The following is a 57537-nucleotide window of genomic DNA, read 5'->3' as shown; positions in this document are numbered from 1 at the left end:
AGTCGACTAAAGTGCGATTTTCCAAAAGATGAAATCGTGACTGGTGTGTAAATGTAACATGAAGGCCTGTCAAATATTTTATTCAACTCACTAATTACCACACAAGAACGTGGATGAATCTCACAGACTTGCTAAGCAAAAGAAGCCGGACACGGAGGTACAAACTGTGGGCTTCCGTAGGCAGAACCAACGGCTATAGAATTCAGAATAGCTCCTAGCTCTGGCTGGGGGAGGGTGGGTACGGACAGGGGAGGAACACAGGAGAACATTCTCAAGTGCTGGAAATAGTCGAGATCTTGTTCTGAGTGGCGATTATGTCTCTGTACGTACGCACAAATTCATTGAAATGTATATACTGAAAGTATGTTATATCCCAATAAGAAAGTTATAAATAAAAAAATGACTTAGGGGCACCTGGGTTTCAGTCTAGGTTGCTAGGTTGCTTACGTTGCCAGGTTTCGGTCGGTGAAGCGTCCGACTTCGGCTCAGGTCATGATCTCGCGGTTCGTGAGTTCGAGCCCCGTGTCGGGCTCCGAGCTGTCAGCACAGAGCCTGGAGCCCACTTTGGATTCTGTGTCTCCCTCTCTCTCTGCCCCTCCCCCTCTTGTGCTCTCTCTCTCTCTCTCTCTCTCTGTCTCAAAAATAAACATTAAAAAAAAATTTTTTTAATGATAAACACATTTCCAATTCTTACCACGCTAAGGTATTCTTATTCATTTCTTTATTAGCATATCATATTTACCCTACAGATTTGTCTGCAACTTGGGTTAAAGTTTGGTTACATTTTGCCTTATCTTTTACTCTAGACAAGTCTGCAGTCTCCTCCCTACCCTGCTTGGGTAGAGAGTCCATGACTAACAAATCAAAACCAAAACCAAAACGACCTTTCTACATGAAGGACCCAGACAGTGGAAGTCAATAGAAATGGTCACATCTTGGCACATCTTGGTCATCAACTAACAAATGGAGGCTTTAGCCAAGTCCCTTCATCCTCATGTGCCAAAAAGGAGAGAATATAATAACCACGACGTCGGCCCATCTCAGGGGTCATGCGATGAAGTAAGAAATGATTAAGAACCCGCTTTAGAAACCAGTGATGCACTTGCCTCATGTAAGTCTATTAGAGTCTATCAGAGTCTAGGGCACAAAATAAAAGCTCACTACATAGTTGAATTCACCAGCCAGCCAGGAAGCTTCAGAAATCCCCATAAAGACACATAGCGACCGCAAATTATTTTAAAACATTTCATTGTCAACACCAGTACCATACTGTCCGTCTGGCTATGTTTCCAAATCAACCTTAGAAAGAGTTTTCACATGAGAGTCAAACACACGACTGATCTATTCAAGTGGGTGATGGGCCAGGGTGGCCAGGGTGAAGTCAGAGAAATAACTGAGCAGTTAGGTGGGTGTGGCTGGAAGGCAATTCTCCCCGCCTCACAGCAGGTTGATAGCCTGGAGGAGAAAATGGAGGCCCCCGGGGGGACCGCAGAGGGTTCTGATGAGCCTCATAGAGTAGATGGGTCCTCTCCCTCAAAGTTGGCTCAACTCTGGCTGCTGCACAGAGATACTCTTTTCCCACGTGCATGCTTTTGTCTCTTTGAGGTCACAGTTCTTAATGTTGAAAATACCCCCACCATTGAAATTCTAGTTGTTCTCTATGGTAATATTAAAAAATCTAGAGGTTGAGGGGCACCTGGCTGGCTCAGTTGGGAGAGCATGCAACTCTTTCATTAATTTGTTTTAAATTTAGCATATAGTGCAGTAATGATCTCAGGAGTAGACGCCAATGATTCATCCCCTACGTGTAACACCCAGTGCTCATCCCAACAAGTGTCCTCCTTCATGCCCCTTGCCCAATTAGCCAATCTTCCCACGCCAAACCCCTCTGGTAACCCTCAAGTCATTCTCTGTATTTAAGAGTCTCTTATGGTTTGTCTCCCTCCTTGTTTTTATATTATTTTTGCTTCCCTTCCCTATGTTCATTTGTTTTGTATCTTAAATTCCACATATGAGCGAAGTCATATGATATTTGTCTCTCTCCGACTAATTTCTCTTAGCATAATACCCTCTAGTTCCACCCATGTTGTTGCAAATGGCAAGATTTCATTCTTTTTGATTGCCAAGTAATATTCCAGTGTGTGTGTGCGCGCGCACGTGTGTGTGTGTGTGTGTGTGTGTTACACATCTTCTTTATCCATTCATCCATCGATGGCCATTTGGGCTCTTTCCATCCTTTGGCTATTGTCGATAGCACTGCTATTAACATTGGGATGCGGGTGCCCCTTTGAAACAGCACACCTGTATCCCCTGGATAAATACCTAGTAGTGCAGTTGCTGGGTCGTAGGGTCGTTCTATTTTTAGTTTTTTGAGGAACCTCCACACTGTTTTCCAGAGTGGCTGCACCAGCTCGCATTCCCACCAGCAGTGCCAAAGAGATCGTCTTTCTCCGCATCCTCGCCAACATCTGTTGTTGCCTGAGTTGTTAATGTTAGCCATTCTGAAGGATGTGAGGCGGTATCTCATTGTGGTTTTAATTTGTATTTCCCTGATGATGAGTGATGTTGAGCATTTTCTCATGTGTCTGTTCACCATCTGGGTGTCTTCTTTGGAAAAGTGTCTTTTGCCCATTTCTTCACTGGATTATTTGGGGTTTTGCGGGGGGAGGTGTTGAGTCTGATAAGTTCTCTATAGATTTTGGATCCTAACCCTTTATCTGATATGTCATTTGCAAATATCTTCTCCCATTCTGTCTGTTGCCTTTTAGTTTTGCTGATGTTTCCTTCACCGTGCAGAAGATTTTTATCTTAATGAGGCCCCAGTAGTTCATTTTTGCTTTTGTGTCCCTTGCCTCCGGAGACGTGTTGAGTAAGAAGTTGCTGCGGCAGAGGTCAAAGAGGTTTTTGCCTGCTTTCTCCTCTAGGATTTTGATGGCTTCCTGTCTTATGTTTAGGTCTTTCAGCCATTTTGAGTTTATTTTTGTGCATGGTGTAAGAAAGTGGTCCAGGTTCATTCTTCTGCATGTTGCTGTCCAGTTTTCCCAACACCATTTGCTGAAGAGACTGTCTTTATTCCACTGGACATTCTTTTCTGCTTTGTCAAAGATTAGTTGGCCATACATTTGTGTGTCCACTTCTGGATTCTCTATTCTGTTCCATTGATCTGTCTGTTTTTGTGCCATACCATATTGTTGATGATTACAGCTTTGTAATACAGCTTGAAATCTGGAATTGTGATGCCTCCAGCTTTGGTTTTCTTTTTCAGGATTGCTTTGGCTATTTGGGGTCTTTTCTGGTTCCATACACATTTTAGGATTGTTTGTTCTAGCTCTGTGAAGAAAGAGCATGCAACTCTTGATTTCAGGGTTGTGAGTTCAAGCCCCATGTTGGGTGCAGAGATTACTTAAAAATTAAAAAATCTTAGGGGCACCTGGGTGGCTCAGTCAGTTAAGCTTCCGACTCTTGATTTCAACTGAGGACATGATCCCAGGATCACGGGATCTAGCCCTGCATCAGAATCCACGCTGACCTCCACTGAGCATGGAGTCTGCTTAAGATTCTCTCTCTCTCTCTCTCTCTCTCTCTCTCTCTCTCTCTCAGGCACCTAGGTGGCTTAGTTGGTTAAACACTGGACTTCAGCTCAGGTCATGATCTCAAGGTTCATGAATTTGAGCCCCAGAGGGGTGAACTTGAGCCTTGCTTTGGGTGAGCCCTGCTTCTCTTCTCTCTCCCTCTCTACCTCTCAAGGGATTGTCCCTCTCTCCCTCTCTCTCCACCCATTGCTCACTTGTTCCCTCTCTCTCTCTCTCTCTCTCAAAAAAAAAAAAAAAAAAAGATTTTCTGTCTCTCTCTCTGCCCCTCTCTCCCACTCACACACTCTCGCTCTCAAAATAAATATATCTGAAAAAAATTTTTTAATAAAATTCAAAAAAATCTAGAAGCTGACTATCATAAGAGGAGGGTATAAATTTGAAACACGGATGCCCATTGCTTTTGTAAAACTAATATATTTCGCTTTGCACAGGTTTGCACAGCTGATATTTGATCCCTGTTAATAGAAATTGTTCTCTCCCTTTCCTTTCTCTCCTTCCCTCACCCATCCTCCTCTTACCTCTTCTGTTTCCACCAGTCCACTTACAAAAGGTTTTAACGTGTTAAAACATACTGATAATTAGCAAGACTTCTTAGCATCCACTTCTTTCTTAAGCAGACCCGAAGACTGGAATTTTTCTGCCACTCATTAGCTGATGGACCCTGATCAACTCACACATCCTCGCTGTCAACAGGGGCAGCTAGCTAGCAATGCCTCTCTTCTCCACCTGAAAGGATTATTGGAAGGGCAGGTGAGATAACAGACGTGAAAGTGCTCTGGTGAATTGAGCACAGCGATAGAAACAACAGGTGTTATTATTAATAATTCACGAACTGGAACGCTGACTTATAGACTCCCTAACCAGAGAGCAAATTGGTTCTTGCAATTTGTTTTTACTCCGTGTATTCGTATGAGGCCATACTTTTTACTAAAACTGGAAGTGGAGGGGTGGCTCATTCTCAACAAGTTGTTTGCACGTAAGACACTATAAATTGAAGACTTAATATGTCAACAGAGACAATCAACTCAAGGCTAAAGCCTATTGTACAACATCCAAAAAAAAAAAGTCGGAACGGCAGGCTCTTAAGAATCTTCTCCATGGAAGCTTTTGGGAAGGTGCTGATTGCCGTGGGGAATCAACAGTCATTTAGCGGGATTATATGACATCAGTCTGAGTCATGCTAGTATGTAAAACTAGTATGAGGTCATTGTAAGTAATCAAATGGGTGGCTGGAGAAAGGTGCCATTCACTATTTATGACCTCAACCAGAAACAAAGGGACTGGATTTAGTTAATGGAAACCAAAGGCTTAATGAATCAGACTAAACAAGGAGGGCGGTGGTAATTGTGTCATTAAGGCCTTAATACTGAGAATCTGTCTACTTCTTAGGTTGGCCCGAAGGCAACTTTTCCAAAGGTGATCCTATGGTCATTAAAAGGCTTTCTGCTCTCAACTTGTAGAGCTCTTCTTACAGCAGTCACTGAAAAGTGGTTTCTGGGTTACTGAGAGTGTGTTCTGGGTCATTGGGAATGTTCATTATTGGTCTGCAAACATGATGGTAATGCCCATCAAATTCTCTTCCAATGGCAGGTGTCTGCTCGGCCGGTTGATGTGACTATAAAAAAAAAAAACTAAACTAAAGCTGATTGTATTGAATGGCTTCTGGAAACCAGTCTCCTTCTCTTAACTGGGCCATCACGTCAGACAAGCACACGAATTATTACAATTCAAAGAAGGGACCATAAAAGGAGCATAAAGGGCTGTGGGGGAGGGGAAGACGAAAGGACATTTTGTATACCTGATTGGTGGGCTCAAGGAACCGCCCTTTGGAAAGATGACTCTTCCAGCCCCTTGGAGGGCAGCTCGAAGGAGACGAGAAGGGAAGGGGGAGGGCTGGAAGTGGTGAGAATCTGAGAAGGCTGGTGTTGGAGCCGGGAGAGCAGGGATGGATGAAAGAGAGCTTCTGCACAGCAAAGGGACTTAAAACTTTGGCTCCCAGTTTGTGCAGGAGAGAAGGGAAATAATTCGCCCAAATGAAGGAGTGAGGAGAAGGGCATGTCTGAGGTGGGAAAAGATGACTGGGGTTTGGGATGTGCCCCCCTGAGGTGGCACAGTTCCCAGGTAGAGAGAAGACGAAAAGGCAGGGACCTTGACCTGGACCACTGGGCACATCCCGACGGGGGAGGAGTAAAGAGCCCATGATTCAACAAGGGACCGTGGGAGGGTCGCAAGTCTGGGTTGCCAATTTCAGGATATAGAGAGCGGGGAAGGCGGCCCGGGATGGGGTGACGGCGGTATGGAACAGCAGGTCTCACCCAAGCAGGAGCTTGTCCCGGGAAGGGCTGATCCACAGAGAGGACTGGGCTCCACCTCAGAATCTCTGATTCCGTGGGTCTGGACCCGGGCCTAAAAGTTGCACTTCTAATCGGTTCTAAGGTGCCGGCCTAGGGCCCACACTTTGAAAACCACTGGTGTATAGAAGGCAGTGTAGGTTTTGGATCCAGAAAGACACGAGACCAGGGTTGCCTGGGTGGCTCAGTTGGTTGAGAGTCCAGTTTTGGCTCAGGTCGTGATCTCACAGCTCATGGGTTCCAACCCCACGTCGGGCTCACTGCTGTCAGCACAGAGCCGGCTTCGGATCCTCTGTCCCTCTCTCTCTCTCTCTGCCCCTCCACCACTCACACATGCACACACACTCTCTCTCTCTCAAAAATGAATAAACATTAAAAAAAAAAAAGGGGGGGGCGCCTGGGTGGCTTGGTCGGTTAAGCGTCCGACTTCCGCTCAGGTCATGATCTCACGGTCCGTGGGTTCAAGCCCCGCGTCGGGCTCTGTGCTGACAGCTCAGAGCCTGGAGCCTGTTTCAGATTCTGTGTCTCCCTCTCTCTCTGCCCCTCCCCTGTTCATGCTCTGTCTCTCTCTGTCTCAAAAATAAATAAACGTTAAAAAAAAAAAAAAAAAAAAAGACATGAGACCAGTTTCCAGCTCAGTCACATCCCCTAGCATCTCTGAAAGCTTCAGTTTTCTCGAGTGGAAGATGAAGGAAAAAACTGCTTATCTGGGAGAGTAAAGGGCGTGTGTGTAAAGAGTCTCCTAAGAGCATCTGGCACGTAGCTGGTGTTCAGTGTAGGATCCCGCAGTCGGGTCGGTAGGAAGACGACTGGACGGTGAGTCAGTAGGATGATAGGCAGGCGGATAGGGGGTCACGTGGGCGAGCAGAAACCTGCCAGACGTGGGCAGGGAGAGAAGAAATGACAAGGAGCACGAGGAACGTTGGGATCCAAAGAAGATGGGGCAGAGTAGTTCCCCCGTCCGAAGAGTGACCAGCAAACAGGTGCTTTTGTACCTGGTGCCTCGCTTTGCCAGCGGGGTAACTGTCTCAAGAGACAGCCGAGGAGCGAGAATAAACATAGTCGCTGGACGGGATCCAGCTCGTGGTGATCAAACGAACCCCGGTGATGCGTGAGCCTTGCCATCCGGGTCCTGGGCCGTCGTGACCACTACAGACCCTCCTCAGAAGACGCAGGCTCCTGGTCTCAGAGGCTGGGGCTGGGAGACAAAAGATGGGTCCAGAGACAACTCCCCCGTTTTTCGGGCAAGCTGTGGGGCACCGCCTGGCCCCAGGAGCACAGCATGGGCAGGAAATGGGGGGAAGAGAAAAAGAGGCAAAGGCAGTCAGTTCTCTCAGAGGCAGGACCAGCTACAGAATTTGCAGGTCCCCGTGCAAAATGGAAATGTATGAAGAACGTCAAGCGGGTGTCAGCAGTGACGCTCCGAGAGCGGGCCCACCGTCGTCACGGAGCCCCGTTTGCCCAGGTCACCCACCCGTGGAGCCAGCCGGGTTAGCACCCTCGCACCCTGGTACCCTCACCCTGGGAAAACAAGCGGCCCGTATTTGCAGACTTTGTAGCTCAGTTCACAGCTCTGGCAACGTCCCAGGGACGCCCCAGTCAGAATCCTGTAAATGCAAACTGGTGACTTGGAGCCTGAAGGGGTCCTGAGGAGTGTCCGGGGGCTCCCACGACGTGTTAAAAATCGAGGACAGAGAATTCCTTTATAAGGGACGTGCCTTGGCCACGGCTGCTGTGATCATGAGTCTTACCTGCCGGGCTCAGGACGGCGCGGGAGTTTGTGGACTTGGTTTGAATCCTGATCGTGAAAAGCCAAAAGTCCCCTGTTCGGGATCCGTTTTGTGACTAAGCTTGTACATCCACAGTGTATGTGTATGCTGAACAGTAAACACACACTCCTACTCGGAAAGCCCCCTCTCCAAACTGACCAGGACCGACCGCGTGTCCACACGCTAAGCAGTGTCTATACTCGCCACTAGGAGGCAGCGTTGTCTAGTTGGCTGTTCGTGAGGCCACAATACGAGGACTTTTTTTTTTTCCCCCCTATCTCAGTTCACTTGCGGAGGACTTTGAACTTTTATCTTCCAGAAGTGAAGGGACGCCCTTAATTGTCTCCTTCACAGCAATTGAAATGTATTAGTTTTGGGGGGGGAGGGGGACCGCAAAAGAAAAAAAGGAAAGGTAGTTTTCACAGCAGGGTGCCGTTTTTACCCGGATTACAGAAACCGTTCAATGTCAACCCACCGGGTCAAATTCTGGTTTCGAGAATCTGAAAGAGAGAGAATCTGAAAGAGATGACCGTGAATAACCGTCCTGCAACTAGAGAGGAGCTCGGATGTTTTTCTCCAGGTAAGCTTGCTATGCAGTAAAGCCCCAGGCACTGGCTTTGACCAGAGGGAATTTTCCATTTGATTCCTACGGCCTGAGGCTCACCAGCTTTCCTCGGTTGGCAAAACAAAGTCCAAAGCGATACCACAGAAGCGAGCAATGGCCCAGCGGTTCACAGACACTTGACACAGGCCTTGGACGATTCCACCCTCTCCAAGGCTACAGATCCCTCCAATCCGACTTCCAGAAGAAGCCCACAGTCCAAATCTTCTAGAAATGCTCATTGAGTCCCCAGGATGGGCTTAGAGCTCTGTTAGTTTCTCTCTTCTTATAGGCTCTTGAAGACGATAACTCCTGTGCAGAAATAGCTATGTGTGATGCTGTATTCGAGGAAATGATATGCACAGGACAGCCCATGACAAAGGCTTTCCAGCTGGGGCAGGGAGAGATGCCTTCAGACAGGGACAATCTGGCTTCACAAAAGGGTGGCACTTGGGAGAGGCCTTTCTCAGAACAGGGAGAGAAAAGTGCAGTTCGGGCTCAAGAGCAGTGGGTACGTGTCTAGAGGATGCGTCTAGAAAGATGAGTGCGCCTGTTTCCGATTCTGTGTCTCCCTCTCTTTCTGACCCTCCCCCATTCATGCTCTGTCTCTCTCTGTCCCAAAAAATAAATAAAAAACGTTGAAAAAAAAAATTTAAAAGGGGCGCCTGGGTGGCGCAGTCGGTTGAGCATCTGACTTCAGCCAGGTCACGATCTCGCGGTCCGTGAGTTCGAGCCCCGCGTCGGGCTCTGGGCTGATGGCTCGGAGCCTGGAGCCTGTTTCCGATTCTGTGTCTCCCTCTCTTTCTGACCCTCCCCCATTCATGCTCTGTCTCTCTCTGTCCCAAAAAATAAATAAAAAACGTTGAAAGAAAGATGAGTGGGTTACGAGATGTGGAGGTTAACGTGCCAGGTGGCAAGCCAGTCACGATGTTTCTAAAAGAACTGAGAAGTGTCTTGTGGGAAGGTCTGTAGAAGAGAATGAACAAAATAGAAGCAAGGAAGCACTTTGTGAGAAAGTTGCCCAGAAATACAGAAGACGAAGCACTGTTTGCCTGTGAATTCCCCCTCCCTCGCTCTGGGCTGTGTGACCTTGGACCAGCTAGTTAACCCTGGGGAGCCCGTTGTTCATCTGTAACACAGGGTTAATATACAGATTACACAGATCATCTCTCGAAGGCACTTGTACGGGGGCCGAACTACTTACCAGTCACTGGTGAAGGTGAGGGCGTTGTGAAGAAATGGTAGGCCACGCAGATCAAAAACTAACCCGGGGCCAATCTGAATGAGCCGCGTGGTCTCCTGGCTCTGACCTGGGGTTCTTCCCTCTTGCACATACCCTGTAAACATTTGAAGTCCTAAAATATTTCCCGCAATCTTGTATTTTGAACTTTATGTTAAAGCACGAGTTCGTTCGTAAATATAGTAACTCCGTTTTCAGAGTCATGAAAATAGTTAACCAGTTTCCAATTAATAAAGATTTTAGGGGCACCTGAGTGGCTCAGGCGGTTAAGTGACTGACTCTTGGTTGCGGCTCGGGTCGTGATCTCATGGTTCCTGGGACGGAGCCCTGCGTCAGGCTCCCTGCTGACAGAATGCTGCCTGCTTGGGATTCTCTCTCTCCTCTCCCTCTGCCCCTGCCTAACTCTCTCTCTCTCTCTCTCTCTCTCAAAATGAATTAAAATTAAAACAATTATAATAAAATTTTTTAAAAAGATTTTATTTAGCTGCGATTTCAACTGCCTTTCAGTTGAACCCATTATTTTCATTTCAATAAGTAAATTTGATAGTATCTGTACACATGCAACACAATAAAATGTATTTAAATTTTTTTCCACTTTGGGAGACACAGTCTATATATATATATATGTATATATATATACATACATATACATATATATATATATTTAAAGCTATCTTGATTTTTAAAGTTTACTTTGGCAGCTACAAAAAAAAATCACACGAAGATCTTATTTACGCAAGTGAAATTCAGATAATCGAGATACATAAAGTCTTCAGGAGCTAACCATGTATAAGCTAATGCTATAATGGCAATAATATATGCCATATAATGGCATAATAATGCTAGGAGGGCAAGAGCAAACCAACCAACCTTCCACCAGCAGTGATGAACTCGTTTTATTTAACTCAAAGCAAGCTTACGACTCTGAATATTTTTCTTTGGCAAGAAATATGTATAATTCTTTTGGTTCTACAACACCACAGGAGGAATAAAGAAACTCAAAACATTTTGGCTGGGAATGCACCTTGGGCAGAGGGGCGGGTGGTGGGGGACAGAGAGGGTGGAGGAAAATAAGTAGAAAGACCGCTGTTTTAAACCTTCACAGAACCGTCCCTGCAGGGAAGAGTTTTGCGCATTCTGTGAAGTTCTAGAAGCCAAAACCAAGATTTAACCACTTCTGAAATGACAGAAATTCCAGTTCAATTTTAGGTACAACTTCCTGTCAATTAGAGTGCTCAAAATGGATTTGAAATTATGTTGTCATTTGTATTAAATAAAAAGCATGTCTGGTCCTGGTTGAAGGAAGGGTACTACAATCGTATGAATATGTGTACGTGGGGCGCCTTCGGTCGCTCCGGCGGTGAAGCGTCTGACTCTTGGTTTCATCACCGTCTCAAGGTTTGTGGGTTCAAGCACCGTGTTGGGCTCTGCACTGACAGTGCTGAGCCTGCTTGGGATCCTCTCCCTGCCTCTCTCTCTGCCCCCTCCCCCACTCTGTCTCCCTTTCTCTCAAAATAAATGCATGAACTTAGAAAATATACATGTATACAAAACCCTCCAGGTACAATACCTAGAAACTTCGTAACCGTCGTCACAGGGAGGGGAACTGAATGGATGGAGAATTAACCCGCTCAGCATACTTTTTTTGTTCTGCCTGTGTTTTCATATACACCACAATGAAAATACGGGAAACGCCTTAGTCATTTTTCTGATCTCGATAGAGCCTGAGCAGAATCTTGTCAACCAGTTGACAAGAATGCTTTAAAAAAGAATTCCTGCTTTGGGTGAAGACCAGTTCACGACAGAATCCCAAGTTCCCTTCTGACTTAGAGATGTAGGAACAGGTTCGTATGGTAGAGGCAGATGAGGCAGGAGAGCCAGGGAAAGTGGGGCCGGGGGGGGGGGGGGGGGGAGGGGGCGGTGGTCCTCATCCCACTGCATTTCCCTTCCAGGTTCCAGGATAGAAGGGGTGCTGGCCTCTCAGGTGCCCAGCAGTGCAGAACCGGCAGTGGTTATCAGAAGCAGAGGGAAGCTTGCAACCCAGTCTTGATTTTTCTTTTCCTCATGCTTTGCTGCTTGCATATTTAATCTCTCTTTTAGTTTGAAATCACCACAGTGGCAGATAGCATCAACAACCATTATCCCTGTCCTGAGGTAGTTGTCAACCCAGGAGAGAAATAGAATCAACTCTGGGGAAATACCACCTGGGCTTTGCTCCTAGAGGCCGTAATTACCTCTGTCGGGAGAGGTATAGCATTCCACTTCCCTCTGCCGCAGAAACCGGAGTGAAATTCTCTTCCCCAGCATTCCTCTGGGCTAGTCCCGTTGAGAATGAGTCTGGCTCTCAACAACAAGGAAAGGAAAGCAGATTGCCCCAGCTATGATGTCTCCCCAGATCTTTCCAGCTGCCACTGCCTATCCAGTCCTGCTGACCTCCCTGGGGCACTGTGGCCTACTGACGGCCACCGCCATTTTGCCTCCTCTGCTGACGTTCATGCTGGCCCAGGCTTCCACTGACATATTTAGTATTGATCCCTGACTTGAGAGGTCACCACCTTGCCTGCACCTCTAAACCAGTGTTCCCTGTACCGCTGATGGGACATATGGTTGTGTACAACCCCAGGTCATCGGGGAAGAAAAAACAAGTTTGGTCTTATTTGACGCAATACCTGATCACTTTAGGCTTTGCGTAAAGAGAAGTGTGCTTCAGGTAACGCATAACACGTAAATGCTGAGAACGAGATTGCCTTTTACAAAGGAGAATGTCTGCTCAACCTAATTTGGGGAATGTTTCTTTTATCTGCATTGTTTAGACTGACTCTACAGTTTGGGAATCAACCAGATCTTTTCCTTTATCCTGTTTCGCACCTCCCTTGTTTCCCAGTTATTTAGAAAGTGCTTTAACAGCAATGAGTAAAGAAGCAGTAAATGACGTTTTAAAAAATAAAAGCTTTTGTTTTGTTTTTACTATTAGCTTATCTGGTAAGGATAAAATGTGAACAAAGATCGAATTAGGTATCTTCTGAAAATGGCAGACTGGCTAATGGGGAACAAGTCTTTCACTGAGAGCTATTAGAAAAGCTGCTCAAACGGAGAAAAAAATTGTTTGAAGTCACTAGAGGAAGTAACAGCACAGTAAAAAAGTACAGGGCTGGGATCTAGAGAAGAATTAAATGCAACGAGTGACATCCAACATCAGGTCTACTATTCTCCCAGGGCATCTGTCAATTCCTTGAAAAGTAACCGAAAGATTGAAAAGCTGAGCATATATTTTTTGAGACTGTGAGGGAGACCTGTAGAGAAAACACCACACACACACACACACACACACACACACACACTCTGCGTTGGGAAATGCAAGGGTTAGACCCTAGGAGTAAGGATGGACTGAAGCTCAGCTCCAATTATCTAAGGCCTTTATTGGATTCATCTGATCTGCAATTGCTAGTGTCCCTACCCACCTGCCAAAAGCAAATACAAATCTTCCCTATCAAAAGGTAATGTTAGATTAGATTCAAATAATTTCTGTGATAATTAATATACAGTGTCTTGCACACAATAAAAAGTAAATAGGTTTAGGAGGAGTCAGGTCAGTTGAAACCTAAAGAAACCAAAGGCAATAGAAAGATACCCATGAGGGATCAAAACAATGGAGTTCTTCTTACTCTAAGGTGTTAACATAACTATGCTGAATACGTTCTGATTAAGGGACAGCTCAGAAGATAATTGGAAACTGTAAGTCAGAACCAAATGAAAATTATAGGATTAAAAAAATAGTAACCGGGGCACCTGGGTGGTTCAGTTGGTTGAGCATCTGACTCTTGGTTTCGGGTCAGGTCATAATCTCACGGTTTGTGAGATCAAGTCCTGCATCGGGTTCTTCACGGAGAACACAGAGTCTGCTTGGGATTCTCTCTCTCTCTCTGCCCTCCCCCTGCTTTCTCTCACTCTCCTCTCTCTCTCTCTCTCTCTCTCTCTCTCAAAATAAATAAATAAACATTTAAAAATCAGTAACCAAAGTTAATAACTCAATATATAGGTGTAACCTCATATTAGACACAGCTAATGAGAGAATTAAGAAATCAGAAGTTAGGTCAGGAAAAAATGTCTAGCATGAAGCACTGAAGGACAAAAAGATAGAAACCATAGAAGAGAAAGTAAGAGGTAGAGGCAGAAGGACTAGAATATATGTTAATTGGAGGATGAGGGAGAGAAAATAGAGAATGGGAATGAAGATGAAGCAATGTTTGAAGAGATAATGGTAGAGAATTTCCCAAAACTGATGAAAGATATCAAGCTACAGATAGAACCATCCTCGTGAGCCCCAAGCAAGATGAATACAAAGAAACCTTCCCACTTAGGTCCATCACAGTAGAACATCTAGAAACCAAAACCAAAGGGAAAAATATTAAGCACAGTCAGAGGAAAAAAACTTTCGAAAGGACAGCACTAAGCCTGGCAGCAGAATTCTCAACAGAAACAATGGAATCCAGAAGACATGAAAGACCTTTGAAGTGGTAAAAAAAAAAAAAAAAAAAAAAAAAAAAAAAAAAAAAATTAGAAACCACCTGACAAAAATCAACATTTATTAATTCACTCAGCAGGTTCGTATTGTGCATGGATTGTGTGTCAGGCACTGTTAGACTGTGGGCGTACAGCAATGTAAAGGTACAGTGGTCGCCTCAAGAAAATCAATAATGGTACTCAACCCTTTACTCAAAGGCCTACCTGACTCAAGCTGTATGACATACTCCCATCAGTAAGAGTGGTTTCCTTATGGAGTAACCTGAAGAAGGTGGGATTCAAGGGTACACATCAGAACTTGAAGGTGTGTGTCATTTTAAAAGAACCTCCCAAATGATATACTCCCTCCCTTAATCCCCCGAAGGGCTCGAGAATTACTGATGCATTGGGAGACAAGGTGCAAACATCTGCACTGTAATATAGTAAAGCCATAATCAATCAACTTACCCATTCGTTTAACGTCGTGCTATGAGTACAAAGATAAGTAAGTCCTCTATTTTTTGACCTCAAGATGCTTGTAGTCAATGGGAGAGACAGCCAAGAGAAATCAGTAATTACAATACAGTGTTTATGGTTTAATATTCTTTGGGAGGCAGAAAAGAGGGAGTGTGATCTCTGAAATCAGACTGTATAACCCCTCTCTGTCTCACAATCTTGCTGTAAAGATAAAGGGAATATATGGAAAACATTTAGTACCATACAGTGGTTGGCATATTGAGTAACTGTCTAATAAATGTTGGCTATTTGATTAAAAGGGCCAGAACCCAAATTTATGTCAATTAAGCAAAAAAAAGTCGGGATTTTTATAAAGACACAGGCATATATCAAGGAACTTAAGGACAATAAGACCACAGTAAAGGACCCAAATGGAATGAAGAAAATTATTAGAAACTCACAAAATACTCACTATCTCTCCTCTTTTCTCTCTACATTCCTCATTCATTCAGCTATCCTTCTAAAGCCTGGATTTCTTTTTTCCAATAACAAGGCCAACTGTGGCTGCCCCTTAGTTCCTGAATGTATGGTTTGTGGTCCAACCATACACAGGGACTAAGTGACAGTCTTACAGATGCCACTTCTAAAATTCCTGATTGAGACAGACACTCATGTATGACATGATTCATTTGGGGCAAGAGATGAAGCCAGGTAATAGAAACATGATTGGATAAAAATAATAATATAGTCTTTTTCATGTTCTTTCCTATGCCTTCAATTAAATCCTGCCTATGGTAGGCTTAGCATATTCTTAGTAATGGAAGAATGCAGGTCAATGATATGAGCTAGTCAAGCTTCCCTTTCCCCAGCACATCTGGAAAGTAAGACTTCGTTTTAGGAGTACATAACAGACCTCCGATAAGCTCAAACTAGAATTTAAAGTATGGGGGCTGGTCGTCTGGAGAATTCCTCCAGATGCCCTATAGGCATGAATTGGTATGAACAGAGGTCTTGGGGCTGGTAGGGGGATACGGTACAACGTGCACGGATACCTGGAGAGAATGGGTGAAATGAGATACAGAAGGAGGACGGCCAGGCATCCGTTCCCAGCTGCTGTTGACTGAGGGGTAAGGTCTCAACGTGGCAGAGATGTACTCCCCAAAGGCTCTGGCTGGTGGAAGTCTGGCTGACAGCTATGGGGCTCTGAGGGCCAGGTGAGAGACTAAAGCACAATACTGGTGAGAGGCCCATCCACCAGTCTGCACTGTTGCCCTGCGAGGGTTCAGTGTGGCCCCCCTGCAGAGGACAGGTGGATCCAGTCACGTTGTCATGCAATGAGGGCACAAGTAGGCCAGGGCAAGATCCTCCACAAGAAATCTGGGCGGGAAGAGCCTAACTGGACCCATTTCTGATGATATGACACACACTAGTGGATCCCAGAAATGCCTTGGGGAAAAGCGGTGGGGGGGGGAGGGGTAAAGGGGGGGCAGGGATTTTATGAGCATGTGAAAATGGAAGCTCATCCTATTATGGCATTCATAGTGTTCCTCAGTTACACCCTGAGTGGAGCCTGGGAACTTTGGCACGACATTAAAAATAATAATTTTTTGGAATGAAATGTTTCAGACAAAGGTTACTCTTTTACACACATATACAACATCAAGTGTAAAAAAAGTATCCCTTTTAAATTGGGTTATTAACTTTTTTGCTCTTGATTTTATGAGTTTTTAAAATATATTTTGGAAATTTACCAGTTGCTTGATGGTTTGCAAATATTTTCTTCCATTCTTCAGGTTGACTTTTCATTTCATTGCTTTCTTTGTTGTGCAGAAAGTTTTTAGTTTGAGGTAATCCTACTTGTCTATTTTTGGTTTTGTTTCCTATGTTTTTGGTGTCATATCCAAGAAATCACTGCCAAGACCAATGTCATGAAGCTTTTAAAACAATGGGCTAAAGACTTGAATAGACATTTCTTCAAAGAAGACACACAAAAGGCCAATAGGTTCACAAAAAGATCAGCATCACTAATCATCAGGGAAATGCAAATCAAAATCACAATGAGACATTACCTCACACCTGTCAGAGCATCTATTATCAAAAAAAAAAAAAAATAGGGGTGCCTTGGTGGCTCAGTTGGTTAAGTGTCCCACTCTTGATTTCCACTCAGGTCATGATCTCACGGTTCATGAGATTGAGCCCCGGCATCAGGCTCTGCACTCACAGCACAGAGTCAGCTTAGGATTCTCTCTCTCTGCTCTCTCTGCTCCTTCCCACCCCCATGCTCAAGCTCTCTCTCAAAATAAATAAATAAACTTAAAAAAAAAAAAAAAGCACAGCAACAACCAAACCCAAAAGATAATAAATGTTGGCAGGGATGTGGGGAAAGGGAACTCTTATACACTGGTGGTGGGAATGCAAACAGTGCAGCCACTATGGAAAACAGCATGGAGATTCCTCAAAAAAATTAGAAATGGAACCACCACCTGATCTGGCAATCCCACTTCTGGGTATCTAATGGTTTTTAATGTTTATTTATTTTTGAAAGAGGCAGACAGAGCATGAGCAGAGGAGGGGCAGAGAGAGAAGGAGACACAGAATCCAAAGCAGGTTCCAGTCTCTGACCTGTCAACAGAGCTCAATGCAGGGCGCGAACTCATGAACTGCAAGATCCTGACCTGAGCCCAAGTCAGATGCTTAACCGACTGAGCCACCAGGTGCCCCCACTTCTGGGTATTTATATGAAAGAAATGAAATCAGGAATTCAAACAGGTATTAGGCCTCCAATGTTCACTGAAGCATTATTCACAATAGTCAACATGTGGAAACAACCTAAATGCCCAGAGATGGATGAATGGATAAAGAAATGTGGTACGTACACACAGTGGAATATTTTTTTTAGGACTTTATTTTTAAGTAATTTCTACACCCAAGTGGGGCTCAAATTCACAACTGTGGGATCAAGAGCTGCATGCATGTGACTCTTGGTCTTGAGGTTGTGAGTTCGAGCCCCATGTTGGGTATAGAGATTACTAAAAAAATAAACTTAAAAAAATAAAAGAGTCACATGCTCTACTGACTGAGCCAGCCAGGCGCCCCCACACAACGGGATTTTTATTATTCCGCCTTAAAAAAGAAGGAAATTCTGCATACGTGACGGCATGGGTGAAACTTGAGGACATATTATGCTGAGTGAAAAAAGCCAGTCACAGAAAAGCAAATACTGCATGATTCCATTTATAGGAGGTACCTAAAATAGCCAAACTCATAAAAACAGAGAACGGGGGTTGCCAGAGGCTAGAGGGAGGGGGGAAAGGTGAGTTGTTAATCAATGGCATCAGGGGTCAGTTATGCAAGATGGGTAAATTCTAGAGCTAGGCTGTACAACATTGTACACTTAGCCATTTCAGAGAGTAGACCTCATGGTGTGTTATCGTAATACGATAAAAAACGTTTAAATTATACTTTTTCTTCGGCGCACTTTGCAGTTTCCATTTGCAACCATATTTTATTAAAATTAGAAGGGGGGAGATTCTACCCTCAAAGAGGTTATAGTCTTACTCGAGAGACATTAAAGGGCTTTTTTTTTTTTTTTTCAACGTTTTTTATTTATTTTTGGGACAGAGAGAGACAGCGCATGAACGGGGGAGGGGCAGAGAGAGAGGGAGACACAGAATCGGAAACAGGCTCCAGGCTCCGAGCCATCAGCCCAGAGCCTGACGCGGGGCTCGAACTCACGGACCGCAGGATCGTGACCTGGCTGAAGTCGGACGCTTAACCGACTGCGCCACCCAGGCGCCCCGGGCTTTTTTTTTTTTTAAGTAGCCGGGTCCACCGACTACTTAACTAGCAGTGAAACTGACGTCTCCTAGTCCCCTGTTTGCATTTCACATTTCTTGACTCTAATCCATGGTGTCACTGCGCTTCCCGTTCCGACTGACATCTCGGTGATGCACATTTTGGGTTGCCGCCTAAGGACATTTAGAAAGAGTTTAGTGCTGAGCGTAAGCTGAATATATTCCCAGAATTCCTGTGCTGATCAATTATTTATCCCTTACAAATGCTAAGATCAAATATGAAGAAAAGTTATGTACCCAAGCTTGACAGGAGGTTTTGGGAGACCGGCAGGAACAAAACACTTTTGAGTCCACAGTGGGTAAAAATGAGTTTCCCGATTCAGTTATGCTTTGTCTACAAGGCAAAGAATATTCCTTTGTTGCCAGTAGTTAAAAATTAATTCGTAAATTCTGAGGAACTTGTAATTTACACGAAATGTTGCAGTCTTCGAGTTACTGGGATTTTTCTGATGTAACTAGTAAACATATTGTGATATTTGTCACCCTTTACCCTTCATTTTGGTTTTACTACAAAGGTGATTAAAAAAAAAAAACACACTAAATTGCCATCTTTTTGTCCGGAAACGTCTCATCCTTGTGCGCGTACAGTTTTAAATAGGCTTTATTTTTTTTGAAAATGCTGTCACATTTACAGGAAAATTGACAAGCTAAACGTACCTGGCCCCAGGTTTAGCAACGATTAGCATCTTCCATTGCTATGGTGTATTTGTTACACTTAACTAGCCAGTATTATCACTCGCCTCTTGTTTTCGATTTGTCGTTTGCTTTCTTACCCTCCTCTCTCTGCCTTCAGTGGTGCCGGGTTCTGCCTCGGGCTCCACACCCGGGGCCCTCCCCGTGGCACTCTGTGCTTGCCTCTGACCACACCTCTTGCTTTTCACCCAAACAACGCTGGGCTCCCCTCTCCTCCATAACCCTGTAGGCAGCTCCCTCCTGCGAGAAGTGCTGTGAGATATCCCATGACGAGGAGTACCGTAATTATTACGCCAATCCCAGTCATTTGTATGATTCTCCAAACAAAGCTGCAGTACCTAATCTTGCCATATATTTCTTTCTGTACCTGGGCTGGTATTTCCGAGGGATGGATCCTCAGAGGGGAATCGGTGGGTCCAAGGGTATGGGCTGTGCCCTTTTAGACCTTTAAGAAATCAGGATTTCACAGTAGTGAGTGTTTTATCTGTCCACTCGTTTTCCCATCTTATTCACAAACTATTAAACGCTTGGCTTAATCAAAAGATATCATATTTATGGGGCGTCCGGGTGGCTCAGCCGGTTAAGCATCTATCTTCAGCTCAGGTCATGATGTCGCGGTTTGTGAGTTCGAGCCCCATGTTGGGCTCTGTGCAGATCGTCTGTTTCCCTCTCTTTCTGGCCCTCCCCCGCTTTCTCTCTCTCTCTCTCTCTCAAAAATAAACATTAAACAAATTTTTAAAAATATGTATCATATTTATGATAATTCCATGCTTTAAGAGACTTACTCATTTTTATAGACACCCTCCTTCAGCCCTGTTCACTTTTAAATTGTCTACCCACAGGGTTATATCTTTTTTTTTTTTTTCCTGCTCTGAAATTCTACTATTCTTAGGTCTAAGACATATCTGACTGCACCCATGTTTCCTCTAAGATAACGCGGTCATTTTCTGCTACTGCCTTTTCACATGGTCAGAGTTAAATTTTATGCAGCAGCTCCTCTCATTAAATATCTAAATTTGAGCACTTTAATCTCCACCAAAGGAGGTAAAGGACATATCTGAAGCTCGGCTTTCAACAGAATGAGGCTTCCATCAGCGAACAGACAGTCCAAACCTCTCTATGTTTCCTGTGCGGGTTTGCATCTCGTTTGGGAAAACATGACTCATTTTCTCAGTGTGGCCTGGCGGTCTGTGGTCTGCCGTCCCTCCAACAAACCTCCATCGCCCTGCCCCCGTTTCTGCTTTGCTGAATGCTTCCCGCCGTCTTCCCCCGCTGCTGTGGGTATTTCCACAGTAGGCGTGCACGTTTTGGAGAGAGTTCCAGTTCACTTCTCTGTTTTTAGGCAGTACAACCTTGGATTGCAAGCGACTTGTTCTGCGAGTGTTCCGCAAGACGAGCAAGCATTGCTAATACATTTTAGCTTGATAAAACGAGCGATGTCTTGCAATACGAGCAGTACGTGATTCCAAAAGCCACATGATCACAACTGAACCAATGGTTCTTCTCTCCCTCCCTCCCTCCCTCTCTCTCTCTTGCTGTCGCTCTTGCTCTCGTTCTCGCTCCCTGCAGGATTGTGGGTGATCGTCTCCCATGCTCGGATGCTCAGTCTCGGGCTGTGGTGTTTGGCAGAAATGAGTGATTTTTCAGAATGTTGGAAGGTGCCCACAACTGGCACTAGAGTATTTTTTGTCACTTCCAAGCACCTATGGACGGTCCTTTGCTTCATTCTAGGTCAGGCCGCCTGCAGATAATAGACCTTTTCCTCTGCTGCCTTATTGCCAGTTACATTAAATACAGTCTCTGACAAGAGTTTATGAATACTTTACTGTAGTCAACATCCGTGTGAGCATATACAATGGTCCCCGTGCAGAAAAAGATTCCATTGAGCCAAAAGATAGCAGTAATTCCATTAGTGATACTGAAAGTTGTCCTACACAATAGCCCTCCCCTCTCTCGTCTCCCTCACACCAGCCACGAAGGCTTTCAAAGGTAAGTGCAGGTTAATTTGTTTATTGTTCTTTATATTTTGTATTTGCTTTTCATTTTATATTATATTACAGGATTGTGATCATTCTTATATGAATGTTTGGGGTTGTAGAACAAATCGTCTGAATTTCCATTATTTCTTATGGGGAAATTCAGGCTTTGATATACAAGTGCTTTAGATTACGAACATGTTTCGGGGACGATTTATGCTTACAAACCAAGGTTTTACTGTATGTGGGTCCTTGAAGCAGAGCGTATGCCTGTATTTCCTTATTCGTACCCCAAGTTTTATTTCCCTGATTCTCAGTGGCTTTTTTTTTTTTTTTTTTTTTAATTTTTTTTTTTTCAACGTTTTTTATTTATTTTTTTTGGGACAGAGAGAGACAGAGCATGAACGGGGGAGGGGCAGAGAGAGAGGGAGACACAGAATCGGAAACAGGCTCCAGGCTCCGAGCCATCAGCCCAGAGCCTGACGCGGGGCTCGAACTCACGGACCGTGAGATCGTGACCTGGCTGAAGTCGGACGCTTAACCGACTGCGCCACCCAGGCGCCCCTCTCAGTGGCTTTTATGATAAGGTCAACCTCCATGTCCCCCATTTCAGAGTTCACTTTGTTTAGTGCCCAGGCTCTGTTCGTGGCCATGGGAACTATTGTAGCAAAACGGATTTGTTCAGACCCTGTTGTATCACCCCCACGATTACTGGGACCCCTGTTACCAATATTCTTGCTCCTGTATTATCGACATCTGAGCTGGGCTGGCCTGAAACTTGCTTCTTTTCTGCTGTCCTGTCAGTTCCTCACACAAGGCTTCAAAACCACTGGTGACACCTTCTTAGCTTCCTTTTGGGCTTTCCAGTAATTGTGATTACCAAAAAGCGCACCTAAAGTTGAGGAGAAGAGCAACACACTCTGCGTTTGACATCATCAACCGTAGCCCCATTACTTCACTGCGAGGGATTTCCTTTTACTGCTCGCCATTCCTCTTCCGGTGTTAAGATGGTTTCCATGTTTTCATGGAGCAAAAGTAAATGTTTAGTTGTTGAGGCACACGCTTTATTATGGAGTTTTTGTACATATACCTAGACATCTGTGCACATATTTTGCTGTTGTTGTTTAAAGTCTCTATTTATTTATTTTCAGAGAGAGAGAGAATCCGAAGCAGGCGCCTCTGACAGGGGGGCTCATCTCCGGAAGCGTGAGCTCATGACGCAGGCCGCAGCTAAGAGTCGGACGCTTAACCGACTGAGCCACCCAGGTGACCCATGTGCACATATTTTGAAATGTAATTATTCAATAATGATTGAATTAAAATGAAATGTGAAAGGTAGTCAACAGAACTCTTATCAGGAATTTTAGCAAACGCTAAACCAGTGGTTGGCACACCACGATCTAAGACTCCTGGGGATTGCCGAGACCTTTCAGGGGGTTCATGAAATCAAAACCATGTTCATAAAAAATACTAAGATGTTATTTTCCTTTCTCTTTATGTTGGTATTCGCACCGTGCTTACATTACAACAGATTAAATTCAGAAGTGGATAGGAGATCCTAGCAGTCGTTTGATTAAAGCAACCACAAAAGAAATTTGCGAAAAAAATGTAAAACAATGCTATTCCTTTCACCAAGTTTTAATTTAATTTAATATTATTAAAGATTTTATTTTTTTCAGTAATCTCCACACCCAACTTGGGGTTTGAACTCAGAACTCTGAGGCTAAGAGTCTCATGCTCTACCAATTGAGCCAGCCAGGAGCTCCTCACCAATTTTTTATTTCTTTTATTCCTTTTTTCTTTATTTATTTTAGTTTTCTTAAATTTTATTTTTAATTTACATCCAAATTAGTTAGCAAATAGTGCAACGATGTAGATTCCTTAATGCCCCTTACCCCTTTAGCCCATCCCCCACCCACAACCCCTCCAGAAACCCTCTGTTCTCCATATTTATGGGTCTCTTTGCTTTGTCCCCCTCCCTGTTTTTATATTATTTTTGTTTCCCTTCCCTTATGTTCATCTGTTTTGTCTCTTAATGTCCTCATATGAGTGAAGTCATATGATAATTGTCTTTCTCTGACTAATTTCACTTAGCATAATACCCTCCAGTTCCATCTTTTTTATATTTTAAATTTATTCATTTATTTTGAGAGAGAGAGAGAGAGAGAGAGAGCACAAGCAGGGAAGAGGCAGAGAGAAGAAGAGACAGAATCCCAAGTAGGTTCACACCATCAGCATAGAGCCTGATGTAGGGCTCAAACATAATGTGAGATTATGACCTGAGCTGAGATCAAGAATCAGACACTCCACTGACTGCACCACCCAGGCACCCCACCAACTTTTTATTTTAGAAAATCCTTTTTAAAATATGTTGACATGTAATAGATTGAATAAAGACATATGTTTTTAATTCCTCAATTTAATTTGCAATATAGTAAATAATATTCGATATAACCTACATAAACAAAAGTTCTTTGGGGTCCTTAGTAATTTTTAAGAGTGGAAAGTGCTCCCGAGTCCCAAAATTCTGAGAGTTGCTGCTCAAAAATGATTATTTAAATTCAGTCTGCATAGTTTTATTGGAACTTCCTTTGAATTTTTTTTTTTTTTTTTTTTTACCTTTAATGGTGGGAGAATTCTATCTACTATTTCCATCCTCAACTATATAACAGGTTTTTATTCTAACAACTCTCCTCATATATGTCTATAAATATAAATAAAAAGGAAAAAGAAAAAAGGAATTGGAAACCCTATCTCATAAGACCCAAAAGAAACATACAGATGGCTAAAAAAAAAAAAGCAGTCTCTGAGAAGTAAAAATTTCTTCTGGCACAAGCTGAGTGTAATTGTGTATAATTACACAATTATAACTGTGTGTAAAAGTAATAAAATAAAGAAGATAATGTCATCCTTGTCCATTCCCAGCATCCATTTCTCCAAAAGTCTTAACCTCATAGCCTTTTTCTACAGCTTTCCTGAAAAACTCAACATGCATACAGGTCACCTATTAAAGTGGACAGTTAAACAGCTTTTAGCTTATTCACGAGTTGTGCGTCCATCACACCATCGGTTTTAGAGCATTTTCATTGCTCCTAAAAGAAACCCTGTACCCATTAGCCCTCCCCAGCCAACACCTCCCCACACACACACCCTCCAGCCCTAGGCGACCACGAATCTGCTTTCTGTCTCTACGTTCTCCTATTCTGGACGTTTCATGCACGTGGAATCATACAGCATGTGTCCTTCGTGACTGGCTCCTTCCACTTAACATAATGTTTTTGAGGTTCGTACAGGTCATAGCACAAGTCAGCACTTCATTTCTTTTTCTTGCCAAATAACGTTTCGTTATGTGGGTATACCACATTTTAGTTATTCGTCCATCAGTCGATGGGTATTTGGGTGGTTTCTATTTCACGGCTGTCGTGAAAAATGTTGCTATGAACGTTTATGTACAAGCGTTTGTGTGTACGATGGTTTTTACCTCTCGGGGGTATAGACCCAGGAGTGGGTGTGCTGGGTCATAGGGTAACTCTCCATTTAAGATTTTGAGGATGGCCAGAATGTTTTCCACGGGGGCTGAGACATTTTACATTCCCTCCAGCTATACACGAATAATCCAATTTCTCTATGCCTTTACCAACGCTTGTTATTTATTTGTTTATATTTTTCTAGCCATCCTGGTGGGTGTGAAGTGGCATCTCATTATGGTTTGATTTGCAGGAAGTCTTTTAATTGGGAAATGAATGTTGTCAACTGGTGAGTTCTAGTACCTTGGGCTTTAGATGGCCAGACTCCTCAAAGTGCTTATTCTAACGTGGATGCCGACCTCAATCTTTTCACCTCCTAAAGCAATTAAATTAAATTTAGGGCAATTTTATTTCCGTAGGTCTTCTGGTGAACCCGATTATCTGTCGGTGTGGCTTAGAGAATTCAAAAACGTCACTGGCAGTCACAAGGTCACCGCCCTGGGCTCTCTGTTGTCCCAGACGTGGTGTCTGTTGGGTGGTGCTGTGCAAAGTCAAGAGCACCGGCTTTAGGTGAGACCCAAGGTCAAAATGATCCCCAATTCTTCCCAGCTATGCAAACACTATTATGTAATTGATCTCATCTCTCCAGTCTCAGTTGTTCAAGTATAAAGCAGGGACGTCCCCATTGATGTAAAAGCAATATGCCATAAGGGTCAGAGACACAAGCTTTAGAGCAGATCGGCCTGGATTGTGATCCAGTCCTGCAATTTCTTAGCTACGTGGCCTTGGGCCAGTTGCTTAACCTCTCTGATCCTTTGTTCCTTCACCTGGCACTTACCCATAGAACTGGAGTAAGGACTAAAGGAGAAACTATGTAAAGTGGCTGGCATATAGTATAACATTCAACAATTGTTAGTCAATCCTTCTGTTGAATGATACTATTGTGAAATTTAATAAAGTAAGGCAAAAATTGGAAAGTTGAATGATGTCAAGAGTTGAGGAAATGGAGAAAGAAATTTTGTCCACCAACCTAACAGAATTTAGGCGAGTTAATGTGTTCGTGACCCAGTCACCCCATTCCAAGGATATATTGCAGAAAAACTCTCATAGAAGATCTATGAGGGGACATACACAGAGAATATTCGTCAAAGTGCTGTGTGTGGGGGCAAGAATTGGAGACACTTATGGAGGACACGGACAAGCACAAGATGTTGGGTACACAGTGTAGACCACCTTGCAGCAGTTAGACAGTAACACAGACAAATAGGAATAGAGACAGACCTTTAAAAAAGGGAAAAACTGAGTGTATCTGCTGAGAATTAACTAGGAAAAGAGATAACACGTTAAGTAGTTTAAAACAGAGAGATTTTTTAAAAATTTATTTTAGAGAGAAAGAGCATGAACGGGGGAGAGAGGCAGAGGGAGAGAGACTCTTAAGAAGGCTCCACGCTGTTAGAGCGGAGCCCAGCTCCGGGCTCAATCCCATGACCCTGGGATCATGACCTGAGCCAAAGCCAAGAGTTGGATGCTTTACCAGCTGGGCCCCCCAGACCCCCCGAGAGAATTTAATATGAGGAATCCGTTATACAGGCGATGAAACAGTTAAGAAACCAAACGGGATAGGTGAGGCTCAGGCTTTCTAATGGCAGGAAGTCGTCTCCACCCAGGGAGGTGAGAGGGACAAGGGGAGAAAGTGATGTGACCTAAGTCCAGGGGCTGAGGTCACTCTGCAGAAGCCGGAACTACGGCAGGGTTGTTCAGCGGAGACTGGAGCTCTGGAGAAGACACGCTTGCTGTAGGAGATCCTAAAAAAGACAGAGAAGGCGCACCACCAGCTTCTCCCTTCTCCCCTCTTCCATCCTCCTATCTCCCCCCGGTGCTTTTGCTTTGCAAAACAGAGCGGGGAAAGAACAGAGATGGATTTGAGAATCTCAGATCCCAGCCAGGACAAAGAATGAGCACAGTTATCTATGTGAATTACAAGTACATCCACGCTCCAACAAAACCACTTATCTGGTAAGGAGCCTACAAACTCAAGTACACAGATAGAGCACGGAGTAACTGCCTAGACAGGGGTGAGATAAAGAGGAAGAAGCAAGGACAATGAACTACCTTGAGGTACACGAGGCAAGAAGAGGTTGAGGTGACGATGACTTTAGGGTAAGTGAACATGATACTCGGTTGACTGCTGGTTAATTCCCGGGGAGAAAGGAATGAATGCTGAGGTTATGAACTATTAGCACTTTGGTGGACATGTTGATTCCCTTAATTGTAGAGAATCACAGAATATGGAGTTGTGAAAGGCCTCAAAGCTTTTGCATCTTCTGAAGCCACTTAGTGCGTTAGGAAGACTGTAGGCTTTATAGTCAGGTAAACCTGGGTTTACTGACCGGAGGACTGTATGATGGTTAAACTTCTCCGAGCCTCAACGTCCTTGCCTATGAAATGGGGGTATAATAAATACCTTGCGGGGTGCCGGGGTGGCTCAGTTAAGCATCCAACTCTTGATCTCAGCTCAGGTCTTGATCTCAGGGTCATGAGTTCAAGCTCTGCTTTGGGCTCCGTGCTGGGTGTGAACCCTACCTCAAAAATTAAACACATACATACATACATACATACATACATACATACCTTGCAAGAAAGGATTGGGAATCATACAGTAGAATAATAAACATAGTGTTTGCAACAGAGCTGACTTTTGATAAGTGGGAGCTATCATCTGATCCAAATCCCTCACCTTCCAGGGAAAGAAGTGGAGGGTACCATCTCATCGAAGTTAGAGGCATACCCCAGAATCACAGACATAGGGCAGAGTTGATTATGGATCTTGAATCTCCATATTTAAAATCTATTCAAATGGATATAAGGGATATATACCTAGGAGCGGAACTGGAGTTATGACTTCAGGAAAAATTCCTAGAAGAAGGATTGCTGTGTCAAAAAGTTAAAAAAAAGTTTTGTTACATACTGGAAAATTCCCCTCCAAAAAGGCTGTACATATTTGCATTTCTAACAGTAAGTTATGAGAGCATCTTGAACATTCTTTTAAAAGAGAAGTGATATCTCTAGAACATTAGAACTGAGGTAATTTTGGGCACCTGGGTGGCTTAGTTGGTTGGGCGTCTGACTCCTGCTTTTGGCTCACGTCAGGATGTCACGGTCGTGGGATTGAGCCCTGCGTCAGGAGTGTAGAGTGTGGAGCCTGCTTGGGATTCTCTCCTTCTGTCCCTCTGCCCCTCCCCAGCTTGTGTGTGTGCATGTGCTCGATCTCCAAAATAAAAACAAAAACAAAAACTGAGGAAATTTCATGGTCTGTGTGACCCAAGAGATCTCATTCATTATTTAAATCAATTAAGAGTTGGGTGTTCTGTGACTTCCAACCAAAAACATTCTAATTTATACCACGAGCAACTTTATTATTATTATCCCAAGAAATATCTCAGAAGAATATATCCCCTAGGCTTTTCAAAGAATAGATGGGTGAAAAAATATCTTTGCATGACACTTTTTCATTCCAGGAAACAGTTTTTCATCTTGATGTTAATGCCCAATGTTACTAGGTCTAGATTCTGCCTCTTAGAACCCCAAAGTGGGCATTACTATTATCAGGACTAAATTTCTAGTTCCTCACGTCCTAGAGGTTAGGTCCAAAACTTTATCAAGAAAGTTTAACAAGGCATAAAAACCTGTAGGTCAGAATGAAAGCCATGTTCATCTATTTTGGCTGAATCATGCCTCTATTTTGAATTACCGTCTTCCTGCCTTTCTCGATTACAATTATATTCCTGCTTTTCTGAGCTTTTGCTTTATCGCTCAAAACCTTTAATATATCCTGTTACAGATTGTTTAGTGTGGGTCCCGAGAACTGCAAAGAGCCTGAGATTTTACTCTTCCAGCAAGCTCATGAGTTAGCTTACCACAATTTTGTGCATGCTGATAAAAGACAAAAGAGTCCAAGCCAGCAGCCAGAATACCAGCATCTCCTTACACTGGTTACAGAAGCCCCAGTAAAGCACAGGAATTGTGAAGAGGCTAGGGTAACATGTACACATGGAGTAGGTTGCATTATAGGAGAGGAAATTTCAGCTCGGGGAACCCAAATATTTTATAATGGGCAGTAAGCAGCACTTTGCTCCTGAGGGAGACATTGTATCTATCTTCTGTAGCTGTTCATTACACGGATGCCTTGGGTATCTTGCAGACTTAGAAAAATTAGACTTTGCATTTCTAAGACAGGAAATCCAGGACCCCAGTTCAAAAGGGATTATAGCTCAAGGCATCACTATCATCAATATGATCGGGATTGTATTAAGATTTGTGGACTTGCCCTGGGGAGCAAAGAAGTTGGCACATCTTCTAAAAGGATGCATTTTCAATATATGTCTACATATTTTTAGAAATTCACTATCTTGTTTCTTTGTGTGGGAGTGGGTGGGGAGAAGGCAGTTGTCACATTAACTAAACCTACACATGGTAACTCTTCTGTTACCCAAGCGTGTCTTTTATGGAGCCTGTTTCACTGTCTTTCCAAGTATTTTTTCTTCCCAACCACATACAGGATCCCAGTTGAAAAGATTGCAGTTAAAAATGGTTTTTCTTCCATCTCGTATTCTTGTGATATTTTAGTACATAGAGAAGTTTCAGCAGCCTTCATGATGTGCCACTCTGGACGTCTGCCGGACAGGCTCATCTCTTAATCTGGCCCTAATCACCACCATCACGGTAAACAAGACATGCATATTGAGTATCGTATCTTTGGCACTGTGTTAAGTGATGATCTAAGAAAGATAGGGAGGTAGGAAGGGAATTGCTATTTTGTGTTAGACGCTGTACTAGCCGTTTTCAGTACAGGTTTTCATCATCACAACACAGCGATAACTATGGTCCAGAGTGATAAGTAGTGTGTATCATGGTAATGAGTGACAAAGCCAGATTTAAAATTCTAGGTGTATCTGATATCAAAATCCATGATGATTTTATTTTTTTTAAATTTTTTTTTAACGTTTATTTATTTTTGAGACAGAGAGAGACAGAGCATGAATGGGGGAGGGTCAGAGAAAGGGAGACACAGAATCTGAAACAGGCTCCAGGCTCTGAGCTGTTAGCACAGGGCCCGGCGCGGGGCTCGAACTCACGGACCGCGAGATCATGACCTGAGCCGAAGTCGGCCGCTCAACCGACTGAGCCACCCAGGCGCCCCAAAATCCATGATGATTTTAGAAAATTTATCTTGGAATTCAAGAAAATTGTAACTCAGGGAGAAAAGCTCTGTGCAGCAAAAGAATCATACTAATACAGGTTGTGCATTAAATGTGACTATAGACAGTAAGTGTCACTGGAAAATTCTCCCGGTTAAGGTAATTACCACCATAGTCCACGGTGGTATAGAACTTTGGTCAGTCACCAGTGCTCTGTGTTCAGCATGAACTGAGAATGGGTTTTGGAGGAAGGCTTTTGGGAGAGCCTGTAGATGGTAACATTAATTCAGGCAGTCAACTTAGGTGCACACTTTGCTCTTCACAAGAGGAATTCAACTGGAGGCTGGATTTGTACTACCTTGCTTTCTACTTCAGAGAAAAACAAAACCCCTCAGCCTTGACCTTCCTCAACCTCTTTGAGCTTCCTACCCCAGAATATACTTGCATCTGCACCCATTTTTGAGCCTAGTCTCTGCTCACAGCGAAAGAGCATTCTTTCTCCGATGGCGTCTTTAACCAGTATGTTTCTACAGCTCTTTCCTATCACATACATTTTTTTTTTATTTTTAATTTTTATTTTAGAGAGAGAGTGGAAGAGGGGCAGAGAGAGAGAGAGAGAAGGAGAGAATCCCAAGCAGGCTCCTTGCTTAGCACAGAGCCTGATGTGGGGGTCAATCCCACCACCCTGGGATAATGACCTGAGCTGGAGTCTAGAGTCTGGCACTTAACCAACTGAGCCACGCAGACACCCCATTTCCTGTCAGCATTTAAATGTGCCCCAGGCTTTGCCTTCTTAACGACTCTTCCTCGATTTCTTCTTGTTACTATGTATCTCCTTCCTTCACAACCAAGTTTTTTATTTATTATTTTTTAAAATTTTTATTTATTTTTGAGATAGAGACAGAAACAGAGCATAAACAGGGGAGGGGCAGAGAGAGAGAGAGAGAGAGAGAGAGAGAGAATCTGAAGCAGGCTCCAGGCTCCGAGTTGTCAGCACAGAGCCTGATGCAGGGCTCGAACTCACAGACCGTGAGATCATGGACTGAGCCGAAGTCGGACGCCCAGTCGACTGAGCCACCCAGGTGCCCCAGTCTTATTTATTAAAAAAAAATTTTTTTTTAATGTTTTTATTTTATTTTTGAGAGACAGAGTGCAAGCAGGGGAGGGGCGGAGAGAGAGGGAGACACAGAATCCGAAGCGGGCTCCAGGCTCTAGGCTCTGAGCTGTCAGCACAGAACCCGACTAGGGCTCGAACTCATGGACTAGGAGATCATGACCTGAACGGAAGTCAAACGTTTAACCACCTGAGCCACCCAGGTGCCCCACAACCAAGTTTCTTTGAAGAACAGTTTGCATTCATGCTCTTCCTTTCCTAGTTCTCATTAATTTGTTCACTCAGTACAATCTGTTCACCAAAGTAATGTGGGCCAAAATTGTGCCTCAGTTTCCTCATCTGTAATACACGGGGATAATAGTAACGACCTCATTGGGCTCTGTGGATTTAACTAATCATTAAATATAAAGCACTTAGGACACATACTAAGCATTGTTAACTGTTAACTGTAATTCCTATTATTATAATTATTTAATTACAAAGATTCTCTCAAAGTTAGTGTACTTTTTTTTTTCAGAATTAACCATGAATCACATGTACAGCCAGCCAGAGGCTTTTAACCCACAAATGGACAAAAAGCCCTGCCTGCTCAGTAACTGCTTTGTTTATGGGAAAGAGAGAGAGAGAAAGTAAAATAGGTAAAGAGAAAGAAAAAAGGAAAGAAAGGAGAGAAAGGAGAGAGAAAGAAAGAAAGAAAGAAAGAAAGAGAGAAAGAAAGAAATAAAAGAAAGAGAAAGAAAGAACATGCTGCCAGTTTTACCTACTAAAGAGGAACTGAAGTTGATGAGACAACCGCCAGCCGCCTCCCGGTCTCCTAGGAGACGCGGTCAGATACCACCTGAGCGGGGGACGCCCGTAAGCCTTACTGCGCATGCCCACCGCCTTCCCGGTGGAGGGCGGGTGCAGTGCGCATGCCCGCGCCCGGGTCAGCGGGTCAGCGCGTCTGACTGGCTGCGGGGCCGCAGGGACTCGCGGTAAATGGCGCTGGTGGCGCGAAAGTTGAGTGTCGGGTGCGCAGAGCTTTCGGGGCGATGTGTAGCGACTTCCACAGGGCCGAGTCTGGGACGCAGGTGAGAGGCACCGGGATGGGAAACGAGAGAGCCGTGAACCAGGGCCGCGGGCGGGCGAGGGAGGCGGCGCCGGCGTCCTGGCCCGGGGTGGGGGTGGCGAGGAGGGAGAGCCGCGCTAGACTCCGGCCCTGGGGCCGCCCCCGCCCACCCTTGCCCTTGGAGCCGGGCCCCAGGGCCTGGGAGTCCCGCGAGCGGACCCGGAGGAGGACACCCCCGCCCCGCGTGCACGGATAGGTGTGAATGCGTGGTCTCCGCCCGGCAGCTTGACGGTCCGCACCTGTCGCACGTTCGCTGCGCTTGGAGGTGGCGAGCCGGGCGGGGGAGGCTAGGAGGGCTGGCCGCCTGGACAGTTACGGACGTTTTTCTAGGACAGGCGGCTTTTTCTGGAGGTTGCTTCACCTCGCCCCCTAGTCTCTGCGTCTCTGCCTCTGGCTTCCATCCCTCGCTGCCCCGTTTTGCAGTTCCAGCCTGAGTACCTCCGCACCCGCGCCAGCCATTTGATGCCCTGCAAGAATGGCCTCAAGAATTGCACCGAGAAGTATCAGGTGCTTACTGTGTGTCAACCGCTGGTCAGGGCATCCGAGTAAGAAACAAAAGAAACCACTTGTGCCGTTGAACTAGCGAGAGAGGCCGACTTAAAAAAAAAAACAAAAAAACAATTGCATTATGTGCAGTAAAGCGTGCTAATAGAAGGGCAGGCATCGCGGAAGACCAGTCCAGGAGGAGGAGATGACTGGGGTTTTATGAACCATGTGAAGTTGGTTTGGCAAGAGGGGGTGGCATTCAAAGCAGAGAGTAGCTGTGACGTGGGTTGTGCGTTAAGTTAAGCAAGCGCACGGCTCATTTGGGGGGACTGCGGGTAGCGGCGTGTAGTTGTATCGCTGCTGCGGGAGAACAGGGTTGGAAAGGAAGCCCTGAGACGCAGACAGGTGGATCACAGGTTAGGGGGAGAAGCAGTACCCTCAGGTGAAGGGCCCCATAGTATTTAGGCTTTGCAGGCCAGTGGGGGTTCGCTGTCGCAACTACTCCGCCCTGCAGTTCTAACGTGAAGGTTTCCATGGAGACGTACACAAATTTGCTTGGCTGTGTTCCAATAAAACTTACTTGTAAACTTTCGGGTTGGCCTGCTGGGCCCTACTTTGCTGATCCCCGCTGCGTAAGAGTGGAGCCGCTGCCTGCATAAGAACCACTACTGTTACAGCCTATTTTTTAAAAATGTTATCTATTTGAGAGAGAGAGAGAGAGACAGCAAGCCTGAGCAGAGGAGGGGCAGGAAGAGAGAGACTCTCGAGCAGACGCCGTGCTGCCAGCACAGAGCCCGAAATGGGGTTCCATCTCAGGAACTGAGATCATGACCTGAACTACAATCAAGAGTCAGACGCTTAACTGACCGAGCCACCCAGGTGCCCCCAAACCTTACTTATTTTTAAATGATCACTTAAAACCAGGGTTGAACTCAGATGACTTTTGCCATGAGAACAAGCCTAGTATCCAAAAAATGGGAGGCCTGCCATGTCTGTGTGGAGGTCGTGAGCCAGGTTGCCTGGCACCTGTTACTTTGTGGAGTAGGAAGGGGTAGAGGGGAGAGTCGGGAGCTAGGCAGCAGGTGCTACTTGATTCTTTTTCCTTTTTGTTCACAACACCAGCCAAGTGAGCCTCTTTTCCTTTAAGCGTTTTTGGGCACTCTGTGGCCAGTGCTTAATTTATTTGAGCAGTTTTCTCCCTTTGCACTTTAGTCTGTGGTACTTTATGGATTCTACTCACAGGCGTTGCGTTGAGGAAGATCTCTGAAGTCACAAGCCATCCCAAGAAACTGAAGCACTACTTTAAAATTTTATTTATTTATTCATTCATTTATTTTTTTGCTTAAGATGTTTATTGATTTACTTTGAGAGAGCGCGCACACGAGCGGGGAAGGACAGAGAGAGGGAGAGGGAGAGGGAGAATCCCAGGCAGGCTCCACGTTGTCAGCATGGAGCCCAACGTGGGGCTCGATCTCAAACTGTGAAATCATGACCTGAGCCAAAATCGAGTCGGACTGAGCCACCGACTGACTGACTGAGCCACCGGGTGTCCCATACTTTAAAATTTTAATTCACTACAATTACAACTTTAAAAAATAGCCAGCCATTCCCACATTTTGTGAGTAGTAGGGAAAAGACGTTTCATACAGGGTCTTCCAAGAAAATAAAGTTGCAAAAAATATTTTAACAGATTCTAGAGATGGAATTAATAGTGGGCCAGATGGTGTGAATGGAAAACTTATAATGAACCCTTGATTTATTTTTTGTTCAGTTTTATTTAAGTAATCTCTGCACCTAATGTGGGGCTCATATTCAAGCACCTGAGATCAACAGTTGCATGCTCTTCTGAATGAGCCAGCCAGGCGCCCCACTGAACCCTTGATTTAAGGACAAAGCATTTGACTACAATGTAAAAGAGAATAATTCATTTTTTACCTTGCCTACTGTTAGTCTTTATTCTTTTACCCTGTTTATTCTTTTTTTTAAATGGTTGGGTTTTTTTTGTTTGTTTGTTTGTTTGTTTGTTTGTTTTGGAGAGAAAGAGTGCGCATTTGTGAGCGAGCAACCTTGAGGTCATGACCTGAGCCGGAATCAAGAGTCTCAACCGACTCAATCAAGGGTCAACCGACTGAGCCACCCAGGCGCCCCTGACTTACACACCTGACATTTTATATTGATTTAAGGGTCATGAGAACAGACTTTGTTGTCTGTTGAGTTTACTCCTTTAGTCCCAGTGTTTGAAACAATATTTAGCCCAGAGTAGGCACTCAGCAATTGTTGCTTCGGTGGATAAATTTCCTATCTTTCTCCTCTTCCCTCTCCCCTCTTTCTGCTTTGCTTCTTCATGTGTCATTGAGAAAAAAAATTTCACAGGAGCTCCCTTATTCTTTCCTGTTGTCTTTTCGTTACTGATTCTAGTTTCCTTCCATCATTGTCAGCGAACACACTCTGTATGATTTCAGTTCTTTTAAAAAAAGTTCTGTCTTGGTGACTGTTCCATGAGCCCTTGGAAAAAAAATGTATGTTCTGCTATTGTTGGGTGGAACGTTCTATTTATATGAGTTAGATCTTGTATTGTTCAGATCTATCCGTGCTGATTTTCTAAGTTTGTCAGTTGCTGAGAGGGGACTGTTGAAGCCCCAACGGTAATTGTGGGTTTGTCGGTTTCTCTTTTCATCTGCATTAGTTTTGTTTCGTGTATTTTGAGATTCTGGTAGACATGTATACATTTAGGATCATATGTCTTCCTGGGCGATCAAGCCTTCGCTTCATCCTGCAATTTACCTCTATCTCTAATAATTTTCTTCATTCTGAAGTCTATTTATTAGTTATTAATGTAGCAATCGCTGCTTATTCATGAAGTCTGTCTTGATAATCTGTGTACTATTTCTCTGAATTCCCTCCTTAAAATAAAAAATATTTCTGCTTCTAAGAAAGTGCAACTTCTGCACTTAGGTTACAGATTCCTTCCATCCCATTCCTCCTCAGGGACCTCACTGCTGCAGAGGTTCCCACTCTTTTTTAAATTTTTTTTTTTTTAACGTTTTTATTTATTTTTGAGACAGAAAGAGACAGAGCATGAATGGGGGAGGGGCAGAGAGAGAGGGAGACACAGAATCGGAAGCAGGCTCCAGGCTCTGAGCCATCAGCCCAGAGCCCGACGCGGGGCTCGAACTCACAGACTGTGAGATCGTGACCTGAGCCGAAGTCGGACGCTTAACCGACTGAGCCACCCAGGCGCCCCAAGAGGTTCCCACTCTTGTGGTGGTTTTTCTGTCTTCTGGATTTTTAATCTTCTTCTCCACCAATCATTTCCATCAGCATCCTAACATAAAACGTTAACAACAAAGCAGAAAACCTCCCTAGATGTTCATCCCCCAGCCAGCCCCAGCCAGCCCCAGCCAGCCCCAGCCAGCCCCATCCCACCCCAGCCCCCTCAGCACAGCAAAGAGTTAGTGCTCTGTGTCTGTACTTCCTTATCTCCCATTCACTCTTTAGCCCACCGATCAGGCTTCTGTCTCCCAGTGTACCACTGAAGGTTATCAGGCCAACTGTTTTGGCAAATGCTCATTTCTGAGTGCTCTCTCCTTTTAGACTGAAGTATACGAACACAGCAGAATGGGTACTCCCAATCGACAAACTGTCGGGAGGGATGAAGGAGATGATCCATGCCTTTCTAGTACCTGCTCTTAAAATAACCCATTAGGAAATCTCTCCTTCCTTGGGGAAGAGAACGAGGAGGTGGGAGAATATGCCAGAAGCGTTTCTCCGGCAGAGTTCCTCACATGCAAGGTGAGGATAGTATTCTGCCAACATTAAGCTCCCATAATTTTGATTCTGTTTTCTTTCTGGGACCTTGCATATATTTGATTTTTTTATCTAAATGACAATTTGAAGCAGTTTGGCATAACTTCCTGATGAGGTCTGAAGAATGCACTTAATGGAATTACTAATTTGTGGAATGTCATAAATTTAAAATTTAGTTCTTACAAATCAGCTAGAGGTTAATGCTGCTTACACAACTGTCAGAATGGCTAAAGTCAACAACACAGGAAATAAAGGGGCCTGGCGAGGGTGTGGAGAAAGGGGGACCCTCGTGCACTGTGGATGGGGAATGCGAACTGTGGGAAACAGTACGGAGGTTCCTCAAAAACTTAAAACTATAACTACCTTATGATCTAGCAGTAGCACTACTGGGTATTTTCCCAAAGAATACAAGAACGCTAATTCAAAGAGATACATGCACCCCTATGTTTACAGCAGCATTGTTTACGATACCCAAGACCGAAGCAGCCCAGGTGTGCGCTGACTGACGAGCGGATAAAGAATGTGTGTGTGCACACAATGGCATGTTGTTCAGCCATAAAGAATGAAATCTTGCCATTTGCAACAACATGGATGGAGCTTGAGAGTACAACGCGAAGCTAAATAAGAGAAAGAAATACTGTGTGATTTCACTCACATGTGCAATTTAAGAAACAAAACAAATGAGCAAAGGAAAACGAGAGACAAACCAAGAAACAGACTCTTAACTGCAGACAACAAATTTCCGGTTACCAGAGAGGAGGTGGGGGGGGGGGGGGAGGTGGGTGACACAGGTGATGGGGGGATCGGGGAGTGCACTTGTCCTGGTGAGCACAGGGTGATGTATAGAAGTGTTGAATTACTATATTGTACACCTGAAACTAGTATAATGCTGTGTGTTAACTAACTGGAATTAAAAACTTAGGAAGAAAAAAGAGGGCGCTTGGGTGGCTCAGTCGGTTAAGCGTTTGACTCTGGCTCAGGTCATGATCTTGTGGTTCATGAGTTTGAGCTGTCAGCATAGAGCCCCTTTCGGATCCTCTGTCCCCGCACTCTCTGCTCCGCCCCAAAAGAAACATTAAAAAAATATATATTTAAAAAGAAAAAAAAAAGCTTAAATTCTCAGGCGTATATATAGAAAATTTTGCTTGACTTTATTTTTCCTTTTCTTATAGGATAATTGCTTTTAAAAAATATCAATTAGAACAGCACCAGCTCTTCATGGAATATACTTAGAAACGATGGGACTTAACAATATAGTAAATTATTCAGCAGCTGTCTTTGCCGTATAATTTAGACAAAAGCTTGATTAAAGAGCCAGGCCTCGTACTCTGCCCTGAAGGACCGTTGAATTTTCAAAGTGGCGACGGAGTCTCGTTTCACCTGGGAAAAGAAATTGGCCCTCTAATTTGTGGGATGGCGTAATGGCCCAGTTTTGCATCCATTACGTGCATGTTCACGCTGCTGCTTTCCGTTGCTTCCTTATTCCAACTCCTCTCTTACTTTCGCTATGTTCTAAACATTTTTGCCTGAATTTCCTCTACGTGTAAGTAGTAAAACTAAGAATTGTATTCAGTTTTTAGGTAGAAGTCTAGGCCTGTTATGGAGCAGGGGTGGGAATATTTGGTTTAGAATGATTACTTCTTTAGGTAGCCTTTTTTAATTTTTCTGATGTTTATTCATTTTTAGAGAGAGAGAGAGAGAGAGAGACGGAACATGAGTGGGGGAGGGGCAGAGAGAGAGGGAGACAGAATCTGAAGCAGGCTCCAGGCTCCGAGCTGTCAGCGCAGGGCTCGAATCCAGGAACTGTGAGGTCACGACCTGCCAAGGACGCTTAACTGACTGAGCCACCCAGGCGCCCTTTAGGTAGCCTTTTATACTTAACTGGTTTCAAACCCTACTGCAGACATTTAATTACAAAAGGTCAGGGGAAATGAGCCTTTATCCAAATGCTTCTCACATGTATGCATTTACCTTAATCTCATTCATTTCTGGTTACTTTGACCTTAAGTTGTTCTTTCAGCTCTTTATTATTTTTTTAATGTTTGTTTATTTTAAAGAGAGAGATAAGAGTGCAAGCAAGGAACAGTCAGAGAGGGAGACAGAATTCGAAGCAGGTTCCAGGCTCTGAGCTGTTAGCACAGAGCCTGATGCTGGGCTCGAAGTCGGGAACCGTGAGGTCATGACCTGAAGGAGCCAAACCCACTCAGCCAACTGAGGCACCCAGGCACCCCAATTCTTTCTGCTCTTTAAATACATCTGTATGGGGGGCACCTGGGTGACTCAGTTGGTTAAGCATCCAGCTCTTAGTTTCGGCTCAGATCATGACCTCACGGCTCGTGAGTTTGAGCCCCGCATTGGGCCCTGCGCTGACAGTGCAGAGCCTGCTTGGGATTCTCTCACTGTCCCTCCCTCTCTGCCCCTCCCTGCTCGCTCTCTCGCTCTCGCTCTCTCTCTCTGTCTAAAATAAATAAAAACCTCAAAGAAATAAAATAAAAACATCTATATGGTAGGTATTCTGCTTATCAGGTATTGAAGATTCTAGGTTCTGATGAGTGTGTCTGAAATGGACTTTGGTTAGTATGAAGAGCTTTGATGATAGGCATAGAATACTCATGGACTTTGGTAGAAGTTTATAGACAGCCCTAATACAAAAATGGAAATAGTTTATGAGGCTTACGGGGCGCCTTGGGTGTCTCAGTCAGTTAAGCATCTGACTCTAGATTTCTTTGGCTCAGGTCATGATCTCAGAAGCCCCACGTAGGGCTTCACTGGGCTTAGGATTCTCTCTCCCTCTCTCTCTTCGGCCTTCCAGCATGTGCTCTCGTGTTCTCTCTGTGTCTTTAAAAATAAACATGAAACAATTAAAAGAAAATAGTTTGAGGTTATTTACACTCCGTCCTTCCCAAGCCTGCCTACCTATGCCTTTTTCACCTTTAATTTAATAGGCAACTACTGAGTTTCTGCCAAACATAAAGCATTTGGACTACGTGGTGAGCCAAAATAGATTCTTTTCCTCTTGAGCTTTTATATCCAGATGAGGGAGACAGGCTGGTAATGTTTCATAGAAGGAAGCAGCCTTGAAGAATGTGTATTATTTTCGCCTGTTCAGTAGTCTAGGCTTTAGAAATTTAACTGGGAGAATAGGGCAAGGACATTCCATGCAGAAAGACAAAAAAAAAAAAAATTTCTGTATCAATGTACATTTTGCATTTAAGAGAACTATAAATAAATCTCTCATTCAACATTAAAGTTGCCTCCCACACAAGAAAACTGGCCAGAAGACTGAAGAAAAAGGCTGACAAGTCCGGCTTGTTGTGAAATGGCTTGTTTAGGGGACTTACTGAAGACGCCCTTCTCAGGCACAAGAGGAGTGAATCTCCAGCAGTCACCTCCCTTAAGACTTGCTTTTCTAGCCCTAGAGGTTGGGAGTCCTGCTGAGGGACCACCCAAGAGGAGAATGTTTAATGTATGTGTTCTAGATCTCCAGGGCAGATGGAGGAAGTTATGCCCCAAGGGTGTACTTAAGGGTGTGGTTAAACAAAAGGAAAGAATGTTGGGAGGGTGCTGTGCTCCGGGAGGTTCCAGGTCGCTGACTGGTCCTCAGGGTGATTTCTCCGAGATGGCTGGTCAGTCTGGTTCAAACACCTTCTCGGCCCCCTGCATTTCTCTTGTAGCACCTACAGTACTTTATGGCACTTTTGTAACCTTTTGACTGTCTCCTATTAAGTTCTTTGAAGACAGGAACTGTGTCTGCTACGGCTATGTGTCCCCAGCACCTTACTCAGTTCCTGGGACACACTTGACTTGGCTGAGATGTTTACCAATGGGTACAATTGAGTACTGTGCCCCTAGAAGCCTCGACACTTGTTGTGGTAATAATGCTGCCGTTGAAAGCATTTAGGGCTCCTTGTTAGCGTCGGAGGGAGTAGGGACAGAGATGGCTTAAAGAGGCCAGGTGATTGCCTAGACGGGGTCTCCGACTGGTTTGATCTGCCTAGTAGGTCCGAAAAGTATTTCATCTCTGTACTCAGATTTTATTAGACTCCGCGATACTGACTCTGAGGCGCTGTAGCACACAATTCCAGGCTTTGGGAGCCAAAAAGACTCTTAAATCTTGGCTCTGGCAAATACCAGTTTTCTCATCTGAAAAATAGAATGATAACAAACAGTTAATGTAACAAAAGAGATAATGTATATAAATTATGTACTACTGATACCACAGTAAGCACAGATAGTAGCTATTATTGGTTAGCTATTGTTATGATAATAAAACCTGGCGTATATTGATTTACAAACCAAATGTCAAATCTGTCAATTAACAATATTAGTCCAACTGCCAGATAGATTCAAATTGTTGTGTCCACCGTGCATTCTTTCCCAAATAGGAAATTAGGCCTCAGTAAGATTGCTGAGGGAATCAAGAGCAATAGTTGAATTATCTTCATGGCTCCCATCACCACGCTCTGATTGCCCAGTGTGTTAATCTTCCCTGAAAGGATTGAACTGTCATTTCTAGCAGAACCTACTTTTGTGCCCTGGACACTTACACTCTTTTTTGCCCTTCTGAGTACCTTGCTTCTTTCTAACTCCTGAACTCTGGACATCGTCAATGTTGATTTTATAATGGATTTATGTCAGTTTGTAGGGTGTTTCCTGCCTAGGTTTGGATGATGTCTCATCCCATAAAATAGCTTCTATAAATTGTTAATATTATTTGTATTTGTAGCGTATTTATAAGGGTGAATCTGTTTCTAAGTTCTGAGAGGTAATTTCCCCATACTCTGCTTTGGCATTGTAAACATTATTTTGAATATTTTCGATAGTGGAAAGTTTTCATCTTTGAAAATGAATTTGATTTAAAAAAATTTTTTAATGTCTATTTTTGAGAGAGGGAGAGAGAGCGCGCACACCCGCACGAGCGTGGGGGAGGGGCAGAGAGAACGGGAGACACAGAATCAGAAGCAGGCTCCGGGCTCCCGATTGAGCAGCAAAGAGCCGGAGGCGGGGCTTGAACTCACAAACCGGTGAGATCATGACCTGAGCTGGAGTCGGCCACTTAACCGACTGAGCCACCCAGGCGCCCCGAAAAAATGAATTTGATTTTTTAATAAGAGTGGAAGTCAGATGCAAACTGGCTAATGTAGCCGATTTGGTGAGAGGGGTGATACCGTCTTTGTCCATGAGTCACGCCAATGTAAAGCTTTCTTGGAGACTTTCTTACAAGGAACTCTCGGAGGGGACAACTCTGAAATATTGTAAGCAATGATAATAAGTAAATATTCTCTGCATAACTCCCTAAGTTCATCGTTCTGATGAGCATGTTAGTCATTTGCATACATACAGTTGCTTTATGTGTTCCATATTGTCCACGAAAGTTTCTCTTATTCTATTTTTTTTTTTTTTTTTTATGTTTATTCTTGAGAGAAAGCGTGAGCAGGGCAGGGACAGAGAGACAGAGGGAGACACAGAATCCCAAGCAGGTTCCAGGCTCTGAGCTGTGAGCACAGAGCCCTATGCAGGGCTCCGACTCAAGAACCGCGAGATCGTGATCTGAGCCGAAGTCGGATGCTTAACCCACTGAGCCACCCAGTTGCCCCATTTCGGTCTTACTCTTCAGGCAGGACTCTCCGTTTTCTAACTCAGTGGTTCTCGTACTTTTTGGTTTTAGGAGTGCATTGCACATTTAAAGATCACCGAGGATTGGGGTGCCTGGGTCGCTCCGTCAGTTAACGTGTCTGACTTCCACCCAGGTCATGATCTCACGGTTCATGAGTTCAAGTCCTGAGTCTGTCTCTGCTGTCAGCAAGGAGCCTGAAATGTGGTGAGGAGTGACGGTATTTTATGTGTCTGTAAATCTCTTTAATGTCTGGCTTAATGGAAGTTAAACGGATTTTCATCTCTTCTGCATCCAGTCTATTACTGTGTGTTCAGTTAAAGTACATGATGACTGGCCTCTCACAGGTTCATAGTTGGGAAAAGGAGGAGTATTTGAAGGTCTTTCCAGATAATTATGGATTTTCTTCTTTGATGCAAAAAGTACCAGACTTGACCAGTAGTAGTTTCCTAAAAGTTCACTGCAACATAGAATAGAAAATGCGTATTAGGGAATTCTTCACATATTAAAACCATTGATTGGCCTTATACTCGGAGTCAATCTTTTACCCAGAAACGATTTGACATCATGCCCTGGTCATTTGGAAATAACCGCTTCAGTGGATTACACAGACCTTTCAAGGACTGATGTGTTGAATGATGGTTTGAACAACCACATTGAAACACTGGTGACTTCACCAAAAAGGACCATAAGTGTTGGGGAGCCAGCTGTCACGGTCATGGTGGTGGCTAAGTTTTCCAAAATTTAAATTTTATCATTGGCAACAAATACTGTCAGCTTTCTTAAGGCGACTGGCTTCCTTTCTAATGTCTGCCAAGTACCGAAGTCTGTATAATCATAGTTTGTCTTTTCTTCCTTTCAAATACAAGGGTAGTCTATGAAAAAAGCATCCAACTCAAATAATCCACACAAGTAAGTGATTTTTCTAGAGAAAAAAACGATTGTATTTCAGTTTGGAGCAGAAGTCCTTTATCTGTGTGTGAAGCTGGGCCTTTGCTGCAGACACAGACCGCAAAGTCTCGGGCCCCTGAGACTGTGCCCGCCCTGACACGACTTGCAGGTTTGGGGTTCCCCAAGACCACCTTTAGGTGTAGCAGCTCGCCGGAAGGACTCAGAACTCACTGAGAGCTGTTACCTTCATGGTTATGGATTACTGCAGGGAAAGGGTGCAGATTTGAAAGCAGCCCAGGGAGATGTCACGGATCAAAGTCTAGGGGAATTCCTGATGCACACCCTCCGGTTGTCCTCTCCTCGTGCGCTTGCGGCCGGTGCCTAGTCCTCCCAGCAACGTGTGTGACGGTCTGGGGCTCTCTCCCTAGATGCAGGCGAGCAGCTGACCTCACTCTCCAGCCCCTCTGATACCAGAGGTCAAGTTGACCCAAAGCCCCACCCTAAGTCACACTTTGAGACTATCTGATGGGCATAAGGCCCGAGGTAAAGACGCTTCTATCTGGAAGGATATCCCTAGAGGCTTAGGGATGACCTCCCAGGAGCCAAGGGCAAAGGCCAGACCTCTCTCTGGTCAAGGTTAAGTTCTTTACTGCTCGTGTGCCGCCCCTGTCATCACAATAATTTTTAAAGTACCCAGGGGTCATGATTTAATGGAACTAACACTTTTTGCCGCCTCATCAAAGGCATTCTTATGTCAAACTAGTGTTGCTTGTTTTGAGGGTTTTTCCTGTGAGTGGTTGGACAGCAAAGTCTCTGCGGCCAGGCTGTCTTCTCCGTCCCTGCAGTCTGCATCTTACCTGCTATGGTGCAGGGTATGTAAGAGAAACTCAGGAAGTGGTTGCTAAATTAACACAGAGAACCCTTTGGTGAAGAGTGAATGCTTTTGTTCCCATTTGTGAGATGCTCTTTTTCGTCTTTTGTTGTATGGAAGATTTGTCAAATCTGTGCTGATTCCTTAGAAACTTGAGAATCCACTTTGATTACATTCCCCTCTTTGGCATTTAACCCAGTCACAGTTCTGCTTGCCGTCTTCCTATCTACTTGGTGTGGGCACACCTCCTCCAGATTAGTGTCACAGACTCCAGCCTTCTCCAGAGCTGGTTTTACTCTCAAATCCATCCCTTGTAGCCACCAGGATAATCTGTTTGAAGTGCAGATGATGATAGCCGGGACCCACACGGTGCTTCCTCTATGCCAAGCACTTTTTTTTTTTTTTTTTTTTTTTTAACACACTCCTCAACAACCTTGGCTGGGAGATAGCTGTTACCACTTTCCTGATGAGAAGGCCCCGGCCCAGAGAAAGGGGCTAACAGGTCTGGTTCTGAAGTCCCAACTGTTCTAGAATGCTTCTCACTTCGCAGCTTAAAATCCCTTGCTCTTGGGGCGCCTGGGTGGCTCAGTCGGTTGGGCTTCCGACTTCGGCTCAGGTCACGATCTCACGGTCCGTGAGTTCGAGCCCCGCGTCGGGCTCTGGGCTGATGGCTCAGAGCCTGGAGCCTGCTTCCGATTCTGTGTCTCCCTCTCTCTCTGCCCCTCCCCCGTTCATGCTGTGTCTCTCTCTGTCTCAAAAATAAATAAAACGTTAAAAAAAAAATTAAAAAAAAAAAAAATCCCTTGCTCTTGTCTCAAAACCAGAGAACAGGCTCCTACACTTGGCATCTGCGGCCTTCTGTGATCTGACTTTTGCTCCTTTAGGACTTTATTAATCTCCTGTCTGTTTCACGTTACCAGCTACAAGCTGTAGCGGTCCCACATCTGTGACAGTTCACCTACAAGCAGAGTGTTCCTTATCGCCCTGGCTGATGCACTTGCGCTCGGTACCTGCCCGAGCTCTCTTCACCTAATGAATTCAGGCGGGAGCTCCTCAAGTGCGTTTTTTGTCACTTTCGCCTTTGCCCCCTCCTCCACTAGACGAGGAATTGGCAGTATCTTGGGCAGACACATTAAAAGCTGGTATCTGTCTAACACGTGTGGTAAGTTTACTGAGAAAGGAAATTATGACACATAAGAAAGGTAAATACTTGGCAGTTAGCAGTTGGTCCTATATCCCAAACTATACTGGCGGCTCCTTCGAACACAGGGCCTCGTTTTATACCATCCGATATTTGGTACATAAAAAATGAAGTGTTTTCGGAGCACCTGGGTGGCCCAGTCGGTTAAGTGTCCAGCTCTTGATTTCGGCCCAAGTCATGATCTCACGGTTCCTGGGATGGAGCCCTGAGCCTCCTTGGGATTTTCTGTCTCCCCCGTCTCTCCCTTACTTGTGCACGCACGCACCACCCCCGCCCCTTACTTGTGCACGCACGCTCGCTCTCTCTCTTTCCCAAAATAAATAAATAAAGTTAAAAAATGAATTATTTTCTGAGTAAATGAACACAATTTTTCTCCTAAATTGTATTTGCTATTTTTTTTTAATTTTATTTTTTAACGTTTATTTATTTTTGAGACAGAGACAGAGCATGAACGGGAGGAAGGGTCAGAGAGAGGGAGACACAGAATCCTAAACAGGCTCCAGGCTCTGAGCTGTCAGCACAGAGCCCGACGCAGGGCTCGAACTCACGGACCGCGAGATCATGACCTGAGCCAAAGTCGGCCACTTAACCGACTGAGCCACCCAGGCGCCCCTGTATTTGCTATTTCATAATTTCCTTTAAATCCTCAAAATTAAGTGAGTTTTTTAATAGACTTTTGGAAAATTATATAATGTAGATTTCTAGGATTTTATATTTTTAGATAATGAGTTTTCTTTCTCTTTTTTTCTTTTGCAAGCTCCTTGCCCGACTTGAAGGTAGAAGTTCCTTGAAAGAAATAGAACCGTATCTATTTGCTGATGAAGATTCATCTGTCCATGGTAAAAACAATCTCAAGCCAAAATAGTGGCATAAATTGTCTTCTAAAATGTGTATTTTCCCCACATATATTCATTTGTGTGTACATACCCCTAGCAAGTGGCTATATGGATTAAACCATAAAATTAAAAAGTGAGAATTAGATCACGACAGAACACTTTCAAGTCTTTGTTACCTGTGTCAGAGATGGAGTTTGACTCATCTGTGGTAAATCTTGAGAATCAGTATTGAGCTCTCTTATCCTGGCACACATTATTTGTGGGAGTTTTGTTATTATTGTATTTTTTAATTCTGTAGAACTTTGAGAATCACAGGAAAGTCCTTAGGTACCCCAATGTCTGGTGATATTTCTACAGGAGGGAAAAGACGTACCCACTCTTCCCACAGCACGTCTACACTAGGGACACTTAGAAAAAAGGTTCTGTGCTTGGGTCGTTTTTCTCTTTTAATGTACAAGCTTTGTAGAGCTATAATTCACCTGTTTAAGTGTAGAACTTAATGATTTGTTGTATTCTAGTATTCAATTGTGTACCTGTGACCACACTTGATTTTAGATTATTTTCATCACCCCAGAAAGAAACCCATGCCTATTGAGCAGTCACTGCCCACCTCCTCCCATGTCCCTCAGCCCTAGGCAACATTTTTGGACTACTTTTGGACTCTAGGTTAGCCCTTTCTGTATATTTCATATAATGGAATTATACAGTATGTGTCCTTTTGTGAATGGCTCTGTCACTTGGCATCATCTTTCCAGGTTGTGTCATAGTGTGGCATGTGTCAGTACTGTTTACTGTTGAGTATATCCTGTTGTGTGGGGTATGCCACATTTTGTGTATCTGTTCATCAGCTGATGGACATTTGGGTTGTTTCTGCTTTTTGCTGTTATGCATAATGCTGCTGTGATTATTTGTGTACAGGTTTTTCTGTGGATATATGTTTTCAGTTCTCATGGATAATACCTACCGGAAGGATTGTTAGGTTCACGTGGCAACTTTTTGTGGAACTGCCAGGCTGTCTCCCAAAGCAGCTGCACGTTTTCCTTGCCACCGGTGGTGAAGTTTAGAATAGTTCCAGTTTTCCCACATCCTGCAAACAAAGGTTATTATTCTCTGTGTTTTTAGTTATAACCTTGCTAGTGAGTATGAAATGATATCTCATTGTGGTTTTGATTTACATTCCCTGACAGCTAGTGACATTAAGCCTCTTTGCATGTGCTAATTGGCAGTTTGTATGTGTAATTTGGAGAAATGTCGTATCTTTTGCCCATTAAAACAATGGGTTGTGTTTTTATTATTGACTTATATAAAAAGTTGATCTTGATGGTGGCCATTGAAGCACAAAGTTATTAATTTTGGTGAAGTCCAGTTTATTTATTTTATCTTTTCTTGCTCATGCTTTTGGTACCATAGCTAGGAGGTCATTGGTTAATCCAAGGTCAAGAAGATTTACAGCTTTTTTGTTACTTATTTCTGTTTTCATTCTTTTCTGATCGGGGAACACGCTTCTGTGATTCAGTTTTTTAATTGATTTGAGATTTGTTTTATTGCAGAAGAAATTCGGTTTATCTTGAAGAATGTTAGATGTGCACTTGCGTATACTCTGCTGTAGTTGGATTGTTTTCACGATGTTGTGGAGTGCTGGTTGGTTTTTAGTGCTGTTTAAGTCTTCTGTTTCCTTGCTGATCTTCTGCCTAATTTTCTGTCCATTATTGAAAGTGTGTATTGACGTGTCCAACTATTACTGTTGACCTGTTTATTTCTGCCTTTATTTCTCAGTGTTGCTTCATATATTTGGGGGCTTCATGTACTCTTGGGCACTTGTATGTTTGTCATTATACCCTATTGATGGATTGATTCATTTATCATTATAAAATGTTCTTTGTCACCTCACACCCGTTAGGGTGGCTACTGCAAAAAATAAATAAGTAAATAAGTAAGTAAGTAAATAAATAAGTGTTGATGAGGATGTGGAGAAATTAGTACCCTTGTGCACCATTGATGAAATTGTAAAATGGTGCAAGCACTGTGGCAAACGGTATGGAGTTTGCTCAAAAGATCAAAAATAGAACTGCCGTACGATCCACCAGTTCCGCTTGTGGGTATACCTCCAAGAGAATTGAAAGCCGAGCGGCGAAGATATTTGCACACCTGTGTTCATAGCAATACCGTTCCCAGTGGCTAAGAGGTAGAAGAGACCCAGGTGCTCACCGACAGTGAACGGAGAAGCACGATGTAGTCTGTGCAAATCATAGAATATTATTCAGCCTGAAAAAGGAGGGACATCCTGGCACATGCTACTGCATGGAGAAACCAGGAGGACGTGCTAAGTCAAATAAACCAATCGCAAAAAGAAAAACGCTGCGTGACTTCACGTCTATGAGGTATCTAAAGCAGGCAAATCCATAGAAACAAAAAGTAGAATGGTAGTTACCGGGGGCTGGGGAGGAAGGAGGAAAAGGGGAGTTGTTTAATGGGTACGTAGTTTCAGTTTTGCACCATGGAAAAGTTCTGGAGATGTTTCACAGCAATGCGAAACACTTAAAAACTGTTGAGATGCTCCGGTCGCCTGGGTGACTCAGTCGGTTAAGCATCTGACTTTGGTTCAGGTCATGATCTCATGGTTTGTGGGTTCGAGCCCAGCATCAGGCTCTGTGTGGACAGCTCAGAGCCTGGAACCTACTTCAGATTCTGTGTCTCCCTCTCTCTCTGTCCTTACCCCACTCGATCTCTCTCTCTCTCTCTCTCTCTGTAAAAAAATAAACGTTAAAAAAATGGTTAAGAGGGTAAGTTTTATGCTGTCTTTTAACACAATGGAAAACAAAAATGCTGCTTGTCTCTAATAACAATTATTAGTGTGTTTTGTCTGATAATAGTATAGCCACATTAGCTACTAGTTAACTGTTTATATGGTATATCTTTTTCTATCCTTTTATTGTCTATTTGTGACTTGGTAAAGTGTGTCTTTTTTGCTTCTCTTCCACCTTTACTGTCTTCTTTTCTGTTAAATATTTTCTAGGGGCACCTGGGTGGCTCAGTCAGTTAAGCGTCCAACTTCAGCTCAGGTCATGCTCTCACGGTTTGTGAGTTCAAGCCCCGCGTCCCGTTCTGTGCTGACAACTCGGAGCCTGGACCCTGCTTCGGATTCTGTGTCTCCTTCTTTTTCTGCCCCTCCCCTGCTCGCCCTCTGTCTTTCTCTCTCTCTCTCTCTCTCTCTCTCTCTCTCTCTCTCAAAAATAAATAAACATTAAAAAAATTAAAAATAAAAAAAGTATTTTCTAGCATACCATTGTTATTCCCAGTAATTACTTTTATTTTTTTGAGTTATTTTCCTGATGGCTGCTCTGAGGATTACCATTAATCCTTAATATCTTAATTTAAAATAATTTAATTTAAATTAATACCACCTTAATTTCAGTATTTTATAAATACTTTGATGTATAGCTCCATTTCCTCCCCTTCCTTTGTGCTGTTACAAATTACATATTTATACATTGTATGTCCATAAACACATCTAAAGTTATTTAATTAAAATAAAATTACTTATTGCAATAAATTAAAAAACCATTACAGCAAAGAAATTAAAATGCATTATAACAAATAAGTAAATTTATTACTTAATGTAATTGTTTCTTAGATAAGAGAAAATAAGTTACAATTCTAAAGCATTTATACAGTCTTTCATATTTACCTATGTAGGTGCATTGACCTGTGTTTTGAATTAATCCATTTGGATTCAAGTTGTCTACTGTCCTTTCATTCAGACTAGAAGGCTCCCTTTACTGTTCCTTGTAGAACAGATCTGTTAGCAAACGGTTTTCTAAACTATCAATAATAAAAGACAAATTTTGATCAAACATGTTAGAAAATGGGACTTTCTCTTCTATCAGGAAAGATGTGATTAAGTTGGACCTTACGAAATTGACATTAAAACATGGGTTCTCAGCACCACTTAACATTTGAATATTACATTTGTAGAAACTTTTTTTTTTTCAATTTTTCAATTAAAAAAATTTTTGTTTTATTTTAGAGAGCGTGAGCAGGGGAGAAGGGCAGAGGGTAGAATCTTAAGCAGGCTCCACACCCGGTGCAGAGCCCGATGTGGGGCTCGATCCCATGACCCTGGAATCGTGACCTGAGCTGCAACTAAGAGTCAGATGCTCAACCAGTTGAGCCACGCAGGCGCCCCTAGGTTTGTAGAAACTTTAGAAACACTATCATGTTCAGTCACTGAGAGAAGAGCTTACTTAAAACCGCCATGGATGTGATAGCTGTAAACTAGTTAGATGAACACTCACTGGAGCATTGGCACACTCAGGCCTGGTATCATAAGGGTTCTTTATCAATAACAGCAGTTTATCAGAAACTGTACAGGGAAGCTCAAGTCGAAGCAGTAAGAGATTTAGGGATTATAGAAATCTCCAATGCTGTTGGAAACATTTGTAAATGTTTTTTTGTAGTAACTTAGTACTATATACCAACTCATTACCTCTTCAGTACTGTAATGATTGTAATCTGCAAATTCAACATATTTGTTATACAATTAGTAGATTGGTACCAAGACGATGTATTTCTTTGGCTTTTCTTTTTTATCCTTATTTTGAAGGATCTTTAGATTCATCAACTCACTCCCACAATCTGTTGCCAAGATCCTTTACAGCGTTCTATTTGTGAGAGCAACTATCAAGGCCAAACCATCCAGATTTTCTGATTTCATTTAATTTGTCAAGTGCCAAACGGTAGAGATGTTTTTTGGTGTGTGTATGTGTTTTGGGGGCTTTTGGTTTTTGGGTTTTTTACTGCAAGTTGTCATTCCCAATACTTGGAGTGGACAAGGTTATGATTTCTTTCGTAACAGCTCTCAGGAATATTTGAGATAGTGACTTCAAATATAGCTAAAAGGGCTATGTCCCCTGTGTAGAACATAATTTTGGGGAGCACCTGGGGATGATGAGGGGTGCCTGCGTGGCGCAGTTGGTTAAGAATCTTACTTCGGCTCAGGTCATGATCTCAAGGTTTATGAGTTCAAACCCCACGTCGGGCTCTCTGCTGTCAGTACAGAACCCACTTTGGATCCTCTGTCCTCCTCTCTCTTTGCCTCTCCGCCACTTGTGCGCTCTCTTTCCCTCCCTCCCTCCCTCTCCATCTCTCCGTCTTTCCCTCTCAAAAATAAAAATGAATATTAAAAAAAAGTTTGCCATTGTTAAAAAAAAGATAATGCTTGAATATTATTTTTGATGTGATTAGACAGTAAATGTTTATAAAACCAGGGAAATTGACATCAGTTGATCATTAAATATATTTGTAGGGAATCTACAGCCTTAATGATAATATTTATGTGTAATTTGCAACTTTGCAAGTTTTATTTCCTTAGTTGTTATAAATGACCTTTTTATTTGCTTTGCTATTAATCTGTAAAAGGAGAAGAGTGTTTTTATATACCTGTTAATAATCTCCTAAGCAAGGATTTCGCCTTAAGCTTTGTCTCATTTCAGTCATGCCGAACCAAGGATCTAAGGAGTCCGTATTCCACGTCTTGTATTTCCTAGTAATGTGTGCATTTAGCAAACCTTGTTAAACCGTGTAAGTCAGTGTCCTCAAAGACTTACTCCTTTGAGTTCTGCTGAAAGAGGTTTCTGAGCACCAGCTGCTGTCCAAGAAAATATTTGGCAAGGTTTTCTATTCTGAGAATTCCAGAACTATGCAGAGACAGTTCACAGTTACCCTCTGCCAGTGTCCTGTATTCCTATCCCCTGTGGGGTCTCTTTCCCCCACCTTTTAAAAAAATTTTTTAAAAATGTTTATTTATTTTTGAGAGAGAGAGAGAGACACACACACACACAGTGTGAGTAGGGGAGGGGTAGAGAGAGGGAGACACAGAATCTGAAGCAGACTCCAGGCTCTGAGCCTGACGGAGGGCTCGAGCTCACAAACAGTGAGATCAGACCTGAGCCAAAGTCAGGGATGCTTAACTGACTGAGTGCCCCGGGGTCTCTTCCCTTTTGCTTCGGAATATGTTGCCTTTCTCTCTTAACTTCCGTTGTTTTCATTTGACTCTCTGGTCTCATGAAACTGCTACTGAATATTTTTACTTTTTAAAGAAAAAAAAATTTTTTTTAATGTTTATTCATTTTTGAGAGACACAGCGTGAGCAGGGAAGGGGCAGAGAGAGAGAGGGAGACACAGAATCCAAAGCGGGCTCCAGGCTCTGAGCTGTCAGCACAGAGCCTGACCTGGGGCTCGAACCCACAGATTGTGAGGTCACGACCTGTGCTGAAGTCGGACGCTTCACCGACTGAGCCACCCAGGTGCCCCAAATATTTTTACTTTTTAAATGAATGTAAACTGTCGTATTTTTCCCCTAATTCCTCGCATGTCCCTGCCTTCCTGCAGCCTGATTCCTTGTCCTTGCTGCACTCCTGGAGCACCCTTCTATCTGTCTTGCAACTGTCTGGTTTTGAAGTTTGGTTTGTAATGTAATGTTTATATTAAACGTGCTTTTGCAAACTACACCTTTACTGCTGTCAGGTAATTGTCCAGGACCAGTTCAGTGACCTGTTCCTGAACTCCCCTCTGCCATTTTTTTACTTTTAGAACTTTTGTGCTGCATTTACTAGGATTTAGTACTGTTTGGTTTTCTTGAAACCTTTTGTGCTCTGTGTCATTTTCCTCCTAATTTTTCTATTAACTTTCTGTTTTATATGTCTTCATGCCAACTCCTCTAACTGTGGATGTATCCCAGTAATTGGGTTTTTGGCCTCTTTTCTTTTGGTTCACTCTCATCTACAAGGAGAGAGAGCTTTTTGTTCTCTGTGTCTCTGTGGCTTACTCAGATTGTTATGTCAGCCTCTTATTACTGTCTTAAATCTTAAATCCTAGTGGTTGTAAGACCTTTTTATTTTGTGACACCTAGTGAACGTAGCATTTTGAAAGCTGAATTCTGTTAGGATATTTATGTGATTGCGTGAATTAAAAACCCTGCTTTGCTTGTGTGGGTGCTTCCAGGCCTGTCTCTGAGAAGAACCTGTAAATCGCTACCTTAGCCTTGCTCTTGCCTTCTGAATAAGTGAAGGAGGCTGAGTGGCAGCCGTGCCTGGGCCAGGGACAGTCAGCAGGAGGCTGGACTAGCACTGGACGCTCTGTTCCTGTTCTTGCTTGTCTCCTGTGTTCGTCTCTTGTGTCGAGCCTTGGGCCTGGGCCTTTCCACCTGCCGGGTTCTGGTGAGCAGCGTCTCCCTACCAGACTCGCTTCCTTTCCAAATGCCATCTTCCACGGTTGACATTTGGGCCTTTAACCCTCACCAGATCGGGACTTCCATTTTCATTTTTTAGGTGTCTCTCAAGAAGTTCTCCAAAAGAAAGTAATCTGATGAAGTGCATTCAAAAGGTACTGTGTTTTGTGCCGGAGATAGAATAGACAAGTCCCAACCTTAAAGTAGCGTACAGGAAATACGGTGACGTAAATAGTCAAAACTTAAGATAGCATGATAATCGTGGTGATGGAGGGTTATAAAGTTTGCTTTCTTACCTCACAGAATTGCTGTTAGGATCAAACGAAATATCACGAATTGTCCCTTTTTATCTGTGAAGTGCGGCAGAAAGGTTGGTGGCTGTCGGGCGGCCTCTTCTGCCTTCTCTTCTGGGGAAAGGACAAGGGAAGGTTCAGCGCAGTCTGGTGCTTGGTTTCCCCACCGTGTTTCTCTGTGGTTCGTTGTATCCTACAAGCCGTTTCGGGTTAATCTTGCTTAACTGTGTTCTCGACGTTCCTTCACTACCGTTGATATCTATTCTGTGTTAATGTTTCATCTAGTGGCTGTAGTCTGTTCTCTGTCTGTAATGTAGGGCAGTAAAAAGCTTTATTTGGGAGTAAGGGCAGGATCTCAGCTTAGCTCCTAAGTCATATAGTAGGAGACAGTATTGAATAGGATTTTAGTCACTGTGTTAACATTCAGCAAGAGCATTGGTGAACGATGTTATTGTGAAAATAGTTGTGTTCCTTGACTCTGGAATCTTGGCAAGGTGGATGGGTGAGGGGGAATCTTTTTAATTTAAATTTTGAATTGCAAGTTGCATGTAAGTTTATAGTACAAACTGGCTGAAGTTTTATGCTACCTTAAATATGGTATACTGGTAACATGCTAGATTTTTTTACACACTTTTTGTGAATGTTCCAATTTACAATAGTTGGTAGTAATAATAGGAAATAAAGTAACCAGATTCTTAGACTGTGTAGTTTGCTTGGGGCTTAAGAATCTTCTTTTTATTTTATTTATTTATTTTTTTAATGTTTATTCATCTGTAAGAGACAGAGATAGAGCATGAGTGGGTGAGGGGCAGAGAGCGAGGGACACCAGAATCCAAAGCAGGCTCCAGGTTCTGCTTAAAGATTGAGCCACCCAGGCACCTCTGACTACACTTTAAGCTTTTTTTTTTTAATGTTTATTTATTTTTGACAGAAAGAGACAGAGCATGAGCAGGGGAGGGGCAGAGAGAGAGGGAGACACAGAATCCAAAGCAGGCTCCAGGCTCTGAGCCATCAGCACAGAGCCCGATGCGGGGCTGAAACTCACAAACCGCGAGATTATGAGGGAAGCCCAAGTTGGACGCTTAACTGACTGAGCCACCCAGATGCCCCCAGGAATCTACATTTTTAACACAGTGTTTCCAGTTATGTGGTTCAACCGTAAATTACACAGAAACAAACTAGCCAGAATTGGAAGGCCATTGTTCAGAGTGGATTTCGAAAAGCTCTGGAGGGCAGGACCGTTTCCCTGAGTGTTTAATTTCCTCACTGAAAGAGAGTTATTGGAACCTACATAGAAAAAGATTTGGAGTCTTTAAAGTCCAGAGTAGTTTACTCAATTCAGAATGCTAGGAAAATAATTTACAGTGCAGAGGTCATGCCGGCAGATAGCGTTTCAAGAAATTCACGTAGCAAAGAATAACTGATGGCATTGGGGAATGTGGAGGGGCGTTTTCAGTTGAGGGAGGCTATTTAGGCCTGAGGGCCGTGGACCCTTCTAGCTCCACATGCAGAACCGCACGCGGGAACTGTTCTCCCGTGACGGCGGGACTGTTCCAGCTGCACGTGACCTGATGGAGACTCCGTGTCCTCGCATCACAAGTGGTATGGAGGCAGGCCCGGCGTAGCTGGCGTGGGCTCCGTATTGTCCTCAGGGCCTTGGGCACCTCCTGTCCTCCTGCCTGCCGAGCTCGGGGTACCCCCGTCACCCTCACTGCCTCGCCTCCAGCGGAGGGAGCAGCAGGGCAGAGGTGGCAGGCACCTGCACGAGCCAAGCGGAACTTAGGAACCCAACGGAAATCTACTCGGGTCGCAGCGGCCACAACCGCGATACCTGCTGACCCCTTTGCCGGCGATGCTGAGAAAAGTCGTTTCTAAATTGGGCATGCTGCCTTTCTCCGCCCCGTAAACCGAGGTTTTATGCTTAAGGGAGAGGAGCCCACGGATATTGGGTAATCAGCTACCGGAAATGGCGTGTGCCGTAGTGAACAATAGATTTTTGAAAGACCCTCGGTCTGTGGCACTTTATCCTTCACTCCGTGGTGTCACCAATTCCAGGGCGCGTGAATGGGGACCCGTGCCCAGGAGGTCTCCTTCGGCGCCTGTCAGCCTTGTCTTTCTGGTTTTCACGTTTCCTTGATGCTAATTAATAGCCTGCTGCTTTCTCAGAGGCGAAATGTAATGATTAATTTCCTTACTGATGTGTGTTTGCTCATATGGATCCATTTGGGCACGTGGATTTAGATTTTCTTCCACATTCCGGTAAATGTCTTTTTAAACATTGGTGCAGATTTTCATCTTGTAGCCTTTTGTGCTGCTGCCTTTTTTTTGACTGGCGTTTTTAAATTTTACACAGGTGACATTCTTGAGTTTCATGGTCCAGAGGGAAGCGGAAAAACAGAAATGCTTTATCACTTGACAGCGCGGTGTGTGCTTCCAAAATCGGAAGGCGGGCTGGAAGTAGAAGTCTTGTTTGTTGATACAGATTATCGCTTTGACATGCTCCGGCTTGTTACGATTCTGGAGCGCAGACTGTCCGGCGGGTCCGGCGGGTCTGAAGACGCGGTGAAGCGGTGCCTCGGGAGGCTCTTTGTGGTCAGCTGTGGCAGCAGCACGCACCTGCTCCTCACCCTGCACTCCCTAGAAAGCACCGTCTGTGGCCACCCTTCCCTCTGCCTTCTGATCTTGGATAGCCTGTCCGCCTTTTACTGGATAGACCGCGCCAACGGAGGGGAGAGCACTAACTCCCAGGAGTCCGCTCTGAAGAAGTGTTCTCAATTCTTAGAGAAACTTGCACACGAGTATCGCTTAGTTGTTTTTGCAACCACACAAAGCCTAATGCAGAAAGCCTCCGCCTGGACCGAAGGGCCTTCCTCGGCCGAAGCGGACTACAGGCCCTATCTCTGTAAGGCGTGGCAGCGGGTGGTAAAGCACAGACTGTTTTTCTCCAGACCAGAGGATTTGAAAACCAGCAACCAGTTTTCTTTAGTTTCACATAATTTAAAAAGTAACAGTTTTAAAAAGCATGTTTTTATTATTGGAGAAAGTGGCATTGAGTTTTGTTGATACGTATCACAAAATGGTGTTTTCCAGGATATTATACAAAATTGAAAAAGTCTTAATGGGCTAAAATGATTGGATTATAAGGTATAAATCTCTGGGAGAATTAATATAAATGTTTCTATACAGAATGGATTTTTTTGTTCCAGAATAGATTTCTTTCTTTTCTTTTTTTAATGCTTTATTTACTTATTTTGAGAGAGAGAGAGGAGAGGGAGAATCCCAAGCAGGCTCTGCACCATCAGCATGGAGCCCTACGCAGGACTCGGTCCCACGACCGTGAGATCATGACCTGAGACAAAACCAAAAGTCGGATGCTCAACCGACTGAGCCACCCAGGTGCCGCCAGAATGGATTTCTTAAACTAGTACAGTAAAACCTTACACTATTCCGTTCTTAGGTTGTTGAAGAAAAATCAAGTGCTGGTATTAATTAAAGTGTATATTAAACTTGTTTTAAAACTAAATAAGTAATCTACACATTGCAGCCTAAATAAAATGAACGTCCATACCTTTGTGTCACATTTTCTGGAACTTAGTTAAGTACTTAATTTGTTCAGGAAGGTTTAACTGCATTTCTGATTTCTCCTACGTAACTCCTTTAGGAAGCTGTGACTTTGGAAAATGTTTCTGTAGAGCTGCTATTTCTGCAAAGGGGATGGGGACGAGGAGCCACAGGAGCCTGCACACCTGCCCGTCACACCAACAACTGGAAAGTCAGGGCGTTTTCATCTGACTTAGACTGAGTCCAAGATGGAGTGGCATTCTGCTTGGGTTTTTATATAATTTAAAAAAATTTTTTTCCCTGAGTTTTATTTATTTATTTTGAGAGAGAGCGAGAGTGTGTCCCAAGCAGGCTCCACCCTGTCAGCGCAGAGTCCGACTCGGGGCTCCACCCCAGGAACGGGGAGACCATGACCTGAGCCGAAGTCAAGAGTCGGATGCGCAGATGACAGACTGAGCCACGTAGGCGCCCCTGTCTAGTTTTTTAACTACAGGGAAATAATCTACCCATTCAAGGAATTCTGTGTAAAGGTGGTTTTGAAATTTTCATCTCCTCCTTGTTAAGAGATTGACAAATGCTAAGACGATTTTAGAGCTGTGTGTTACGAGTATGTTCTTACCCATTTAGGATAGTCTAGCTATTTCCAGCGGAAAGCTGGACAGGGCTGTCTATACTTTGATCAAGGAATGGCCAGAATGGGGGGCCTGCGTCTCAGGGGTACACAGTGTATTGTGGAGAGGAAGAAAATCTTAGAACCTCTACTTCTGCAGTTTAAGCTAAGAAAAGATTAAATTATATCAATAGTTGATACTCAGACTCATCGGTC

General features: G+C 43.8%; 1 protein-coding gene and 1 long non-coding RNA gene across 3 annotated transcripts; one reads left to right on the top strand and one right to left on the bottom strand.

Annotated features, from left to right (window-relative positions):
* Window positions 1–25899: 25899 nt before the first annotated feature.
* LOC132679702 (uncharacterized) lies at window positions 25900–31682 on the bottom strand. Of its 2 annotated transcripts, none has more exons than XR_014137353.1 (3): window positions 31580–31682; window positions 26968–27086; window positions 25900–26308 (listed from the first exon to the last, which is right to left on the bottom strand). It is a non-coding gene; the product is annotated as an uncharacterized LOC132679702 (long non-coding RNA). The 2 variants fall into 2 exon arrangements; XR_009610284.3 differs by having other exon boundaries at window positions 31576–31677.
* A 36-nt stretch (window positions 31683–31718) lies between these two features.
* On the top strand, window positions 31719–56788 carry XRCC2 (X-ray repair cross complementing 2). The gene is made up of 3 exons (XM_078437181.2): window positions 31719–31885; window positions 45551–45632; window positions 55504–56788. The coding sequence occupies exons 1-3, from the start codon at window positions 31847–31849 to the stop codon at window positions 56211–56213; spliced, it is 831 nt and encodes a 276-aa protein (XP_078293307.1). The 5' UTR covers window positions 31719–31846; the 3' UTR covers window positions 56214–56788.
* The last annotated feature ends 749 nt before the right edge of the window (window positions 56789–57537 follow it).

The sequence above is a fragment of the Panthera onca genome, chromosome A2, assembly GCF_046562875.1.
Source record: "Panthera onca isolate mPanOnc1 chromosome A2, mPanOnc1 haplotype 2, whole genome shotgun sequence".
Classification (NCBI taxonomy): Eukaryota; Metazoa; Chordata; class Mammalia; order Carnivora; family Felidae; genus Panthera; species Panthera onca.
Note: the sequence above shows the minus strand (reverse complement) of the source record. Positions and strands in the feature narration are given on the sequence as shown.

Bases quoted from the DNA above. Each gene is read 5' to 3' on its own strand.
- XRCC2 (XM_078437181.2), top strand. From the start codon at position 31,847: ATGTGTAGCGACTTCCACAGGGCCGAGTCTGGGACGCAG. The intron at 31,886-45,550 runs GTGAGAGGCACC...TTCTTTTGCAAG, and splicing joins GGGCCGAGTCTGGGACGCAG to CTCCTTGCCCGACTTGAAGG. The intron at 45,633-55,503 runs GTAAAAACAATC...AATTTTACACAG, and splicing joins TGAAGATTCATCTGTCCATG to GTGACATTCTTGAGTTTCAT.